We start from the raw sequence: 60948 nt of genomic DNA, 5'->3' as shown, positions 1-60948 counted from the left end.
TTAACTTCATCTTCGTAAATAAGTGAAAAAATTAAGGGTATTTTCGAGAGGATAAACCCAACAATGATTCACCAAACCGTAATGAATTCCTGCTTGGGATCCGAAGGTATAAAAGGGTGAAAGTGACTCATGTGTGTGATATGTGTGTGTGAGAGAGAGAGGAAGCGAGCAAGACGAGCGAGCGAGCGAACGAGGAGGAGGAGGAGGAGGAGGAGGAGAAGGAGAAATGGGGACGAGCTTCAACGCGCCCTCCTTCTTGTTAGCCCATCGCTTCGAGGTTAGATCATTCCTTCTTCTGAGAACGCTGCGATACCTGTCGTCGTTGTTTTCCTCTGAGTACCCCGCCTGCCCTTTGTTTCAGTGGCAGAATGGCTATGGTTTTCTCTCTTTTGATGCCTTAGAGACGCTCGTGCCCTAAATTTCTGGGCTTTTCTTTTGATTTCTCTGGGGTTTCTTTCTGCAGTATTCGGGAGATTGTTTCGAGCGAAGGAAGGGGAAGATGGGAGGTGTCTTTTGTTTTTTTTGTTGTTGGTGTTACTTTTTTTGTTTTACATTTTGAGTGGTTGCGTTTTTGCTAATGCGGGGGTTTAGGGTTTACGAGGAGTACTTTTGAAGCGTGATTTTTTTTCTTCCTCTATGTATTTTGGTGGTTGAATCTATGGCTTTCATGATCTCCATCACCACTGTGTGGAGCACCGCAAATTGCTAGGGCTGGTGTCGTGGTTCCGTTCTTTTTATTTGCTTTGTTTCGTTGGTGGTTAGTACCACTGTGAGAAGCACCACCATTATCGTTGTTTGATGGTTTGTTGTGTGGTTTTCTCTTTTCTGTTTCTCGTTGTTGGTCGTGTTTTTTCTTTTATATCAACTGTCGTTACCCAGTGGCTGTTTTGTTGTGATAAATGGTACTTTGAAGCTTGTAAATTGTATCCTCAACCGAATGTTGGTGACGTGGTTGAATATAGGAGTTGCGAATGGTTAGAGTTTTTCTGAGAGGACTTTGATTGTTATATCCCTGATCCCACCCAGAACTGGATATCCATCTCCATGTAGATCAGGAAAGGTTAAGGTTGGTACACATCATATTGACCAGTGGCAATGATCCTGGTGGTTCTAGTGATAATTCTGTTATGGTAGTAGCGGTTGTGTTTGTAACGTACTGTTATTTTGTCGATGATGCACCCTTTGTGTGTCTTCAAGCCCGCATAACATGTACCGCACATGCACCAATGAATACATGCATATGTATCCTATAGTTTTTGTTGTTTTGCTGCACCAGTATCACTTGTAAGATGCTGTGTATCATGTATGTATGTTGGGTGTCTAGACATTTATGAGGAACATGGTGTGCATCGTTGGATTTGAACACTGTAGGTCAGGGTGTGAAATTATCACTGAGTAGCTTATTTAATAGGAGCATAGTATACACTTTCAGACGTGAGAAGCAAGGGCGAGAGTGGTCGGCGTGCCAAGACGTGGTGTCTTGGTGGGCATTGATCTTTTACCCAACAAGGAGTCATATTAGAAAATAGCCTTTCAACTTTCAAGTGTTAGCTTTAGCTGATTTTTATCATCTTCCTTTTAAAGGAAAGAAGAAAAAGCCTTGGGCTATGCTTTGGAAGAATAATGAACATTTTAACACTTCACAGAAATCTCTGAATTCGTTTATCTTCTGATCTGAATTATGTATCTGCAAAGAAAGTCTGTGTTAGTTGTTTAGCTGCTACTCATTGTTGGTCTGATCAACAAAATGAAGGCATATTTATTTTCTTTCACGCTTATGTTCAAACAGTGGATAATGTTTGAGCTGGTCATCCATGGAATCTATAGTGCTGCGTGAAAATTTGGTGGATGTCGATGTTTCAGAGGAGAGAGACACGTTATGGGGCGATGTAAGGCGGAAATTCAACTAAAAGGTACTGGAGGCTATCTATGTGTTTTATGCTTGATTCTTCATAAACTTCTAGGATATTTGTCTTTTATATGATATCCTGGGGAACTTGCAAACAGTAACTAGGTTCACATGAGCAAATTCTTCAACATTCATCACTAAGTTGGATCAAACTAAATGGATTATAATTTCTTGCTTTTGGAATCTGAGCAATCATTCAGTTCTCCTGTAGAGGTAGACATGTGCTGTGTATGCTTGTGTGCCTAAAAGTTTGTATGTGCAAAACAGTAGTATAGATACTGGATATATATTTAATGTGTATGTTGACAATGTGAAATAAAGTTGGCTGAATCAGTGCTGTCAGCATTCTGGAATACAAACTTGGCATTGTAAACATTAACTTCTAGTATTAGTATGATATATTAAAAAGAACTGCTATGAAATGGTCCTAAATTCAACCGCAGCAAACAAGTTTTATGACCTGAATGTGCATGCTGCACCCTTCTGTCCTGTTGCTTCCCATCCCTTACCACATGCACATGTGCACGCGCATGTGTGTCTGTGTGCACATGCATTTGTGTGTGTACATGTTTGTGCACGTGTGTAGTTTCAGCTAACATTATCTAATTGTAATAGGTGATATTTTGTCAAACTATCATGATAGAAAGTGTTGATATATTTGTCAATGAAACTGCCAAGTCTTCCCATCTATTTCTTTTGATTATTAGTTTTAGAGTATCCAGTTTATCAGTCTCCGATGTGGTTTCTAATCTATGTAGAAGATGTCACAATGTTTTGAAATTTAGTTTTGGGCAGAGTTGCTCATGGGATGTCACCAGTGGTATGATGTGCAACCCTTGTGCAGGTTCCTTCTGTAAATGGTTTCTGTTGTCTGTATTTTGGGTATCTGGTTTTCGGGATGGAATAGCAGTCCAGCTTCCTGCTGCTCCTGCTTCACATTTTACTTATAACCTGGTGCCATCGATTCCACCCATGGCCTCGCTTGGTCCGATTGAAATCTCACCTGCAGTGGTCCCTCAGAACCCCTATAATGTTGAACCATTACCACCAATGTATCCTTCCTTCCCAAGCACATACAATCCACTATTAACAGGTTTTTCTTTGAGCCCGAGATCTTTGGAGTTTTGTTTTGAACAGTTATAATGGCTCCTTAATTTTTTTTTGTGCTCTTTGTGCAGGAAAGTGCCTTGTAAACTTTTCCACCATTTCAAATATTTTGGACAGAACTGCATCTGATTGTTCTGCACCTTTGGCAGCACTTGTTGCTAACGTCATTTGTTGCCCCCAGGTCCGCACTTTACTACATATCTTCCAGGGCAACTACAGCGTAGACACTGGCCTATTGGTACTGAAAGATCCTGCAGCTAATGAGTGCTTCTCAGATATTATGAGCATTTTAGCTAGCAGAGGGGCAAACAATACGATTCCTTCTATTTGCTCTGTCAAATCATCTAATCTTACAGGCGGTTCTTGTCCTGTGAAGGATGTAACCACATTTGAAAAAATTGTTAATACAACTAAACTGCTAGATGCTTGCAGTGCGGTTGACCCACTTAAGGAATGCTGTAGACCTGTTTGTCAACCTGCTATTATTGATGCTGCAGTTCGTCTGTCTTTGAGTGGTTCAGCCTTGCTTGCAAATGCCAACGTACTTGGGGGGACCTCAGAGACGGATATCTTGAATGATTGTAAAGGGGTTGTTTATGCATGGCTTTCAAGTAACCTCTCTGCTGATGCTGCCAATACTGCATTTAGGATTTTGTTTGGATGTAAAGTGAACAAAGGTATGCGGTGGTACTTTCTGATACTTGTAGACTAGTATTTGTTAGTTCATGGAAATGCAATTTTAATGTCCTGGGTTCGCCAAATCTTACTACTGTACCATATTATACCATCTTAGAAAGGAACTCAAGTTTCTGTGTTGAAATCAATTAGATTGATAGTGATCTTTACACTTTGTCACACAGGGATTAACCTTCATTTTAATGTAAATGTTGGGTATTTTGCTCTCCATAGTTCCTATTTGTGAGGGATGCATCTTCTATTTTTTTCATCTGATTTTGCTGGAGCCAGATTATTGGCCGTATGTGCATCTTGAGTTAGTGTATTAATGGGTTATGTTTGGACCTTGATTTTATTGGATATCCAATCTGACCTGACTCTGCATGTGTTTTTTAAATAAAGGTGCATAATTTTAGTACATGGATCGGCTTTGACTCTCATTTTCTTGACCCAACATATCTTGAACCTTATCCAACTATACATTATTTGGTCGAATTCAGGTATCACCTGAATGGGTTGGACAATATTTCTCTGCTTCACATACAATTTCCCACTTGTAGGATCTGTTTAGGGATCACTTGTTATGTATCTGACTTTTCTGTTTTCTGCATGATTGGTTTAGGAAGCATTAGTGATGGGAGTTTTTATTTTTCATTTTACCTTTTGCTTTCATCACTGCTTTGATATCCCCTTGCAGTATTGGTAAGTTCTTGATTTGTAGGCTTGTCCTCTTGGATTTTTGTCTGTTGTATGGATGCTATACAACATTCAAAATTATATACTCTCTTTTATATTCTTAAGACGGGTAGCTTCATTGGGTTAGTGAGTGGAGTTTTCTTTCTTAGTATTTTTTCCATTGGAATTTGAAAATCTATCGGGATTTCTTTTGTTCAGTTTGAGTCAATTTTCCTTTTGACTGGGGTATCCAGTTTTTTATGAACTATGTATGTTCTTTTGCAGTTTGTCCATTGGAATTCAAAGAACCTACTTCAGTTGTTAAAGCATGCAGCAATAGGGCTTCTCCAAATTCTTCTTGCTGTAGCTCTTTAAATACTTATGTTGCATCCTTACAGAAGCAGATGTTGATCACCAACAGGCAAGCATTAAACTGTGCTACATTTTTTGGATCTCAGTTACAGAAAGCTGGTGTGATGACTGATGTTTATGAACTCTGCAACATCGACTTGAAAGATTTTAGTCTGCAAGGTACTTTAAGAACCATTCTCTATTTTGAATTTGCTCAATGGTTTTTTGTTTGTTTGTTTGTTTGTATTGTCTGACTTTGTTATCATGTTTCTATGTGCATAATATCATACCTTGCAATGGGGACAGCATTTGGACAGCAAGGTCTGTTGTAAACTTTCTTTTCCAACATGTGCTTGATTTTTTATATTTTTCTCATTCGAATAATGTGTGAGTGAGTGTCAGTGTATGCATGCATGTATGCATGTGTGTTCATATTGCATATTGAGAATGATTAATTCTGTTATTTTGGAAGATGAGAGTTCATTTAAAAGGGACTACTTTGACATAGGTTGCCTTCTTCGGAGTTTACCTACTGATGTTATATTTGACAATTCCACGGGTTTTAGCTTTACATGTGACTTGAGTGACAATATTGCTGCACCATGGCCTTCTTCTTCTTCACTCTCATCCTTGACTCTGTGCGCTCCGGGTAAGTAAATTGAACAATAGTCAATATCAGTTCCCTCCCACCCAAATTGCTGCTGTTGACAAGTGTAGAACTTACAGTTATTTTCTTAAACAACACAGAAATGTCACTACCTGCATTGCCCACATTGGAGACATCTGGAAATCTAGGTGAGCCAGTTCTTCTTAATGATCTTGTGCGTTAATGTGGTTGTTATTGGTCCCTGTGTCTTTTTCTCACGATCTCTCTTTCATATGTTCTGCACTGAAGCATTATTACTGTATATGCTGCTGATCTTTATGAGACTTCTTTTTCTTTATTTTGCTTCTCACTAATTAGAGTATGAAACAAGGATCTGATTTAAGATCTTAAAACTTGTACAAAATATTCTTTGCATGAGAGCTTAATAAACAGTGCAGATAGTATTGATTTTGGAATAATCCGATATAATACTGAAATTTGCCATCTCAGAAGATGGCAGGTATTGCCATAAATTGGACAGTTGCTCCCAACATAGTTCACTGCTCATTATGGACATCCAGGTGCCCAAATCTCTGCTGTGCTAGGCTGTAAAATTTTGAGCAATAAAGAGCTCGGTACATTGGGTTATTCTGTGTTATGTTTCATGGATCATGGTTCAAAATGGAGAAACAAACATGACCAGTCTCAAGCACCAAATGCTGTGCTTGCCTTTATGGACAGTTGAGCATTAGCACATTTTCATTTCTCAGTTCCAGACAGGGCGCAAACTTGTTTTTTCTTTTTGAAAAAAGTTTTTACTCAATTGTTTGAGAAGGAATACAATATTCTTCATGGTTCTTTTCCTGGATATCTTTGGTCATTTTTATATTTTGTTCAAATTCCCTTAGAACATGAAAGAAAATGTTCTGCACCATTCTGAAATGAAAAAAAGAGAAATGTCCTGCATCATTCTGAAATGTTTCCTAATAAAAGTTATGAAAATTTTCCTCTCAAGTGCTTATTTTCACTTTTCAGCAGAATCTTTGGATAAAATGCACTAATGGTTACTAGAAGTTGTGCAGAAACTAAAAAGTTTAAAATTACTTGTTATAAGAAAGGGCAGGACCAGAGTTACCGGAAGCTTCTTAGATAGGTGGGAAGTACATTTCCTAGAAACTCCGGAAGCACTTCATAGAAACTCCAGAAGCACGATATTCATTGCTTTCAAAACTTGATGGAAATCTCAGTTCCCTTATGTTTATCTTATGCTTCTTGCATGCTTCCTATATACTTGTGCTTCTTTTTATGTTTTTCATTTGCTTTCCTCGTGCTTTCCACCCACTTGTGTACTTTCTCTAAATTGGTAAATGTCATTGTTAGATTTTGACAGAAAATTAATTCTTGCACAAAAAAATCTATGAAATTTGATAAGTTACCTTCATTTCAGTTTTTATCTGGATTCTGTTTGATTTTCATTTAGCTTCCTATTCAATTCTCTTATCATTTTTTTTTTTTGCTTTCAAACCGATTCCTCACTTTTCCCTTTTTGATATCAGGGAGAAGCATGCTTATTAGGACTGCATTTTAGCTGCTTTCTTGAAAAAATATGCTTGTATCTATGTTTCACTTGCCCGATTTGATGATAACCTGACATTTCCAACTAATTTTCAGGCGGACATGGTATTGGCGTTGATTATCTCCTACCAATTCTTTTACTTTTGGTTATCAGAGTACTAATAGTCTAATATGAAGAGCTTACTGACGTCTGGTTTGTTGAATTGTGGTGGTTGGTGACCCTCCAGTTTCTTGCTCCCCCCCACCCGCAGCATGATTGCTTGTAAATTAAATACAAACGCAGCAGCATCCATTTTGTTGTGTATAGCAGTTGATTTTGGTTTTGATAATTGTGTTCCCTTGAGAACTCTCCTGTTTGCCATTTCGGTACCATGCGGTTCACTTGCTTGATTTATGCAAGGACATTAACAACCTTGCTCAAAATAACTACTTGCGTGAAGTGTGGGGGTGTCTAAGCATTCATGGAGCATGCGAACGCATGGATGGTGGGTCTGGTTGTGTATTTGATTCTCGTTCCTGAGAGCATGAATTTGTTTGCTGGAATGTGCATATATGAATGTGATGAATTCGCTAGCCTGCCTTCCTGGGCTCAACTGGTATTCGGTGCTTTTGCCAACTTTTATTTGGCTATACTTGTACTTGCCATAGTTGCCTGGTTCCATTTACTAGCTCTGATTATTGAAACTTTTTGGTCATCCTTTCGATTACTGAAACTTTTTGGTTCTGTTCTATTATTGAGGTCTGGCCAAATTACTCGAGACTTTGTATTCATGCTTGACTTTGTGTGACTTTTTGGTTCTGTTCTATTATGGAGACTTTGTGTGACTGCATTTTTGCTGTTCTAGATGTACATGGAACACGGGCTAGTTGGGACATTGGCCAAATGACTGCTTTAGCTCGAGAGGTTGAGACTTTTTTAGGGCTGTCAACTGGTCAGGTTCTTGTCTGGCAGCTGACCTGATCCCAAACCCTGAAGTCACAGTATTATTTGGGTTGACTAGAACCGGACCCAAGCAACAAGTGGGTTGGGTTTGAGGTATGCTTTTTTGTTGGATATCAGATCCAACCCAGCGGGCTGGGCAAGAGCAACAAGTGTGTACCGTTCGGGTTTCCATTTTTTTCCACCTTATATAACTCTGAACGGGAATGCTTGGTTATTTAGGCGAGGTTGGTTGCATCATTGATGGGTCGGATGCCCGACCATTGACAACCTTAGGCTCGTCATATTTATATCTTCTACAATTAAAGATTACTTCCAGACCCCTTCATATTTATAATTTCTGCAATTAAAGAGTACTTTTGTCCCATGGGCATGGGGAAAAACTCTCAAGGCTTCACCTGTGAAGCCTCTTCATTACATCCAGTGAATATCTTTTTCTTATGCCTAATCACGCCTGTGAATTTGGTTGATGAGATGTAGGAATTTCTTCTGGAAGTTCTGTTTGGTATGGAAGCTCTCCTGAGCCTGTATTGTTACCCTTGTTTGCTGGACTTCAGGTTTTAGTTGAAAGTCTCTCAAACAGCAACCGTTACGTTTCTATTGTTTAAGACCATGATCCCATTTACTTGAATATTATATTCTTACTAGTGTTTCCCATGGTTGGAACTGTAGCTGGTTTTACTTGTTTGGGAATACTTTGAGTTAAATCGATTGGTTATTCTGGACCATTCGGATACTGAATGTGGCTTGTGGAAGGGTGAAGCTGAAACATCCTAAGCTATGGCCAAAATTTGAATAGGTTGCAATAACAATCTTATGGGCATTTTTTTGTTTCATTCCCTTAGAAGGGGAAGGGCCTTGGGAAAGAGCGCCTATTTCTGTCATGGAGGTTTAACCTTCCCATGAAAGTTCCTTCGTACAGGGGAGGTACGTATGGAAGGATTAACCTGTGAAAGTGGTTGGTGGTGATAAAAATGGAAGGATTAAAACTGAAAAGTTGTAGGTGTTTAATAAAAACTGGGGCCCACTTGTGCCAGTATGACACTTTTTTTTTATCGTGATGGTTGGATGTTTGTTTCGGTCATGGTGGAAAAAGGAGGGAAAAGAATATTAGCTGGGCAATTTCTCATGAAAATTACCTAAAACAAACAGACCCTTTTATTTAAAAAAATAAAAACCGAAAACAATAAAGTCCTAAATTTTCTCTTGGGCTGTGTTTGGCTTACCAGGTGGGAACCAGGGAATGGGGAATTCTCATTGAAAGAGTATTTCCTATGCTTAATATTTGCACATTTTGAACATTTTCTCACAGGATTGAACTGGCGTGCTTTTGAGACGTGATCAGGGGTGCGAATCCTTTTGGACAAGCTCTTACATGTTTGTGCTTTGAATCTAGCGAGGAGCGGTAACTCCTTGGCTCCAAATACAGTCATGGAGTCATTGACATCCAACAGTTTTGAAACAACAAATCAGAGGGTTAGAACCATTACATGGGAGAAAACTTTATATAAAAGTTGGTCTCTTCTGCCTCTTAGTTATGGTAGAATTTTGGCGATTGTCCAACTCCTCTCATTTACAGAGAAAATTGTGGCAAAAACAAAGAGAGTCTTGAATCTTGTAACTTGTCTGGCAAATATCAAAATTTTTGTAAAGGAAAATGATGTAGCTGATTGTCATATATTATTAGGTTTTAAAAATAACCCCAAATATGAAAATAGCTTTCAATCTTTTTTTATTTAATATTCGCATTATTTTTTGTCAGTTTTGCCTTTGAGTCCTCACATCCACAGACATCTCTATGACCTCACAACTCACCACCGCCATCTTGTTACTTGCAGTGGTGGATGGTAGATGAAAGATGATGGGTAGTGATGGTGGTGACGAGTGTTGGTAGAAGGGAGGTGGTGGAGTTGTGAAAATGGTAGCGAATTGGAGTCGGTGTTAGAGATGGTGATGAGTGATGGCAGATTGGAGATGGCGAGTGATGAAGATGGTAGTGAATTGGAAGCCAAGCCCCACAGGTCTGTACTTGGGCCACAGAAAATCACTACTGTATTATGTAAAGTACTCAGGACCGATCACTGGATCTGCTCTGGGATTAGAGGTGGTGGGTAGTGATGATAATGGTGTATGGGATACCGCCTAAAGTATTTTACAAGTGACTTAAATTTAAAACTCAAAATCACCTAAATTATTTTTATTGAACTTAAAAAGTCAAAATTAAGGTGGATGCTAAGTTGTAGAGATGATGGATATTTGGTCGTAAAAATGGTGGTGGATGAGAGGTTGTAGAGATGAAGGTAGATGTGAGGTCTTAGAGATGGTAGTAGATGTGAGGTCTTAAAGGCAAAACCGGTTTAAAAACAATGAAAAAAGGAAAAAGTGATCAGGCAGGTTGCTTTCATATTTGTGGTTATTTTTAAAACCAACCAGCTTTTAGGAGTCAGATACCTTACTTTTCATTTTGTAACAATAAGAAACTATTCCATCTATAAAAGAGATATTGCTAAATCATCTGCAACAGCCCATGGTGAAATTCAATCTATGCAATCTGGTTTTTTCTTGGCAACGACGCTGTCTCTTTGAGTGTCCTTCACAAGCTGGTATATTCAATTGACTTTTTGTGGGAGCTTGTTCGACTCTTTCTTCTTATTTCTAAATGAACATTGAAGGACATGAACAGCAAAAACATCGTAGAAACAACCATCTTAAGCTGCACAAGTCACAACGTATACCATTAACATGCATTGAGAACTTGGGGAGATCGATGCAAACATGCGCACAGTCATTAGTCACTAGAGCAGAGAAAGGAGGGCATGAGACAAACTATGTGGAACTTCCTAACATCTCTACAACCTACTCGTGCTGGTCCCTTAGATAGGCTGCTTCTGGCTAGGATGATATATACACATGCCTTCACAATCTGATGAAATAACCCTGACTCCAGTTTCAAGCCCAACATTATCAGATGGAGATCAAGAAGTCTCCTGGACATATTGGGAGAGCTCAGTTTTGAGCAGACTTTGGTTCAATATAACTGTTCCAAAATCTATGCAGATTGAACTTAAGCCCAACATTTTTGTTGCCATTCAGAGATTAAGATAGATTCGAGCTATACCATTCAGAGATGAGGTCCTTACTAGATGTGCTAGATTTAGCTAAAGCTGGAAACTTTTTTTTTCCTAATTTAACTTGTAGAAAGGTAAAATTATGATTCTCTAATGACTTGAAAATGTGCTGACTCTCTCTCTAAAAATACATAAGTAAAATAGCTGAAATGCCCAAACACCACCGGTACAACCAGGGGTGGAGTGGCTAAACCTGGTTCAATTATATCTACTCTCTGTTTGGGAGAGCCTTTCATTAGGGTGCAAGCAGCATTTGCATGTATTGCCAAAATATGGCTTTGCTAAAATGTGGTGTCGAGGATGGAGTTGCCAAAAACCATGGTTTTAATACCCAGTGAACTCGTCACTCGGCCCGGTCATGTTAACTTTATATGTTATGTAAAGTATATAATATCTATATTTTATCAATATATTATATATAATATGCATTATATGATATTTTTTATAATATATTTAACATATAAAATTTTAATACATGTATAATCATATTTTTATATATAATATACATAATATGTATATTATATTTCATATAATATATATGCATGACTCGCCCATGACCCGGCCAAGTTTTGTAAAAACTGAGTTCAACACATTTTTTTGACTCTGTGAGTGCGATCTGGGCCAAGTCAACTGAGTCACTGGGTCAACAGGACGGGTTTTTAAACTATGCCAAACACATCCTCTTGTGAATGGTGTTGTCGAGGATGCCAACTCTCTTTAGGATGCAGTGTTTTGGGAACACCTCTAGTACCAAACGGTCAAAGAGCACGAGAGCTTTGGGGAAACCATAACGTACCTCCGATTGAGGCTTCCAAACAGAACCCTATGGTTGGTAGGAATTTGGATATTTCAACAATTCCTTACCGATATAGTTTCCTTCTACTACCATAACACACGAAATTCTGGATCTTTTTGGATTTTCAGCAGCATCCAAGAGTATGATTTCTTGCTGTCAAAGCTCCATAATATTTCTTGATTCCGGATGTTACTTGCAGTCTATGTCACACGGATGCTATGCTGCATATCTCCTTATATTATTAGTCATATTGGAAACATCTTAATAATGGAGGCGTGTGAGCCCCAAACATTAAATCTGCTCCCATAAAAATGGCATATCCTCGTTGTATTCACAGTCGTATCCATGTGACATAGCTTGCAAACAATAGTATGACATGCAAGGGTTCAGAAAATTCAGGATTTCACAGGGATTTCATCATTCACTATCATATCACAACGGATAGCTGCTTACCAGTCATTGAAGAAGGACCGCTCTGTTGCCAACTTGTCAACTACAGCGTCTAGCCAGAAAGTTGCCGTCTCAATAGGCGACGAATTGTGCTGAAGGAGAGGAGTATTATCCGGCGGATCTACCAACAAGGGACATGGATGCTGTGGCGATGAATGGCTAGAGGGAGGAGAAAAAGGTGGCGACAGCGATGGGGAAGGCGAAAAGGAGTACCTCTGGCTACCAGGACCGGTGCTCACTGGAAGAGGGGAAGGAGGGGTGGGCGGAGATGAAGATGGGGAGACACAATCTGCTCTCATGGGGGAGAAGGAAGAGAACTCCATTCAGATCTGAAGCTGCAGGAATTTTCCTTCTCAAGGTTTTTTAAAAAATACCCGCGAACTCGTCCTGCTCTTCTATCCATTTTTTACCAGTTTCCTCAACAAACGGTCATATCCAACGGTCAGATGATCAACTGTCCTAGCGACCTACCCTTTTAACCAATCAAGAATCCACTTACTTTACAAGTTGATAATTTGCAAAATAAGGTGCCAAAAATTTTCCTTCCACGTTTAAAATTGTCAAATTTTCTGCTCACAATGTCCTTAATGTGCTTAAGGGCCTGTTTGGAATCTAGTAACTGTTGGTCAAACTACCACCTGATGGCTGTTTGGAAACTGGTGGCTGAGATGGGAGTTAATGCATTTGGGATGGGAAGTGACATTGTCTTTACACTGGCCCTGTTTGGAAATTAGTAGCTGAGATGGAAAGTGGCATTTCAGGAAGTGGCAGCTGTCAATTCCATGCTTTAGTGTAAATACAATGCCACTTCCCATCCCAAATGCATCAACTCCCATCCCAGCCATCAGTTTTCAAACAGTGTGATAGTTTAACAAACTTTTGGCCAAATGCATTAACTCCTATCCCAGTTCCTAGATTTCAAACAGGCCCTAAAGCATGGAATTGACATAAGAGGTGGTAACTGCCATATCCAGGATTTGGCAGCTGCCACTTCTCATCCCAGCTACTAGTTTCCAATCAGGGCCTAACCTTTGTCAACTCCAACTCCAAGTATGCTCCTGATCATAATCACCAAATATTGTTAACTAAGTAATCACCTCACAATCACAACACTTTCTCAAGGTCAGTGAGACATGAAAAAAAGTATAAATTGTGATTGTGATTGTGATTGCCAACTGTGATTATTTTTTGCCTTAATTTTGTGAAAGTTGGTGTCACAACTTCTACTTTCTTAGCTGTGACTGTTCGTCCCTACACGGGACCAAAGCAAACATGCCCGAAAGCTGAATAAAATGGCTTCAAATGTCATTTCAAATCTCACTACCCCGTTTTCTCATGTTTGCTTGTATGTGAGAATGCACTCTGTTCCACAATGGTGAGAGAACAATTCTTATTTGAGCCAAACAAACCTTATATCTTCGCATTCTGTTGGGCTTGCATTTGAGATTCCATGGCAAACCTGGCCCATTTATTTGATCAGATCCGAAGGGTCTAACTCATAACTAACTAAACGGATTCTTCCCAGTCGGATATGTCACCAAACCCGTATTCCCAGACTCCGAAATCTATTGCGAACTCCCTTGAACCCTATTATCCAAACGCGATGGCTGAAATGGACGTCACTTAACTCTCTCTCTCTCTCTCTCATTCTACCCATCGGGGTCGTTTGAGTATTTTTCCTTCGCGTTGGGAAGAGAAGGGAAGAAGAAGAAGAAGAAGATGGTGAGGAAGGGCGGGGTGAAATTCGACGAGGGGCCGCCCGATAACTTCGACCCCAACAACCCATACGCCGACCCGGTGGCGTTCCTGGAGCAGAGGGAGTACCTCGTGAGGGAGAAGTGGATCCACATTGAGACCGCTAAAATCATCAGGGAGAAGCTCAAGTGGTGCTACCGCATCGAAGGCGTCAACCACCTCCAGAAGTGCCGCCACCTCGTCCAGCAGTACCTCGACGCCACCCGCGACGTCGGCTGGAACAAAGATGCCCGCCCCCTCGAGCTCCACGGTAGTCATCTTTCTCTTTTCTTCGATGCTCATTTCGGGTTTTTCGTAGGAATTTGGATTTGGTGTTTTTCGATTTTTCTTGACGGTTTTTTCCCCCCATTTTGTGGGTGTTGATGGTTAGGTCCAAAGACCTCGGAATGATCGATTGGAGTTTATGCTTTTGAAGGGTATGTGTCATTTGCACGATTGCCCCATCTTGATTTTGATCGGTTTCTTGGTGGTGTTGGTTTCTGTGGATTGTTGAAATTCGATGTTGTTTGGCAGCTTTGGCTTGTGAACAGAATGATTTGTTGTTCTTCTTTCTTCTTCTAGTGCTGTGTGTCACTTGATTTAATCGATTATTTGGTAGATCTCTGATTGTAATTTTAGCTATTCTTGGTGATTGAGATGGTTTCAGGCGTATCTACATGCACTGCATTATTGTCATCATGACATGGTGACCATAAGGGTGTTCGGTAATGTTTTGAGTTTTTCCTACCGGTTGATGGGTTTCGATATGTCTGTTTACCCCTGAGAGTGCTTTAATGGATGGTTTCTCCTGAGAGCGAAAGTTTGAGCTTTCCTACTATCATTTCTGGTCTATGTCTTGAACATTGCATGTTTCTCTCATCTACTCATGGTAATCACGCCATGCTTGTCAGATCTGGTTTTTCTTTTTTCTTTGATCATTTCTTCATGTGCTGTTTCTGTAAAACACCATTCAGTTTGTTGCAAATTCTTGTTATAGTTCTAGCTATTTTCAGTGGGGCCTTTATCATAATTCTTTCAATATATTCATAGAAAGCTATGTCACACGGACTCGGCTAGGGAGGTGCCGCACCCGAGTCGACACGCCCCGACACGGGTGCGGACACGGGTGCGGCCTCGGACACGGCCTGGACTCGGTCAACGCCGAGTCGGACTCGGTCAACGAGTCCAGGCCGAGTCCGTCTTAATTTTGGACTCGGTCAACGTTGACCGAGTCCAAAAATGTCCATTTTTAGTACAAAAAAATAAAAAAAAGATCTTTTTATATATTTTTTAAATAAATATATATATATATATATATATATATATATATATATATATATATATATATATATATATATATAACATGAGTCTTAAACATTAGGCCCAGAAAAAAAATTATTCTTAAATATTATCATTTAATTCTCTCTCTCAATCTTAAAAGCTAATAAATTCTCATCCACGAGTACCAACACTTTTCATCCACCAAGTTCTCTCTCTTATAAAAGCTAATAAATTCTCATCCACGAGTAGCAACACTTTCTCATCCACCGAGATCTCTCTCTCTCTTTTTCAAATCTAGCTTTGAAAAATTAAAAGCTTTTAATGCTTTTAATTAATGTTATGAATTTTAGCAAAAGATATTTAATGCATTTACCAGAACATGCTTTTAGTTAATGCTTTTAATTAATACCTTGATGATGTTTTATTCCCATGGTAGCTAAGACTCGGCTGAGTCAATGATAAACTCAGCCTAGTTTGGTTCTAACACAGTTATACTACTATTTTAACTCAGTTAGTTCAGGATCTGAGACAACTTGGAAGAGTCACGAGCCGAGTCCAAAATTTATATAGACATATGCACACACTGGATATATATATATATATATATATATATATATATATATATATATATATATATATATATATATAGCCGAGTCCTCGTGTCCAAAATTTTTAAAATTGCGCCGCACCCGTGTCGCACCCGCACCCGCACCCGCACCCGCACCCGCACCCGCACCCGCACCCGCACCCATGTGACATAGATAGAAAGACATTATAGAGTTACGCATTTCATATGCCTTTTTAATGTAGGTGAGATATCTATTGAGAAGCGTGGAGTATAACTGTATCTAGATTTCATGTATTCACATGGCACATAGCCATGCATAATATGATAAATGTAAGAATGCACAGCAGATTTGATTCCAGATCTCCTATGCAGTTGAGAAAGAGAAGAGGATGCAAAGGGGGCCTAAACTCACGACTGTATATATTACTAAACAGTTACATAATTTTCAGTTACAAAACTACCCTTGCATTAATGACGTACAATAAAATACAAAACTGGGGTAATAATGGAACAAAAAAATCGTTACAAATAGTTTTAAATACTCAAATCCAATGACCCGATCCATATCCAATCATGTCTCAATAGCCTCCATCAAGTTGTACATGGTTTTCACCATAGACAACTTAGACTTCAAAAATCAAAATGTTTGCTTAGTCAGCCTCATTTTTAAAAGATCTACTGTTTGATTTTCCATTCCGACATACTTAGCTTGAAGCTCCCTGTCTTCAATCTTACTTATAAAATGTTGGTTGATCTCTATATGTTTTGTCCTTCCATGATGAATTTGGGTTCAATGAAATTTTTATAGCACTTTAATTATCATAGAACAAAACTGATTTAGGAACCTTCTCATTTCAAATCATACAGAAAAATTCCTTATCCATGCCAACTTTGAAGGAGTAACTGCCATGGCCCAGTATTCTTCCTCAATTCTCGATCGAGCTACACCTCTTTGCTTGCAACTGAACCAAGAAATGAGGTTATTCCCAACAAAAACACAGTAACTAACCTCAAATCGACCTTCTTTCATCTGAATCTCCTGCCCAATCAACACCTGAAAATGCCATAACAGTAAGAATGTCTTCTCCTTGTGACCTCTTATAGAACAACCCATCACCTAATGTTCCTTTCAGATAACGCAAAATCCTTTTTACATCTTCCATATGACCGGACCTTGGTTGATGCATAAACTGAGAAACTTGGTTTACATCTATGTCACATCTGGCCGAGTTAATGTGAGATATTGTAACATTCCCACTATACTTCGATACTTTATGGGATCCTCATATGTCTCCATCGCTTGCACTGTGACATTGATGTATGTTAACAAGAGTTTGCAAAGGCTTACAATCATTCATACCCATTTTATGTAGATCAACTGTGTATTTATATTGGGTTAAGACCATCCCGTCTTCTCTTCTATCTACTTTAACACCCAAGAAATACTTTAACGGCCCAAGGTCTTTTATCTTAAAGCGTCTACTTAGCACCTCTTTGATTTCTTTGATATGCCTTTCTAAACTACCTCATTCACATAGATAAGTAGAAAAGTCATATAACCTTCCTTTATGAATAAATAGGGAGTGATCAAGAGGTGATCTATAAAATCCATGCTTCTAAATCTCCAAAGAAAGCTCTCAAGTCTCAAATCAAGAGCGAGAATCCTGCTTTAATATGTATATAGCTCTTTTTAATCTGCACACACAATGACTTGGATCACTTTCACTATAACTAGGCGGCTATTCCATATAAACTTCCTCCTTTAGATCTCCATAGATGTACACATTTTTCACATCAAGCTGATTCAACACCCAATCATGATAGCTAGTGATAAAATAATTCGAATGATTCCTATCTTCACCACTGGACCGAAGGTTTCTTTGTAATCCATACAATGTTCCTGTGTGAAACCCTTTGCTATTAATCATGCTTTATATCTCTCTATATTTTCATCAGGTTTATATTTAATTTTATAAACCAATTTCAATCCTACCATATTCTTGTCGGGTGACCTTTCTTCCCACGTTTGACACTCATGCAAAACTCTCTTTTCTTCATTGATCACTTCAATCCACCTTTTGTTTTGCTATGCTTCAGTATAAGAAATAAATTCCTCCTGTTTTTCAATTTGCATTACACTTGGTGTTCCACGCTGAAACTGTCATAACTGACTCATCTTTCAACATGATGCTTGAGTGTAGCTGATCTCTTTAATTATGACATATTTGGGGCTGATTCATGATGTTTGACCGTGTCATCTGCATTATCTTCATCTTCTAACGGCTACACGTCGTATGCTACCCATTGCATGTTTATCTCTTCTTGTATACACCATGTCTTCTTTGAATCATCCTTGTTTCCTTGAAAGATTACCTGTAGATGCTTGAGTTTCATCAACATTCAAATCTTCAGCTTGTTGCCCATGGTTTTAAGAGGTTTCACGAGGAATAGAGAACAACTTCTCACTCAACCATAGCAAGTAATACTCTACATTCTTTTGTCTCTAATATGCACTAGAGTGATACTCAAAACAAGTTTCATCAAATATAACATTCGTAGAGATGCGAATGCATTTATTTTGACATCATAACACCTAAACTCCTTATAATCATTAGCGTAGCTAACAAATTTACAAACATTAGCTGACTTCAAATTTATTTCTCAATGTTTTATCAATATGAACATAGCAAATGCATCTATAGGCCCGTAAGGAATCATATTCAAGGTATATGCCAAACAAAGTGTAAGGAGATTTATGACTCAAAATCCTCATATTTATAATGTTCATAGTTGGGTGAAAGCTTCCGTCCAAAGATAAAAGGGAACGCCACTTGCATGTACTCTCAACAATATGGCGATACATCCTTTCAGCAATACCATTTTGCTGCGGAGTGCAAGGACAAAAGACTCTTCGGTTGATTCCATTATTCTTAAAATAGTCAACAAAATATTTTAAAGAGTATTCACTTCCGTCATCACACTGAAGATTAATGATAGGCATAGAGAATTGATTTCTGACTAGAGCATGAAATTTCTTGAATATACTAAAAACTTCATGTTTGTGCTTCATAAAGTAATTCCAAGTGTAACGAGAATAATCATCAATGAAAGGAACATAGTAACGACTAACAGAAAATAAAGCAATGGGTGCTGCCCCCCAAACATTGGAATGCACAATTTCAAAAAGTTTCGAAGTTCTTTTGTTTCATGAATTAAAAGGAAGAACATGACCTTTTGATAATTGACAACTAGGACAAATAGAATCAACAAACTTATGACACAAATTAGACTCAGGAATAAGACTACTGGAAACTGATCTCTCAATGAAACCACGACTACAATGAACAAGTCGATTATGCCAGACATTGCCCTTATTGGACTCGGACATATTAACTAAAACTGATGAACTCAACGACTTTGAATTAGGCTTCAAAATAGTATTGACTGATTTAAGCAATGAATCTTTCTTGAAAATGTACATATTGCTCCATCTCTTTCCTTCAGCGAACATCTTCTTTGTGCAAAGATTCTTGACATAAGCAGAGGTCAGAGTAAATATAACACAGGAATTTGTATCATCAACTAATTTAGAAACAAAAACTAAGTTCTTCTGAATATTTGGGACAAAGAAAACACTTGATAGATCAAGAGATTTGGAATTGGACAAAAAAATAGAAGCATCCCCAACAAGGTTGTAAGTATCATATTGTTACCTTTATCGGTTGGGCCCAAAATAAAATACGTATCGTATCATAAAAAATTTTCAAAATTTTAAAAAATCATTAAAAATAAAAAATAACAAAATTTTAAAAAAATCATAACACATGAAAGAATGATGAATTGCACAAAGTACAATCATAAAATCACATACTAAGCATTTATGTCTCTATGAGCTGCATAAGACATCATCAAACATCAACTATCTCACAATAACAATATAAAATATTAAATATCTTGAAATTAAGAACATGCAACAAGACTCGTACTTTCATATTATATAAACAAAAACAAAATAACAAAGTTTATGAACACTTAAGTGTTAAATAACCAAGTTTTTTAAAAATATAACCTCAATCATCATCATTGTCATTATTATCTTCTTTTTCTCTTCCTTCGACATCCATATCATCTTCAATATATATGGACTTTTCATCATCTACCTCCCTTGCTCTTTCCACGTTGATCCACTGAATCTCTTCTTCATTCAAAATGCTTGTTTCTTCTTTAACTCATATATCCAATACATAAAAAATTTTCAAACTCATGGGATCAAATTGCTCTTTGCGCCTCCTTGATGATAACTTTTCTATTTGCCTAAAAAGATGACATGGAAAAAATTAAAATTAGTTGTATTTTGTACGATATATATATTTTTTAAATAAACACATGAAAATGACAAATAAACTTTATAATTATATATACCTCTGCCTCAACTGTAAGTTATAGCGAACGTAGACGAGGTCATTGAGCCTTTTATGTTCAAAATCTATTTTTTCTTTTTGTATGGATTTGCTCAAATAAATGCGTGAAAATGAAAAATAAACTTTATAATTTTATATACCTCTTTCTCAACTGTAAGTTGTAGCGAACGTAGACGAGGTCATTGAGCCTTTTATGCTCTAATCTATAAATTTTTTTGTATGGATTTGCTCAAAGACGCTCCAATTTCTCTCACATCTACTTGCACTACACGTTTGGCTAAGAATGCAAATTACAAAAACTCTTAAATTTGGAGCATCACTTTCAAACTAGGTTCACCACATGTTTGTTAAAAAAAACAAGAAAATGAGAAATCAATAAGACAGTAGCAAATACAATCATACAAGCCCTAAAGGGGTTTGGCGTATTAAGATGAAACCTAGACTGCAAGGCAGTTGGTCTAGGTTCAAATCCCATGGGCGTCACCCCTTGCGCAAGCTGAAGCGTGGTGACTCCTTGGGGGCAAAGGGTAATCCCACAAAGTTTTACGCTAACAGGACAACCGTAAGTACGACAGGCAAAAGCCAGTGCGGCAAGGTCTCTGATCTTGAGAGTGGTTTCTCCGTGTAAATATAAAAAAATACATTAATACAAAACATTATAACTAAATAACAATATAAAATTAAAATTAAAATAGACAAAATAAATTACCTGAACGTATTGTGGAATGGTTTCACACTGTTGTAGGTCTCCCCATATCGTACAATGCATTATCATAAATTTTCATTCCTTTATGGATTTGACCTTGAATCTTATAATCGGGAATCAACCTTTCGATGCAATCAAAAAGTCCCTTTTTGACTTCTCTGTCCATTTAAACGTAGCAGAGTATCTAAGTGTATGATTTAAATAATATGTTGCAACAATAAGAGGTTGATAAAGTTGCCCAGTCCACCTATGATCTATGATGTTCCATACAGGCATGTACACATTTTTCTTTCCATTTAAATTTATCTCTAATAACCTCTTTTGCATTATTCATGGCCTCATAGAGATAACCCATAGCTGGTCTTTCTCAACATTAAGAGGTTGATAAAGTTGCTCAGTCCGCCTATGGTATATGATGTTCCATATAGGCATGCACACATTTTTTTTTTCATTCAAATTATCTCTAATGGCCTCTTTTGCATTATTCATGGACTCATAGAGATATGCTCTGTCTTTACTGTCTACCAATCGAAGCACCTTAACCAAAGGTATAGTGATTCTCAACAACTTCACGCATGAATTCCAAAATTCACTTCTAAATACAATATCTACAAATTTTTTTTTTCTTTTTTGTGCATGGGGATATACATTCTACTAATCTGATGAAAACAATTTTTTAGTGCAATTCTATTATTTACTAGACTTTGCACTGTAAAAAAATTCGTAGCAAATCTAGTAACTGCACTACGAATCAACTCAACACCACTAGTGTACATGCATGATTATAAATAAATTTAGTAACTTTTTGGTAGCATTCAACCGTGTGCTTTATCTCATCCATGCAACCAATGTTCTCAAGCATGAGGTCTATGTAATGGGCAGCACACGAGGTCCAAAAGAATGACCTAAAATTTTCTATCAATTCTTCCACAACCCGATCAAATACTCTGAGTAATACATCTGTTGTCTTGAGCGTATCAGCCATATCAATTGACTTCAAAAACATAGTTCTTTTTGGGGTAATAGACAAATTTTTTTATCAAGGTCCTTGACTTTCTGTTTGTCCACTCATCAGTCATGATGCTACACCTAGTTTCTTTCTATGAGTGTCTTATATCATCACAATATGACTTCACTTCATTCACATTAGTGTCTAAATTTTTTTCTCTCGAAGCATGATATGAAGACATTTTATATCCAGGCCTGATACTGATTTTTTTCTCTTAAATATCTTGCAATTGAAATTTTTTTTATTAAAAACTATGATTTTTATGATATGATATAATACTATCTTATTTTGGGTTCGACTGATACAGGTAACGATGCAATACTTACAACCTTGCTATCTTTACCAAAATAATGAACCAACTTAAGAAACTTATCTCCATCCCTAGTGATGTGACTAGAAGGCCCAAAATCTATATGCCATACTCCTTGATCATTATACTTCAAATTGAGTCCAACAAGAGCCACTAACAACAATTGTTTACCCCTAAGCGCGTGTCATGTAGAGGATTCTCCTTTACTTGAATGGACAACAAGTTGAGTTTTGTTCTGATTCTTATTTTGAGTAGCAACTTGAGGATTGTATCTTGGATCATCCTTAAACCAATAGTTGGCTTTGATGTATCCTAGCTTTTTGCAGATATGATAAGTAGGCACACCTCTTCCTTAATTATTTCTAATTGGAGGCGTGTTGAAGACCTCCATGATTTCCTTCACGTCCACAACCTCTACCACCTTGCGGATCACCTCTTCATCTTCCATGACTCACACTAGTAGCAAGAACATCATGAGAGTCTCCAGAACTAGTGGAAGACTCTCCAGCCCTGCTATTTAGGGACATTTCATGATGGACATTTTCCCTTTCATATCATCAAAAGAGGAAAGTAATTGAGAATACTGAAGGGCTGTATAAATAACATGAAGTTCAGGTCCTAAGGCATTGAGAACTGTATGAATCTTGTCTTTCTCATAAATCGCACGCCCAACAAAGGCCAGCTGATCCGTGATGGATTTCATCTTGTTGAAATATTCAATAATTGACATCGATCCTTTCTTGAGGTTTTGAAATTCCTTTTTTAGAAACATCACCATTGACTTTGAGATTTGAGAATATGTATGTACCAATTTTGTCCATAACTCCATGGTCGTGCTATCATCAAGTATACCCCGAAGAACTTCTTGGGACAGAGTAATGTGATGTAGGCAACTAATGCTTGCTCTTTCTTCATCCAAGCCACATTCTGGATTTCTAGCAACATTAGTGGATATAATAACCCCTTTATTATTTTTCTGTTCCTGCATAAGAAACTTTGGTGTGATCAGAGCGGTCCCATCAAGATGCCTTGAAAGGTCATGGTTATAAATGAAAGGTTTGATGCTTTCAAGTCAAAAAGTCAGAATTATTCAGCTTTTCAGAAATATGCTGAGTGAGAAAATTAGAGGATACGATGGATTGAGAAGAGTTTGGATCCATATCAACAATAAAGGTCAAAGAACAGAGCAGAGAAGAGAAAAGAGGAAACAAAAAAGAAAACAAGCAAAAATAGACAGGTCACGAGTAGATTCGAGAAACAGGGAATGACACAAAAGTTTTGAATTCATGCCTCAAATCTTGACATAAGATAGACAAAAATATATGCAATCACAAAAATCAACTTGTTAGGATGGATCTGCATTTTTTTTGGCAGATCGCGACCACCAAAGATTGGTCACAGTTCTGGCATGCACCAAAGAAAAAGTATAATGCCCAAAATCAATAAAGATCAACAATCCAATATAAGAAAAGATTGGCTTGAAATAGAAAAATCTATTTCAAATCAAGAGGATGGAATGTCTCTTTCTTGATCTGATCTAAGAGTATCAGATTAGGTCTGATCAACAAACACAGAAAAACAAATTACGAGAAGGAATGGAATCAAAGAAAGAAGTCACAAGATGATATTTCAATAAAACCCAAAAAGAAGATGGGAGATAGAGGAGAGAGAAACATTCAAAGAAGAAGGAAGAGAGAAGGCAGAAAGAAAGACACCTTTCACGGCTCCTTTTGACGTGCCCGATGTGGATCCTCGCTCTCTGATACTATGTAAGAATGTGCAGCAGATTTGATTCCAGATCTCCTATTCAGTTGAGAAAGAGAAGAGGATTCAAAGGGGGGATGAAACTCACGATTCCCAATGTGGGAAGTCATGGGGTATAGCTGTATATATTACTAAACAGTTACATTATTCTCAGTTACAAAAATACCCTTGCATCAGTGACATACAATAAAATATAAAACAGGGGTAATAACAAAATAGAAAAAAAATTACAAGCAGTTTTAAATACTCAAATCCAATGACCTGATCCAGATCCAATCATGTCTCAATAATAAAAAGGCTGTATAATCTATTGAAATGACATTTATCTCCCACAATGGCATTTCAATCACAATGACTTGATTTTTCTTTACCTTTGTGAAATGCCTCTCTAGTTCCATCCAATATGATATTTGTGATCTTTAGTTGACTCCATTTGAAACCTTAACATCCTTCTTTCTCTTTGGGGGGCTTGATCAATACAACTTGGGGATCTTGTCACTTCATAATCATCTTTCTGATCCATTGTTGCATGGGTCAACATTGCAATCTTGTTAGTTAGGCTTGACTTTACTACTAAGGTCACACACACACGCACACACTCACGCACGTTTTGGATTTATATCCATTTTCTTTGAGGGTCTTGTTTGACTTGATGACATTATTTCAATTTGAATTTGGATTTGGATATGGAACCATATAGTTTTGATATAAACCCGTAAATGGATATGAACTTGAGAATAGAGGCTCATGGTTTTAATTGGTTTTTGATGGGATGAGAGCCTTGAAAATAAATAGGTTTCATAATGAGTAATGGGATAGATAAAAGACAATTCCCATTAGATTTGGGTTCAGTTAATATCCAAATCAATTTGGATTGAAGGACTTGGATCTTAGTCCTAAAAGCATAACACAGATGGTTTTGGTTTGTGATGCCTCAATTTTGGATACATTGATTGCAATGCATAAGAAAAGTGGGAGTTGAATTATAGTTTCGTCTATCGATGTGAATAATGATTAATAACCATCTCATCACAAGTTGTGCTCCCTAAACAATTTGTTTCTATGAAACATGAGTAGATAGTTTTTCATGCTTTAGAGGTTTAATGCACACCGGATAAATTTATGGATTTGGATAATCCAATTCATGATAACTTGGACTTGGACTATATCGATCCAAAATGATCTGGTAGTGGTTGACCTGATGGGAATTAGACCATATTGTTCTAAATATGTGAATACAAAAATGTGCATATTATGATAATTAAATATGATGCTTGTAGGTATGAAAAATACGTACATATGTTTGGTAAAACACATGATATTGTTTTCTTTTGATGTTGCACATGGATAGTAGGAATGTGATTTAGATGAAAGTTTACAAATTTCCTGATAATGTACATATATCTACTATCTGTAGGTCGTGCAAGAGTCATAAGAGATCCCAATTGACTAATTTAATTTATACATGTGAGATGTATACATGCAAGGGTTCCCTCACTTTGTTGGACGGGTGGGGGTAAAGAAGTTAGTCCAAGACCATAAAATTAGGTTAGCCACTTGGAATATAGGGTCTTTAACTGGTAAGTTGGTAGAGTTAGTAGATGTTATGTGTATGAGAAAGATTGATATTTTATGTCTACAAGAGACCAAATGGGTAGGTGAGAAAGCAAAAGTGATAGAACCTTGGGGATATAAGATTTGGTATACAGGAATAAATAGGAATAGGAATGGAGTAGGGATTGTTATGAGTCGTGAGTTTATAAATAATGTAGTTGAGGTCCGTAGGAAGGGTGATAGGATTTTACTTATTAAATTAGTATTAGGTACGGATATTATTAATATTATTAGTGTTTATGCACCTGAAGTAGGTTTAGATGATTCCATTAAGCGTCAATTTTGGGAAGATTTAGATGGAGTAGTACAAGGAATATCTTATGGAGAAAGGCTTTTCAGGCGGTGACCTTAATGGGCATGTAGGCATTAGTAGGGATGGATTTGAGAGTATTCATGGAGGCTATGGTATAGGAGAAAGAAACAAAAGTGGAGAAAGGATTTTAGATTTTGGTTTGTCCTATAATATAATCTTAGCAAACACTTGGTTTAGGAAGAGGGAGTCTCACCTAGTAACATTTAAAAGTGGGGTTAATACGAGTCAGATAGATTTTTTCCTAATTAGAAAGAGAGATAGGGGTTGTTGCATCGATTGTAAGGTTATACCGGGAGAAAGTGTAGCTACACAACATAGAGTCTTAATTTTAAATCTTAGAATTAGACAATGCCGTAAAAGGAATAGACATAGGATAAATCCTAGAATTCAGTGGTGGACACTGAAAGGAGCTAAACAAAGAATGTTTGTAGAGCAGGTAGTTAAGGAAGCTGATTGGTGTCTCGAGGAGGATTCAAAATCAATGTGGAATAAGATAGCGGGTGGCATGAGAAATGTGGCTAAGTAGGTATTGGGTGAGTCTAAAGGCGGTGCACCGTTAGGTAAAGATACATCGTGGTGGAACGAGGATGTCAAATTAGCTATTAAGGTTAAAAGAGAGTGTTATAGAAATCTAAGTAAGAGTCATGATAATGAGAATTGGGAGAAGTATATGATAGCAAAGAAAGAAGCTAAAAAAGTAGTTCGGAACGCGAGGGATAAGGTATATAAGGAGGTTTATGACAAGTTGGATACCAAAGAGAGCGAGAAGGATATTTATAGGCTTGCAAAGATGAGAGATAGGAAATCGAGTGATCTGGGTATGGTTAGATGTATCAAAGATGAAACACAAAGGGTTTTAGTCAAAGATGAGGAGATTAAGGAGAGATGGAAAGATTATTTTGATAAGCTATTTAATGAAAGTCATGCTCAGGATCTTGGAGACTTCTCCATTCCTTTTTATGAGATGAATCGTGACTTCATGCGCAAGATTCAAGAGAAAGAAATTGTAAAGGTTTTGAAGAAAATGAAATCAAGAAGGACAATTGGCCCAGATGGTATACCTATCGAGGCTTGAAAATGCTTGGGAAAGAAAGGTTTAGAATGGTTGACAAATCTTTTTAACAAGATTTGGCGGACAAATAAGATGCCTAATGAGTGGAGGAAGAGTACTTTGGTGTCTCTATATAAGAATAAGGGTGATATACAAGATTGCACAAACTATCGTGGTATAAAACTCATGAGTCATACTATGAAACTTTGGGAGAGGGTGATTGAGTCTAGGTTGATGAAGGTTGTCATGATATCGGAGAATCAATTTGGTTTTATGCCTGGAAGATCAACTATGAAAGCTATACATCTTCTTAGACAACTTATTGAGAGAAATAGAGAGAAGAACAAAGATTTGCATATGGTTTTTATTGATTTGGAGAAGGCATACGATAGAGTACCTAGGGACGTTCTCTGGTGGACAATGATGAAGAAAGGTGTTTCTCTAAGTACATTAGTATAATTAAAGATATGTATGAAGGAGTAGTAACCAATGTCCGCACTTGTGGAGGGGTGACAACCAATTTTCCTATAACGGTTGAGTTACATCAAGGATCTGCTTTAAGCCCTTTCCTATTTGCTATAGTGATGGATGGGCTTAGGAGATCAATTCAAGAAAATGTGCCGTGGTGTATGTTGTTTGCTGATGATATTGTTTTGATTGATGAGTCTAGAGTTGGGGTTAATGCTAAGTTAGAATTATGGAGACAGACATTTAAAGCAAGAGGTTTTAAGTTGAGTAATAGTAAGACAAAATACATGGAATGTCGGTTTAGTAAGCAACGAAGTAGTGATGGGAGTGTAGTGAAGCTTGTGAAAAGAAGTGTTTTCTCTGGTTACGGGTCATGGATCTGAAGATCCAGACCCGTGACACCCACTTCTTCATTAATGGCATTATGTAATATTGATTATTGTAAAAAGGGTATTCTAGTACCCTAATTTTGTTTGTAATCTCATGTTAACATAAAGGAATACACAACAGCCGACCCATACACAGTTGGGTATCGGTTTTCCCCAAACCTCTCTCTCCCTTTCTCTATCTCTCTCTGTTTTGCAGCTCTCCAACGTGGAACGAACTGCAGGTTGCAAAACTAACATGGTATCAGAGCCACGCTTCATCTGAAACTGGGATCGATTCAAAAAGGCATGTCTGAAGATCCTTTTCTCCTCTATTTCCTCTTCCAAAGTTTGAAAAAAAAAAGGTACGGCTGTTCTTGTTTTCCTTTCTTTTTGGATTCACGACTGACCCAGTCAGTTTCATTCTTTTCATCCTACATCTGTTTCCTGTTTCTTTCTGGAATCACGACTGACCCAGTCAGTCTCAGCCTGTTTCTTGCCTCTTTCTGGAATCACGACTGACCCAGTCAGTCTCAGCCTGTTTCTTGCCTCTTTCTGGAATCACGACTGACCCAGTCAGTTATTTTTTGGTTCACGACTGACCCAGACAACTCAGATTTTTTTCTGGTTTCTGGGACTCACGACTGACCCAACTAATTCTGTTTTTCTTTGGATTCACGTCTCAATTTTTCTCCCTACAGTTTCCTTTTCTCCTACTTTGGTGTTGGCCGAACCTTGGTTTCGCCACTGTTTATTTCTGTCTCTTGAGTGACTCAGCCTAGATTCCCTCATTCCCTCATTCAGCCATTAACAAGCCGATACATTAGGAATACATATTCAAATTGTTTTTTTTTTGGATTTTCATATCCGATATTCCATTTCATATACAAATCAGAAATCTGATTGACATTTAATTTCTGTTTCATATCAGCAATCTGAATTAGTTCCTGCAAAAAAAAAAAATTACAGAACTGCAGGTGTAAGCAGATTGTGCTGAATACATTCTTCATTCTGTGAAACATGAATTCTCTTCCTAGCGAGTCAGTTCTTTCTTCAAGTTTCCTCAGCCAACTTGTGTCTGAAAAATTAAATAATGGTAACTTCTTGACTTGGAAGAGGCAAATCATACCTTTCATTAGGAGTCAGGATCTTTCTGGACATCTGAATGGATCTATTCCAGTTCCTCCTGAGTTCATATCACAAGAAGAAAGGGACAACAAAGGGGAATCTACTACCGTATATGTTAGAAATCCTGAATTTGTGGCTTGGATGAAAAGAGACCAAGCGCTTGTTGCTTATATTACATCAACACTCTCACAAGAGGTTCTTGTAGCCATTCCAGATGACTGCACTGCCATGCAACTTTGGAACAGACTTGTTCAGACATACTCACAGGTTTCTCAGGCCAGGATTATGTTTCTTAAAAGAGAGTTTCAAATGTTAAGAAAGGAGTCCATGACCATCATGGAATATTTGAACAAAATGAAGGTCATCACAGATCAGTTAGCAGTTGTTGGAAGTACAATTTCTGATAAAGATTTGGTACAACAAACCCTCAGTGGATTGGGACACGACTATCATATGATTGTCACTTCTCTGTTATGTTTACCTGAGCTGCCCAATTTTGAAGATCTGCGTGCAAAATTGTTACAATATGAGATGAATCTAAAGGGATTTTCTGAAGAATCATCTATGCATGCTGGGGCACAAGAAGTTCTTGCTACAGGGGTTACTTATGCACGAGGACGAGGAAACTATGATATCAAGGGAAAAGGAGCACAAGGTAGAAGTGGTCATGGAGGTCGTGGATTATTGCCTACACCCAACTCATATACCAACCCACAAAGACAGAGGTCAATTCCTACTTGCTTTCTGTGTAATAAAAGGGGGCATATCAAAGCTAACTGCTGGTTTAATCCCCTAAATAAAGGAAAATCAACACAAACTGAAGCAAAAAGAGGCACAGACAATACAAGGACCAACGGAGAAGTAAAAGAGTTGTTATTGTCAGCCTTAGCAGAATTGAATCTGAAACAAAATGAGCAAGGCACTTGGTACGTGGATTCTGGCGCAGCAACTCATGTTACTGGTGATGCAGGTAAGCTCCTAAAACTTGTTCCTTACATTGGTAGAAGTAGTATAGTTACTGGAGATGGATCACACCACTCTGTCTCACATATTGGAAACTCCATCATACCCTTGCCCGAATCTTCCATCAATCTTTCAAATGTTCTTTATGCCCCTAATATTAAGAAAAACATTGTTTCAGTTTCTAAACTTGTTGATGATATCAAAGCCTCAGTTGAATTTACTCCCTCTTCTGTTCTTGTTAAGGATCTCTGCACGAAGGAGACGTTCGCTAGAGGAAAACGGCAAGGCAATATGTATGTTTTTCAAGAACATCCTTCAGCACATATTCGCTCTGCAGACCCAAACTTGAAGCTCCAATCATCATTGTCTTCTGAAAATCCTACCTACGTTTTTAGTGTCTCTGAAATCAATAAGCCAAACCTTTGGCATGGTCGTCTAGGTCACTGCAGTAATAATTTCATTGAGAAGCTTGTTTCAAGTAACCTCATTCCCGAGTCAAGTTTATGAATAAATGTAAATGACAACAAATGTTCTAGTTGTCTCTTGTGTAAGAGTCATGTTTTACCATTTCATTCTATCAATAAAAGAGCTTCAAGACCTTTTGAGACTATTTGTTCTGATGTTTGGGGGCCTGCTCCAGTTGCTTCTATGTCTGGAACTAGATACTATCTTTTATTTGTTGACAATTATTCTCGCTATTCCTGGATATTTTTCATGAAACATAAATCTGAGACTTTCAAGTTGTTCCGTAACTTCCATTCCTTTGTCAGAAACCAATTTTCTGAAAACATCCTAAGTTTCCAATGTGACGGAGGAGGTGAATTCTCTTTCATTGAGTTTACTAACTTTCTTCAAAGTAATGGGATAAGGAAAAATGTGTCTTGCCCGCACACACCTCAGCAGAATGGGATTGCTGAAAGAAAGCATCGCCATATTGTTGAGAGTGCGATGAGCATGATGCATGATAGTAATCTTCCGATCACTTTATGGACAGAGGCTTTTCATTCTGCAGTTCATGTGATAAATCGATTGCCCATGACTATTTTGGAAAACAAGTCTCCTTACTTGTCTCTTTCTGGTATTCACCCCAACTACTATGATTTGCATGTGTTTGGCTGTTTATGCTATGTTCATGTTGACAGTTCAAAGAGACATAAGTTTCAGGACAAGGCTTTGAAGTGCAGGTTTGTGGGTTATGCCGATGACTATAAAGGGTACAGGTGCTATGATCCGGTGAGCAAGCGCATCAAAATATCAAGAAATGTCATCTTCGATGAATTGAATTTTGATTGTGAATGTACTAGTTCTTCAGAATCAAAACATGAAGTTCAGGCTTACTATCCTTGGTTGAACTATGAACTTCTCACAGGAGCTAGTGATGCTTGCTCAAATTGCACTCAAAAGGATAAGATACTTGTGTCTACTGATGGGATGATTGATCATGAAAATACAGACTCAACTTTGAATCCAGGAAGATATAGAGGCTTTGTCTATACTCGACGAGAAAGAGAGTCACCCACCATAGTTGATTCAGACATGGACACATCCTCAACATCCAACATTGTTGATACTAGAAGATCCACACGTCCTCGCCATCCAATTGAAAGGTGGGTCAGTTATAAAAATTTCTCATTAGATTTTCAACTCTTTCTAACAGCCTTGAATAAAGAAGATGAACCCACAACGTTCTATCAAGCATCAAATTCCAGAAGATGGATTGAAGCTATGAATGAGGAGATGGAAGCTCTACATGAATGTGGTACGTGGGATGTCGTATCAAGACCACCTGACAAAAATGTTGTTGGTTCGAAATGGGTGTACAAAATAAAGTATAAACCAGATGGGACTATAGAGCGATACAAGGCGAGACTTGTAGCCAAAGGTTTTACAGAGGAGCAAGGACAGGACTATGATGAAACCTTTAGTCCAGTGGTGAGGATAGGGACAATCTGAGTCTTACTTCCTTTAGCTATTGAACACCAATGGACCATTAGCCAACTTGATGTGAAGAATGTCTTTCTTCATGGAGATTTGAGAGAAGAAGTTTACATGGAACAACCCACTGGTTACGCAGAAGGTAATCCTACAAAATATGTTTGCAGACTAAAAAGGGCGATATATGGATTGAAGCAGGCACCTCGATCTTGGTTTGACAGCTTTTCTCTTGAAATACAAAAATATGGTTTTAAGAAATCTCTTCTTGACCACTCCTTATTTATATTTAAGAACCAAGACACAATTACTCTGTTGTTGATATATGTGGATGATATCATCATTACTGGCAGTTCCAATGACCACATTGAAGAAGTCAAACATCTCTTGAATCAGAAGTTCAAAATGAAGGACCTTGGCAAACTACGGTACTTTCTTGGAGTTGAAGTCGACAGTTCCTCTGAAGAAATGACTCTCACTCAACATAAGTATACTATTGATGTTCTCAATAAAGCGGGTATGAAAGACTGCAAGCCCTTAAGCACTCCTAGCGTTCTTCATCAAAGGCTTAGCTCTCAAGATGGAGATCCATTTGATAATCCCACACAGTACCGTAGCATAGTGGGTATGTTACAATACCTCACTTTTACTCGCCCTGATATAGTCTACTCGGTGAATCAAGTTTCTCAGTTTATGCATGCCCCATGTGAAGGGCATATAGAAGCAGTTAAACGGATACTACGATATCTGAAGGGAACGGTTGGGGATGGTCTCATATATAAACGAAAGACAAATGGGCAAAGTGCACATGAGATCACTATTTATTCTGATGCGGACTGGGCGGGAGATCCAGATGAACGCAGATCAGTATCCGGCTATTGTGTATTTGTTGGGATGAATTTGGTTTATTGGAGTAGTAAGAAACAAAAGGCTGTTGCCAGATCCAGTACAGAGGCTGAATACAGGTCCATGGCAGCCGCCACTGCTGAGGCTACTTGGGTTAGACATCTACTGACAGAAGTAGGAGAATCGATATCTCGTTCACTTCTTTTGTGTGACAACCAGAGTGCCATTAGTATGTCTTTTAATCCAATTCATCACAGTCGTGCCAAGCATATTGAAATAGACCAGCATTTTGTAAGACAAAAGGTAGAAGAGAAAGAGATTGAGCCTGAATTTGTTCGAACTACAGATCAAGTGGCGGATATATTTACAAAAGGATTGACTAAAGACAGATTTTGGACGTTAAAAGGCAAGTTGTTCATGATTCAAGATCATGCACAACTTGAGGGAGGGTGAAAAGAAGTGTTTTCTCTGGTTACGGGTCATGGATCTGAAGATCCAGACCCGTGACACCCACTTCTTCATTAATGGCATTATGTAATATTGATTATTGTAAAAAGGGTATTCTAGTACCTTAATTTTGTTTGTAATCTCATGTTAACATAAAGGAATACACAGCAGCCGACCCATACACAGCTGGGTATCGTTTTCCCCAAACCTCTCTCTCCCTTTCTCTATCTCTCTCTGTTTTGCAGCTCTCCAACGTGGAACAAACTGCAGGTTGCAAAACTAACAGCTTGGTGAGCAAGAAATACCGGTGGATGATTGTTTCAAATATTTGGGATCTATCATTCAAAAGTATGGAGAAATTGATGGAGATGTAAATCATAGGATAAAGGTTGGGTGGATGAAATGAAAACGTGCAACTGGAGTGTTGTGCGATCGTAAAATGCCATTGCGGTTGAATGAAAAGTTTTATAGGACGACTATTAGGCCCGCTTTACTATATGATACGGAATGTTGGGCTGCCAAGAGACATCATATTCAAAAAATGAGTGTAGCTGAGATGCGTATGCTGAGATGGATGGATGGAAATACAATAAAAAATAAGATTCGGAACGAGGAGATACGTAAGAAGGTAGGCGTTGCACCCATTGAAAATAAGATGAGAGAGAATCGTTTACGGTGGTTTGGACATATTCGGCGAAGGCCTAATGATGCTCCAGTTAGAAGGATGGAGAAATGGGAAAATATATTAGTTAAAAGAGGTCGGGGTAGGCCTAGGAAGACATGGATGGAGGTGATAGGAAAGGATATGAATGATTTGAACTTCACCGAGGACATGGCATTGGATAGAAATGATTGGAGGAGAAGGATTCATGTGGAAGACCCAGAATGATTTTCTTTTTTGGTTCATATCGCCGACCCCAATTGTTTTGGGATGAAGGCGTAGTAGTTGTTGTTGTTGTTGTATGTGAGATGTATACAAAAATGAAATAAATGAGATAAGTCAATGTTGTCGATGTATAATATTCGCGTAGAAAGCTTGTTAGTACTCTTGGTGAGAGTATACACTCTATTAAGATTTCAAATGCATAAGTTTGATGCATTATTTTACAAGTTTTGCACATTAGGGGTTAAATTACGTCAGGGGCTAGGGTGGCAAGTGCCCACCCTGATCCTAAAATCCCCAACAGGGGAGTTCAGGCCAGGGTGGGCAGTGCTCACCCTGACTAAAATGCTGTGCCCCCCCTTATACTGGATTTGGGCACTCCCTTAACGTCTTTATCCTTGTGCAGAATTTTTAGCAGTCCCCCCACCCATAGAAAGAGCTAAAATATGCTTAATCTGGATGGAAATTTTGTAGTACGACCTCCCACATATAATATGAGTTCATATTTCCATGACCAATTAGAAGATGCTACTTGCTCCATTTTTTCTAGGATAATGGCAACAAATGTTGTAAGACCCTTGGTGAATCTAGACGCAGGTCTGAGCTCTCAAAGATGGGCACAGCCAGATCTGGATTGTTGGACTTCAAGTCCTTATCCTCCTTAAAATATCCAAATTTGATCCGGAGAAAGTCTCATTTTGCTAGTGGATTGAACTGAGGGCTGTGGATCAGGTCACACTATGGGTGGGGATTTCTAATAGAAGTATTTAAGGGCCAAGTTGTGCTTAGTGCAGACATATTACTGATTCATTTGCATTCCAAAGTACTACCATTACATCGGAAGTGGATACACTAAAATCAAATACCATGATTTGCATCCTACTAAAACCTAGAACCACTATCCCATCTTTCCCCTACAATGGCAAGAGTAAATTGCCTTTTTGGCAATTTAGGAATGCTTCTTGTTGGCTTTCTTTATTATTCATTCATTTGCTATAGAGAATCATTTCTGCACATTCTTATGTAAGATTAGGTAGAGAAGGCAATGATTGAGATGCATTTCCTAACAAACCTTTGGATTAGTATACAAGAACTTCACTATAAAAGGGCCTTAGGGTAACCCATATTTCCATATTCCTATCCTTCTCACCAAGTATACTCAGGAAAATGAAGCTTGCTAATGTGCTCTTTGCTATTATCCTGGCTGTTGCCTTGTGCATGTATTTTTCAGAGGGAGCAAGAAGCATGCTCACTGTGCAGCTCTTTACTGTGTGTCTGTGACTCTGTGCCCACCCTAATTTAGATTCCTGGCTCCTCCCCTGAATTTCGTCATGATAAAGATTTTAATTCCATATATCCATGTGAATTAAACATGATTTAAATCATGATGGAGATCTGCTATCAAAAGACCTTATGATGTCATGATAAATTCATAGTATATGAAAATAAGTCTTAAGTCATTAATATGTATAGCAACATGGAAGTTCATAAATCTTGAAGATGATATTCTCAAGATATGATGAAAAATCTGTTTTATGCATAGGATGATATGTTTGTCATTAGTATAAAATTCCACATGCTTATGAGATACATCGATGATGATTTGTGCATCTACTAGTATTTTTGGTAATTTCATAGCATGTGAGAGATATCTCGTACAATTTACTTTCTGGTTGTGTTGTGGATGCTATTAAAATGAAAAATCAGATAATAATGTATTAATTGTTTTCATGTGAGTTAGATGAGACTTGGATATTTATTGTTACTTTTGAGTAAAAGTCTTAAAAAGGTTTGTATGAACTGATGAGAATACATGAGGGGCTAACATGAGTGGAGGAAGGGGAGTGCAATGTTACGCAATGAATCACCAAAAGCAGAGCTTTCCTGCAATCTCTACTCTCAATTTCACAATCTGTGTTTCTTTTTCTATGCTCTCAAACTATAATATGGATGCCTTCATAAACCATGACAGGGGCTGGAACGGTATCATGTTTCTTGGAAAACTGCCCCTTCCAAATGGGGTTGTAACTCTTGTGCTTGAAGATTTCTCTCCAAAAGGAAAAAAAACCTCTTGTGCTTGAAGAGACATACCAATTTATTAATGTCATTTATAATAGGCCAGTACCATGACTATTAAGGATTATCTTACCTCAACAGTCACGTCCCTCAAATTTTTTTGTATGCTTTCACTTATGGCCATATAGTCCCAACATCTGTCTTGAAGTTTTCTTTCATTTGTTAGCTTATTTTTGTAGGCTAACATTACTCATATGCCGCTCATGCAACAACCTAAATATTTGAGTTTCATCTAAACATGAAATTAAATAATCCATTGCTATCTGATTTTTTTCATTTACATATCATGCAAATCACAAGGATTTAATTATTTATCACATGTAATTATGAGATATTTCACACATGCTATGAAATTATCAATAAGACTAGCTGCCAAGCCTTTTAGCTATACAATTCATCATATCTCACATGGGCATATAAATTTTTCTATCATTCCTAAACATATCATCTCATGCATGAAATAGATCTTTCACAATATCTTTAAAGTATATGTCAAGATTTATTATTTTTCATGTTATCATTGTAAAACACACGAAATTTAAAAAAAAATGGACCCGGGTCGGATCCGGACCCAGACCCGCCAACCCGTTAGGGTTAAAAACCGCAGGGGCGAGGGTTTCTTTTAAACCCTCTCCCTCACGCCGCAGCTGCACCCCTTTCCCCTCTCGTCGAACAGGGAAACCCACGAAGGGTTTCCCGATTTACACCCCCTGTGCCTTTAAGAGCACGCAAGGGTGAGGGAGGAGCCCTCACCCGTGCGCTCTTCCTCCTCCTCTCCTTTCTCGCTCCCCGTGTGCGGCAACATCGACGACGCCAGCCAACGACGCTGGCCCCTTCCAGGTACACCCTCCTTTTCCTCTTCTTCTTCTTCTTCTTCTCCTTGCTGCCAGAGGGCCGGCAGAAGGCTGGTGGCCCCTGTCGTGCCTTCCCCTTCTTCCCTTTTCTTTTGCGTTTGCCGGGAGGCCGACAGGAGGCTGGCGACGCCCTGTTGTGCCTTCCCCTTCTTCCAACATGATGTAGTTGGGATAAGACTTGATGATGATGATGAACTTGAAAGTAACCTTCTTCAACTAGCTTATTAACATATATAGAATAGCTGAGAACCTGTCAAACCACAATAGAGACCAACAAAAGTACTAAACTGGCCACTTGATCTTTGTTGGGCTTTCAAAAATAATTGCTCAGTTAACAACTTTCTCATCCTTGAATCCTTGATGTAGATGCAGATTTTTTAACTGCGACAAGCACTGCATCAAGAACTCAATGCCTTTTTAATATTGCACAAACTCACCAGGTTATATAGGTGGAGATGTCGATAAATTGAAATCAGACATGGAAAAAATGCATTATCTCCTGTAGCATGCTATGATGGCATCTTGCAATTAGAGCATGATGCGTGTGTGTGAATTTTGATCAACTAATGAATGTTGGTTCATTGAATTTCTTGCTGTTGAAACATGGAGCAGATGATCGGGGCTGAGTACTTTACATAGTACTCGGGCCACACAATACACAGAAAATCGCTCTGTATATCGATTTTCTGTGTTTGTGTTTTACATAGAAAATCGCTACGTGTTACTGATTTTCTATGTTTTGTGCCCAATCATCTAACCACCTCAGCAGCTGTACCGTTGCTTTACTCAATGAGTGAGGCCACTTTGTGCGGACTTTGGTGATCGGTAAACTAACGGTTGAGTGCAAAGCTTTGAAATGGCTATGGCTGCAAGAACCATGGATGATTATGGCAGTGAATGAGAATGTTAAGGGTATGGACATAAAACAGTCTTACATAAAAACATGGGTGATACCCTATTGGAGGTTGGGAGTGCACTGCCCAGTTGATTGATGAACAGTATGTGCACCCAATTTTGATGGTTTTATAGCGCTGATATTGATGGGGACATTGATCCTGTATCAGGCAAGACTGGAAAAGAAGAATCTTGACAAAAGAATTTCAAGACCATGGTGCTCTTTTGTACACTCGATGCCCGGCACAGCTGCTGTCGCGGGTTAGCTTTTGTACGAAAGGTTGAGAGTTTAGTTTCAGCATGTCTCTCAGAAAGGCTATAGATACTTAAGATTATTAACATGATAACCTTACCATATAGTCTTTGTTTGTCGGTAGAATTGTTTCTAGCATATGTTATTACCAAGTTTTGTTGTCCAGCGTTCACTTTTCAGCAAGCTGTGGTAGTACTGCTGTTTGCTTATTGCAGGTTAAACATGTTAACAGATTATTTATCATGTCCTTTCTCTTTTTTTCTGCTTTTTGGATGAATTCTTTCATTGTCATTTCCCAACAATTAAGAGAAATGGGCAATTGCCCACAAGGGCTTCTCCTAGGTTAGGGGCAACCTTGGTTTGTCACTGGAGATGGGGGGCACCTTAAGGGTTTTACCAACGGGAGGCCTCCCAATGTCCGGTTGGTGAAAGGGTTTTCCCTTGGCCTACCACCCCACACACCAAAAAAAAAGGGGGGGGGGGTCGCAAAAAAGGCAATTGTGGAAAAACATTAATTTGTTCTGTGAACGCAAGAACTTCAATCCACTAAAAATCAAGTAAGTTCCTTTTTGAGCTTGTGGAATATCATCGGCATTTTCAGATCTCTTTCTTATTCTCTTTTTGCAGGTCAATCGTATGGGCAGACAACAAAACAAATTCCCTTGCTTTTTTGGATGATTGTTCACACCCAACATATTTCTCTTTTCTAGTGCCGTGAGACTGGCTTGGCTGTTTGAAGTAGCTTGAGAAAAGCTACAACTTGTCTTCAGAATGAATGTCAGATTATCAAATAAAGTCATCATCATCAAACCCCTTTACAATTGAATAGCTGCATGCTGTTTTCCTTTTTCTTTTCATTTTCAAAATTTCATCAAGATCTAGACTTTTGAGTAGGAAATTAGGGCTTTGACAAAGATAGGCTAAAATTTTGCCCAAGTGCCTTTTTTTTCCTGAAACATTGTCCGACTCAGTATTTGGCTTGGGACGTGGACTATGAGTGTGGTTAGTTACGAAGTCTACTTGACTAGTTTGTTGAATGAATTTTGACCAGGAAGAATAGGCCAAGTAATTCATGTGCATTGTGGCTCTGAAGGGTTAGGCCAGCACCCTCCCTTTTTTTTTTCATGATGAAGGAAAACAATGGCAACCGTGATAAAGCAATGGCAGCCCGCCCTCATGCGCCCAAGCTTTTTATTTGAGACTGAATTGGCTGAGCCATTAAGGCGCTACTAGATCCAGTTGTGCTGAGTCAATGATCAGCCTTGGATCATGCGTCCCCAAGTTGATAGCTGGTTGAGTAGCCATCCAGGGAACAAATAGACATGTTGAGAGATTGCAAGTCGCGTGAGTCTAATCTTTGGATGGCAAAACCATTTTCTGAATCAACGGGGCCTCTGCTTGTCTGGTAGGAGCAGCTAGTGCACTTCACCTTGTGTTCGGGCGTTGCAGATTCAAAACCCAATGGTATAGTTGCCTAACCCCAGCTTGCCTATCAAACAAAAAAGATAACCATTTTCTGAACCATTGGGGTGACCATCAATTTAAAAGCGGCTCAACATTAATGGGGTCAATCGAGTTAACTTGGTTTGAACAGTGACATAATTGATATATATATATATATATATATATATATATATATATATATATATATATATATATATATATATATATATATATATATTCAATGAGATGATCATTTTTCTAGTTCCTACTTGGATCACATATTATAATTCAAGGTTGAATGAGTTCTGCCTGTAATGTACCAAGATTGTAGTTCTAGATACGAAGGAACGGAGATCTCATAATAATATGATTAGCTGGCCATATGAAACAAACCCTGGTGGAACTATTTCCATCGCAGAAACGGATAATCTTAAGTTATTTAGTTAGATTATCTTGGGATCAATAACACTACATTGGGTTTATATTCATAATATAATCAGGTAAACACTTTACTTTCAATAAAACCAAATTATATTCTTAATATTTATAGTCGTGGAGAAGTATTTAACAAATAATCCATAACTTGACTCAGTGAGTAAGAGCAGAAGTCTTATCTCACTCCGGCATACAGACGGGACCTAGACTTTCAATTAGCCTGCATGTGTAAATAAATAGAATACTGCATATAAATGTCATAATCATACATGCAATGACAGTTTATCAGTTTCAGCAAAATATGTTTGTCAATGTGTAACCCAAGGCTTTCAGTACCCAATTGGAGACAAGTTTGGCCTGGTTAGCTTTTGGGGAAACATGATAAACACTTGTCCTGAGAGGCGGTACTTATGAATTGTCGGTTTTGGGACTAATTCCTTTTCTTCAATGATGCTAATGGTTTTTGAATTGGTGACTCATCCATAATGGAATCAGAAATTCAACCAAAGCAGAAAATATTATATCATTCTATTGAAGTGATTGAATTCGGTGACTCATCCATAATGGAATCAGAAAATCAAGCAAAGCAGAAAATATTATTTCTATAGAAGTGATTGAATTCGGTGACTCTCCAATCCCATCCCATCCATAACAGGATAACCGGTCAGGCAATCAAGCCATATAATCTAACTTGCACCAACTATGCTAGAATTTTATTTCGCCTAAATTCTATCACAGTAAGAGTTCAGATGTGGGTGCAGCCCTTAGATGCTAAAGCATAGGGAGGTAGTTTTTTTTTCCATACCAGAGCTGGGGGAATTAGGGGCCCTCCCTTTTACAAACAGCCTTTAGCCAACTCAAATAGGCCAGAGGCCTGTTCATTCTACCAGGAAGTTATTCAACCACCCATATACCAGTGGGGTTTGAACTTGCAAAATCCCGTCACATGGTGACTTGCACAAACTGCTCCTACCAGATGGTCCGGCACCTTTGGTGGTAGCATAGGTAGTTACTTAATGCAGGATATTTTGATGTTCGTAAAGATGTCATTGTAACCATATTTGCTCGGAAGCTTTCCGACCTTGTTGCTAATGAAAATTAGGCAGTCTCAGACAATGTTCATGCAAGGAGAGTTTTATATCCAGTTCCTTTCTGACCACATATCCGAATCAAAACGACTTCTAAAGGAGAACCAGCTATTGTACACTTAACGAGCAAACTTTTGAATCTACAGGTCCAGGTAAATGGTGGTACCTGCATTTCAAGTAGAAACTTGAACAGAACATGCAGCCAAAACGACGGATTAGCGAAGCCCATGATGGATAATACCACTTCCAACCAGGGCTCGAATGCTGCTGTCTGCAAGACATGCAAGTAGTTTGTCAGACCACGTGGAGCCTCATCACATTTGGTCAGGGATCTGCAAGTTGCTTGCCTGACTGGATGCAATACCATCAAAACATATGTTGGCTTCACATCCCGCCAATCCAAATAGAACATCACAAATGCTAGTCGACACTTTTTAAGATTGTTCCCACAGGAAATTCATCCAAAACACATCAGTGGTGCTCATCCAATCATATATCTATTTTTAGTACATAGAACTGATTGTAAACAACTCTAAAGCCAAGAACTGTTGCCATCCTGGTCTAGATGATTGAACATAACAATAGAGCAGAAATACTGCATGGACCCAATGTGTAGGGAACCAGGAATGCAGCAAAAAACAGAGACCTCCCAGAGTAGCTGTTAAGCCAAATAGTAACTCCTTTCTTTGCCTGTTTGGTATTTTGGCTTAAGAACAGAAAATATATATTATCCATTGCAAAATTCCCAGGCAAAGCTCACATAGGTTCACATGTAGTTCAGGAACTTCCAAAAATTTCAGCAGTCCTACCAAGTCTGAAGATCATGAGGTTCTTCAAGTTAGGGAACATCACTATCAGCATTAACAAGCCATGACCGTACCAAGCTACTAGATTGTGCATGTTCTGCAGTGTTAGACAATAGCTCTGCCTGGGGCTGGCGGGGTGGGGTGTGAGTGTGGGAATGGAGACTGCACAAGCTTAGTCGAAAACATGTAATAATGGACAAGGCACAACCAAGAGATGGCCAAATCTCAATAATATGTGAAATCAAGCATCAGCATGACAAGGGCACTACATTTTTTCACTTTTGCCTATTTCGAAAACAATCAGATATTATAAAATCACATGGACCTGTATCCACAAATCAGCCCATAAACGAAGCAATTGGAATGTCAATGTCTATGAAGATCTTTTCAATTCTTTCTCAGAATGTGTGCCACTTTCCCTCATTATGAAGAAACAGCTGAATACTAATTAAGTTTTGGACAAAGATAATATTTGGGGTCTTTAAAAAACCTTTCAATTAGTTCTGCTTTCTCAGCTGAAAGGTCAGTGTTCTCCATTATTAACTCCTTGGATGCTTTGGACAATGCTTCAATGGAACCAATGGAACCAATAAGCTGAACATGTAAAACAAGAAACATATAAGAGTGGTGCACAAATAGATAAATGATAAACTGACAAGGCATCAACATGTGCGATTAACACACACACACACACACACACACACACACAGAGAGAGAGAGAGAGAGAGAGAGCATTAGGTTTTCATTGCCCATGCTGTAAAATGCAAAATAAAGACTTTTCCACCACTGAATGCTTCTAGACAGTGACCAAAACAAGAATCACTTCAATTCCCAGGTCAGTTACCCCCTACCTGGTCCAGTGCTTGCACTCACCCATAGAATTAGAAGCAAAAAGAGGAATAACATCATTCAGTTGTACTTCATTTAGTGTTGTTTCAAAGGAAAGTTAGATTACCACGTTTGTGTCATGGTTGTCAAGTCCAGGTATAGCAGTGACCACATTGACATAAGCTTCCATCACCTGCACCGAATGCTCACGCTTTGAAGAAACACAGCACCACTTTCATCAGCAACATCTTAATATGAACAATCTAAGAATTTAGCAAAAACTAACCTCAGCCTTCAACTTGGATATGGCATCTTTTCGCTTACATTCTGTGGATGAAGAGTACATCGATAACTACAAAATATAGCGAGTTAATGCTTCTAGTAAGGTACACAAATAACAAATTACCTCCTTTTACATGTGCTATCTTCACAATCTTTTCAAATCCCATTTCTGGATTGTCTACTATTATGAATGTTGGTTTGCCAATCTCTATGCCATACCTTCATCGTAATTTACAAGATAAAACATTCCTCCAATCCTCTGGACATAGAAAACTAGCTGAACGATAGCCTTGCAACTCACTTGAAATACGAGTTAATGAATGATTCATTCTGCTCCGTGGAAGCAATGGCAGCAACAACATAGAAATGGCCAAACTGACTTTTCAACTTTTCAATTCTGCAGAAAATGATGACATCAAACAGCTCATGAAGCACGAAACTTGACCACTAACACTGGAGTGGTATACCTGCCAAAGGTAGCTGGGATGTTCTGAGAGTCCCAGTTTGTAATAAAGATGAAAGCTACGGATAGCCCACCATTGTTGAAAATAAAATCCTGCACTTCACAGTCATGATGCTTGAGAGATTGAACTATTGTAGGCATGAAAACTAAAATATATCTTGAAAGGCAATTACAGGGGAAATTGGGAGGAAATTAAGCCGATAAGCATTTGCACTCAGGAAGGAAGAAACAAAATGTATAAAATTGGGGCACTGTTTATCCCTCCATGAACTGTTCATCATACAGACTCCGTTACCTGCATAGAACACCCAACCTCAGCCAGCCAATCATTATTAAATAACAAATTTAATGTGTAAGCTGCAGTTGGTTGCAAATGCATGCTCAGCCCTCATTAACAACAATTTGTATAAAGGACACAATTCAAGCATGTCTCAAATAATAATCTGGAGTTCTGCTCAAAAGTGTATCAAACAACTACTCAGCTCTACAATCTACTTCACCAGATTTGGTAATACCTAAATGATAAAAAGAAACTAGAAAGTTAATAAAACAGAATATAACTCCAAAATCTGAATCATGCAAAAGTACCACAACATGCTTAAGCAAGAACTGCTGACAACATATTCTCAGCCATGCAGTTAAAGTGCCCTTTTGCCATAGTTAGGAAGTGATATTTCTGATTCCTGGTCAGATTTTAAAGTGCTACCTGCTCCACATTCAAGCAGAAAAGCAGTGTGTACATGTATGTCCCTGATTTTGCATAGAACATAAAAAACCTCAAAATTGTGCAGCATGGCAAATACAGGTAGTTGTTTGTGTTGCAGAGACATGGCTAATTTATGCATGTTCATTGTGTGTGGTGTTTTGTGCATGTGTTTTCTGTTAAAATGTAAAACTGTACATATATGTATATATAATAATATTATATTATTATATATATATATATATAAATACATTTTTCATTTCTTTCTTTTCTGTAATTTTTTTCCTTTATTTTTATTTTTTGTCTTTATGTCATCTAGTTCAGTTTGAACTAGAATGACTGTTGCTAGTCAAGTCCTGTCCAGACTTGACTAGCAATAGAGCTGTTGGACTGTGCCCAACAGCTCTATTGAGTCCTCTTTCAGCTGTGTATATAAAGGGGTGCAGCCCCTCTTGTATTTTACTCCAATGCTTCTTAAGCAATTGGTTTTTCATATCAATAAAGAATACATTTTTATTTTTATTTTGTTTCCAGTTATACCCTTTTTAAGGGTTATGCTTTAGTGTCATTCTTGACACTTGCTCTTGTTAATCTAAGCTCGTGTTTCGAAGATCCCTATTTCATTTCATGGTATCAGAGCCGTGGAAGTACTAAATCTTGAGGAAAAGCTGCCTCGGTTTCCGTGCCCGTTTGCAAAAGTGTTCGCCACTTGAAGAGAAGTGTTTTATCACTTCATTGGAGAAGATTTCACATCTTGTTGTATTGTTTTTTTTTCTTTCTTTTTCATTTTCCTTCTTGTTTCTCTTCTATCCCTATTCTTTCTCTCCTTGTAATCGATGGATGACAATGATAAAGTCACCATCATGCCTATGAAACTAAGCGATACGAACTATGTAACATGGGCTTCAATCATGAAGCACCATATATGGGGAAAAGGCTTATGGGGGATTGTGGATGGTTCTGATTCGGAACCTAAGCTATCTCTTACTAAAAAGGAGGGAGATAAAGAGGTCCCTCTATCGGAAGAAGAGAAAATCAAGGCTATTGCCTCATACGAGAAGAAATGGAAAGAATGGAGAATATCTCATGCGAAGATAATGTCATGGCTTATCAATAGCGTTGACATTAAAAAATGCTCAAGTCTTGCCAAATTTGATCATGCCGATAAGGCATGAGAATACCTTAAGAATATGTATTCCCTTAAAGATATTGCACACGTGTGCAACCTCTAAGAAAAAGTTCGAATGATGACACAAGGAGACAAAACTATTCGTGAATATTACAATGGGTTGTCCGAACTTTGGGAAGAACTTTCCCTTTTAGAACCAAAGTGGCATTGTGCCGAAGACATCGAGCTTCGTCAGAAAAAACTCGATGCTGAACATTTTTACCAGTTTATCACTGGATTAAGGCCGGAATTTGAAACCACTAAATCGGCCCTACTTCACCGGGAAAAAATTCCTTCTATTGTTGAAACTATTGAAGAGTTAACAATGGAAGAAAATCGTCTCTGGAAAGGTTCTTTAAAAATTGAAGATGATTCCGTTTTAGCCGTGTCTAGACCAGGAAATCATGTTCGATCATATAGGCCTCCTCACTTTAACCGACAAAATGGTGACTATGATAAGAAGAAAGTTATTTGTCATCACTGTCATGAACCGGGACACTACAGGCCACAATGTCCCAAACTTAAGGAGCTGAGAGAAAAAAAGCTGCAATTGCTGGATCGGAGCCTAAAGATCAGGATGCACCAGTTTCCCTGGCCCAACTAATGGAGATTCTTCAACCTCTCATCAAAGGTGCCTCTTCCTTATCTGAAGCTTCAACCGGCACAGCAGCCTCATCTTTTTCTGATCTAGGTAAAATTTCTTGGCTTCTTGACTCTGGTGCATCTTTTCATATGACCCCAAATAATCAAAGTCTATCCAAATGTGTTAAAAATAAAACAAGTGTGTCAAAGGTCTTTACTGCTGATGGGACTTCTCTTGAAATAGAAGGAATAGGAAATTTTGAAAAAATTTATAAAACAAAAATTTTTTTATTCCAGAAATTAGACATGTTCCCAAATTAAATTTAAATCTTTTATCTGTATCTCAAATTTCTGATTATGGGTGTAATATTTCTTTTTCTTCTCATGGTTGTTGGGTATAGGATCGCCAGTCAGGCAAGCTGATTGGGGAAGGCCATAGAGAAGGAGGACTCTATTACATGGATTTTTTGGAAATGCCGAAGAAAGCTTTTTGTTATAATATTCAAAAAATAGAGTTGGAACTGTGGCATAAGAGACTTGGTCACCCACATATAGCCAAAATCCAACATTTTCCAAATCTAGGGAAATTTTGTAACTCTGAATCATTTGATTTTAAAGATTGTATTCTCGGCAAAATGAAAAGATTACCATTTCAGAACAAAACCTTTTTCTCTTCAAGACCACTTGAATTAATACACTCGGATGTTTGGGGTCCTGCACCAGTAATTTCTAAAGGAGGATTTGTTTACTATGTTATTTTTGTCGATGATTTCTCCCGACATACGTGGATGTACTTTCTCAAACATAAGTCTGAAGTATTTTCATACTTTCAAACTTTTCATAATATGGTTAAAAACAAGTTTCAAAATGATATTACTATTTTTCGCACAGATTCAGGGGGAGAGTTTTTATCCACAGATTTTCAAAATTATCTTAAATTGCATGGCATCACACATCAAAGATCTTGTCCTTATACACCTCAACAAAATGGACTGGCAGAACGAAAACATCGCCATATTATAGAAACCACTAGGACTTTATCAATAGCAAATCAAGTCCCGAAAGACTTTTGGGCAGAAGCTGCCTTAACTGCCACCTATCTCATTAATAGGATGTCATCTTCTTCGTTACAAAATATCACTCCCATTGAAAAACTTATGAACATTTCTCCAGACTACTCTAGACTAAGAATATTTGGGTGCAAATGTTTCATATTTACTAACAAAAATGATAAACTTTCCCCTCGTGCGATTCCCTGTGCCTTTTTAGGTTATGCTGAAAACCAGAAAGGTTATAGATGTTTTGACTTCAAAAATAATAAACTATATGTGTCTAGAAATGTTTCCTTTCTTGAAAAGGAGAGCTTCTTTGATTTTAGAAAATTAAAAGACGTCACTGAGTACTCCTTTTTGCTAGATCTAACATCAACATCTGATGAATATGACCTTGATTGTAACTTTGATGATGATCCAAGAATTATTGATCTTAATGTTGAAAATGAAGAAGTTCATAGAGATACTAGTATTCAATATTCCAGGCGACAAGAGTCTAATACTCCATGTGCACTTGAGAAATATTCTAACATTCCAACTAGACAATCATCCCGAATCTCGAGGCCTCCAGGAAAGTCTGTATCATACGAGTCTTTCTCACCCACATATAGGGCAGTTATTGCATTAATTCACTCATATGAAGAACCATCCACATATTTTCAAGCAAAAAATGATATCAAATGGATAAAAGCCATGAAAGCTGAATTAGATGCACTTGAAAAGGCTTCTACATGGAATATTCAAGATCTTCCTCCAGGGAAGAAAACTATAGGATGTCGATGGGTTTATAAAATTAAAACCAAGAGTGATGGTACTCTTGAAAGATATAAAGCCCGTTTAGTAGCCAAAGGTTATGCCCAAGAATATGGGATTGATTATGAAGAAACCTTTGCTCTGGTGGCTCGTATGACTATTGTCCGAACCTTAATTGCCTTAGCTTCTATCAAAAAATGGTAGATTTTTCAAATGGATGTCAAAAATGCTTTTTTAAATGGAAAGCTAGTTGAAGAAGTATATATGGAACCCCCTCCTGGTCTAAGTATTCCTAAGGGTAAAGTCCTTCGCTTAGAAAAAGCTCTTTATGGACTTAAACAAGCACCAAAAGCTTGGTATGATAGGTTTAGTCGTGTTATGATTGATATTGGTTTTCAATTCTGTTTAACTGACACTCTTTGTTTATTCAGAATTCTGATGCAGGGATCATTGTGCTTCTTCTCTATGTGGATGATATGATCATCACCGGAAGCGATAAACAGGGAGTTGAAACAATCAAAACACTTCTTAAATCTCATTTTGAAATGACTGATTTGGGCTTGTTGAGATATTTTTTAGGCATTGAAGTTGCTTATTCTCCTAGAGGATATTTATTATCTCAAACTAAATTTGCTTTTGATATTGTTTTCAGGTCTGGTATTACTGATGATAAGAAAGTCGACACTCCAGAAGTTGTTAATGTTAAAATGAAGATTGATGATGGAGAACTTCTTGCAGACCCTACTCCTTACAGACAGCTTGTCGGGGCACTTTCCTATCTATCCATTACCAGACCAGATATAGCACATGTTGTTCATACAGCAAGTCAATTTCAACATGCTCATATTTCTGTTCATATGGGAGCAGTCATGCGTATTATCAGATACATCAAGTCCTCTCTTTCACGAGGACTTTTCTTATCTTCCTCCTCTTCTCTTGACTTAATTGCATATATTGATGCTGATTGGGGAGGTGATCCCAATAACAGACACTCAACCACTGGCTTTTGTGTCTTTTTAGGGGAATCATTAATCTCGTGGAGGTGTAAAAAGCAGCAGAAGGTATCTCTCATCCACCGAAGCTGAATACAGAGCCATGGCAACCACGACCATGGAAGTAGTTTGGCTCCGACGACTGCTTGCTGACATGGGAGTTGAAGCAACAAAGGCTTCACAAATGTGTTGTGACAACAAAAGTGCGATCTACATTGCCAGTAACAGAACATTCCACGAACGCACCAAACACATCGAAATGGATTGTCACTACGTCAGAGAGGAATATCTACACGGGATAATTGATCTGCCATATGTCACTTCAGAATATCAGTTAGCAGACTTCTTTACAAAGCCTCTCGCTGCTCCCCGATTTCACTTTCTCTTAGACAAACTTTCGCTCATTGTACCGTAAGTTTGAGGGGGAGTGTTAAAATGTAAAACTGTACATATATGTATATATAATAATATTATATTATTATATATATAAATACATTTTTAATTTCTTTCTTTTCTGTAATTTTTTTCCTTTATTTTTATTTTTTGTCTTTATGTCATCTAGTTAAGTTTGAACTAGAATGACTGTTGCTAGTCAAGTCCTGTCCAGACTTGACTAGCAATAGAGCTGCAGTCCAACAGCTCTTAATAGAGCTGTTGGACTGTGCCCAACAGCTCTATTGAGTCCTCTTTCAGCTGTGTATATAAAGGGGTGCAGCCCCTCTTGTATTTTACTCCAATGCTTCTTAAGCAATTGGTTTTTCATATCAATAAAGAATACATTTTTATTTTTATTTTGTTTCCAATTATACCCTTTTTAAGGGTTATGCTTTAGTGTCATTCTTGACACTTGCTCTTGTTAATCTAAGCTCGTGTTTCGAAGATCCCCATTTCATTTCATTTTCCAGCATGGTTGTACTTATCGTACTGTATCGGACAATACGGTATGATACGTATCATTACTTTTGTGTTTTGTGATCGGTAGACATCATATCGCGATACTAGTGTGTATCGTATCCGTATCGGGTGTATCGTACGATGCACCAGTGTATCGTATTGTATAGTACAAATCATATGATACTATGTCAGCACACTTAAAAAAGGCCAAAAGTTGTATTTTTTTTCATTTTGAAGAGATCTCCATATGTCTAGAGTCTTTTAGAAGGGAACCCACACACCCTAAGTTTCGTGATATCGATTTGGAGACCAATTTGTGTGCAAGAGAGAGGACTTTTGCGATTTTATAAGTAATAGTGCATTTTCACCATTTTTTCACACAAGGAAGTGGGTTAAGGTACAAAATCTCTATTTTTTTATTCTTATTGAGTGTTTTTGGGAAAATATGTGTTTGGTGCTTATTATTTTTTGCTTCTTATTGAGTTTTTAATTGATTTTGTTTTATTTTAGATTCTTCAATGTCGTCTTCACGTTCATGTCATATTAAAGATGACCGTGCATGGCAATACTGCAAAAGCATTGATGATGCACCATGACTAGGGTTACCATTGAATTTGAGATGTTTATTTAGTGGTGCTATTATTAGAGGCGGGCTGCATAGATTTAAACAACATATTGCAGGTCAAGATACCATCTATTGTAACAACCCCAACTCGTACTCATGAAAAAGTGGCATTTTTTTTTTCAAGTGCGAAAACATTTTCAGAAACCCGGGGCTTCTACAGTTCAAACACAACCATCACCAAAAGGGATCTTATACTCATCTTTCAAACCAAAACCAAACTTTATTTATTAAAGTGCATATAATCTGACATAAACAAATAATATAAATAAAGCAGAAAGAAGAGTCACGTTGTCCAAAAGAATCTGCCAAGTAGTCGTGTAGTCCCCTCGTAGCTTCTCCCAAAAGCAAGTCGCCTCACTAGGCCTCTGAAGCTGTGAAAAACACAAAAGTAGGGGTATTAGAATCTAAAGAATTTGTGTACGAATCCCTCTAATGAACAAATAAGTAAAAAAAAAAACATAAATAAGATTCATGCTCTATTTTAGAGGAATGCAATTATAACAAATTCACAACTTAATTAACTATTCATGCAATATGAAACAATTATTAAGCATGAATGAATAATTAATAAACAACAGAGACTACAGAATAAGCAATAAAGACATTTAACATGCATTAGAGAACAAACATCATGCATTCACCAATATATCACAATTAAGGAAACAAGGAAATATGCATGATCTAATGCATAGCAAGAATATGCATGATTTCAGTGCAATGTATGAATAAATTATTATTTTTTATCAGAGTTTTTTTTTTCATATGCATGTCCCTATTAAATGCACACAATTTAAGTTCCTCTTTTTAATTACCGTGGCTCGCGGATACTTCAAACGGGTAAGAATTCTCAAGGTTAAGTAGGGTTCCTAGGGTAACTTAGCACACAAGTTGTATTTGTAACGCCCCAAAATTTCGACTTGTGATTTCGAAAACCTTATCGAAAAACCTTTCAAAGATTTAAAGTTTAATATTTAAAAACAACAGTGGAAGACATTTAGAAAGGAACACAAGTCAACAATCCTGGGTACGTTAGCTGAAAAACCATCATTCACATGTACAACATCTTAAAGGAATTTAAGAAATAAGGCAATCGATTAAAATCTGCAGTTTATTACAAAATGAGCCTTTTATTCCAACGTTCAATAAATCTAAGAAAAAAAAACTCCAAAAAGTCCCAGAGCCAAGCCGCCAGCAGAAAGAAAATGAATCTTGATCCACGTTGCACCACGCCATCGGCCGCCAGTGAAGTCCTACTCCTCACCTGCCCATGAAATGGGTCAGTTTCATAACAAACTAGTAGGTGCACGAACATATAAGTAGAATGAAAATAAAACAGGACATTCATGAGATAAGCAGTTATGATATTTAAGCAATTAAAGCAGTTGTAGTCTATTCTAGCAAATGTAATAAGTGCAAAGAGAAGCAGTGTAAGTCTCAGTCATCTATATATATTCCTGAATATATTCTTTAAGTTCTGATATTAACTGGCCTGTGGGTACGCACAGACGCGAAACGTAGAAACAGCCGAGACCGATCCGGGGGTTTATTATGTCAGGTGTTTTCATTACCCCGGATGGCTGACTGAGTCCGCTCCTAAGGGGACGGTCAGTGACCAAGAGAGTAAATCCCCAAAGGCATTCGTGGCCCATGGATGCATCCAACTTCTGCAGAAGTGCCTGGGAATTACTACCTAGGATAATTTATGGTAATCCCAATTCCCCTAACTCCGATGACTGGGAAAAACCGAGTCTTTTGCTCGTGGGGTGGTTGTTAACAACCTGTTCATCGGAGTCTTTGTACCATCCATCCTCTTCCTTGATGAACCGTGAAGATCAGATGGGTACGACGGGGGTTTCTTAACCGCCGCCCCATCCTATATGCTCTGGTCCATTAGACCCACTCGAGCATCTTGCCTGTGAAGGCGAAATAGTCACCATTTTATGTGATCTCAGCATTTTGCTAATTGCACTCATCGAGGTTGCCACAACCTCATCATCCCACCATCGTAACCCACATGGGACGTACTTGTCCAAAAGTACGATCGTACCTTCCTAGAGGTACAATTACGATGAGAGGCAACATAATGGTTTATGACTCTTTTGTTTCCTACATGACATGTTTTGCTTTTCTGAGCAATTTGGCCCGTGAAGGCCGATATTATCACATCAAAACCAATAAAGTGTAAATTTCATACTTCAATACACTCCATGATCTTACATAAAATTCATATCGTACCTGCCTTAAGGTTCGATTACAATAGCAATTGCAGTGCATTCTGAGTCTATTCACAAAGTCTACCTTAAGTATGCAGTCTCAAAGGAGTAATCATGCAAAATAGACAATTATCAGTTAAGTAATCCTACACGTAAACAGGCATGCCAATTAAACTACTTGATGAGTCTACCCAAAGAATTTACATTATGCAATTTCAAAAGAATCACAAAGAGTAAACTTTGACCAGCCAATATTTCTTCAGATACACAAGTATGCAAAATAACTATTCTATCTCAGAAGTCTTATTTTATTTTGTTCATACATACTATTTGTGCGACTTTCCCCTACCTCGGGATGTCGTGCAGCTGCGTGCGTCTACGCGTGTAGATGATACGAGGCTCGGGCCGCGGAGCCAGAGCGAGGGGTTTCCGATGCGAGGTCTGCAACAGTGCTATGTTAATAATAATGCGGAGCAAAAGAAAGACAAACCTGCCTATAGGAAAAAGAGAGGCAGCAGAGGTGTGCCCCTGCTGGCCGAAAACAGGCGAGCGGCAGGGGACCAAGCCCCTGCCTCCGACAATAGCGGGGCGACAGGGGATGAGCCCCAGCCAAAACATAGCGTGGCGGCAGGGGGCCAACCCCTGCCGACAGCCACCAAGTGGCAGGGGCTGAGCCCCTGCCAACAACATGAAATGGCAGGGGCTAAGCCCCTGCCTACCGCACACAGTGGCAGGGAGCCAACCCCTGCCAAAAGCACAGGTCGGCAGGGGCCAACCCCTGCCGACAGCAAGAAGATGGCAGGGGGCCAACCCCTGCCAAAAGCACACAGTGTCAGCCCCTGCCGATAGCAAGAAGATGGCAGGGGCCAGCCCCTGCCAAAAGCACAGGTCGGCAGGGGCCAACCCCTGCCGACAACAAGAAGATGGCAGGGGGGCAGCCCCTGCCAAAGCACAGGTCGGCAGGGGCCAATCCCCTGCCGACAGCAAGAAGGTGGCAGGGGCCAGCCCCTGCCAAAAGCACAGGTCGGCAGGGGCTGGCCCCTGCCGACAGCAAAAAGATGGCAGGGGGCCAGCCCCTGCCAAAGCACAGGTCGGCAGGGGCCAACCCCTGCCGACAGCAAGAAGGTGGCAACAAAGGAAAACAAAAAAAGGGGGGGGGGGGGGGGGGTCGCAGGGGCCTCATGTCCCTTGCCGGCACTCCGACGATCCCCAGCGAGAGAAGGGGACGACAGGGGCTGCGTAAGCCACCTATCGGGGCCCCGATGGCACAGGGAGGCAGTGGGAGGCCTGCGGCAGCGGCTGTGAGCCTGCCGGCCTCCCGGCGAGGTGACAAGGAGGGGGGTGAGGAAGAAAAGAGGGAGGAGAAGAGAAGAACGGCGTACCTGGGGGGGGGGTGGTTCCCGGCGTCGGCGGCGGGCGCAGCAGGGAAGGAGACCGGCGCGGGGGAGGAAGCTCGAGAGGGGAAGCGTGCCTCCCCTCGCCCTCCAGCAATGCTCATAAAGAGCTCGGGGGGGGTGATGAAAGGGGAAACCTCGGTGGGTTTCCCCAATCAACCCGAAAATGAAGGGGGAGAAGAGGGGGGGGGGGGGTGCGGCGCTCGGGACCCTGCGTCGGGTTACTTAAAACCCTAAAATAAAAAGGGGCCCGGGTCGGGTCCGGACCCGACCCGGCCCGGGTCCAAACAGATTTTTTTTTTTTTTAAATGGGATTTTACATCCTACCCCTCTTAAAAGAATTTCGTCCGTGAAATATCTATTACCTTGAAGAATCAAAATACAGGTCAGGATATTTTTCCCTGATATCGTTCTCAGGTTGCCAAGTACATTCGTCAATCCCATGATGTTGCCACCGAACCTTTACAAAGGAAATGGTCTTTGATCTAAGCACTTGGTCACGACGGTCGATGATCTCCACTGGTCTTTCTTCGAAAGTCAAGTCCCCTCTAATGTCCACATCATCATAATGAATGATGTGCGATGGATCGTGAACATACTTCCTCAACATGGATACGTGAAAAACATTATGGATCTGAGCATACTGCGGAGGTAACGTCACGCGATAAGCTGCTTCTCCAATTCGCTCCAGGATTTCGAACGGTCCGACGTATCTAGGACTCAGCTTTCCCTTCTTCCCGAACCGAAATACGCTCTTCGTCGGAGATACCTTAACAAAAACCATCTCACCAATATCGAAGGTAAGCTCTCGTCGGCATCTATCTGCATAGCTCTTCTGCCGACTCTGAGCGGTACGGAGTCGTTCCCGAATCATCTGCACTTGTTGAGTATAGTGTTGCAAGACTATAGGTGCCTCCAATTTTCGCTCGCCAACCTCGTCCCAGTAAACAGGTGATCGACATGGCCTCCCATACAAAGCTTCGTATGGGGCCATCCCGATGCTCGCATGATAGCTGTTGTTATACGCGAACTCCGCCAAACTGATGTGGGAATCCCACTCTCCCTTCCAGTCCATCATACAGGCTCGAAGCATGTCTTCCAAGGTTTGAATCGTACGCTCCGACTGCCCGTCCGTCTGAGGGTGAAACGCAGTACTAAACTTTAACTTTGTGCCCAACGCCAACTGAAGTTGTCCCCAAAACCTTGAAGTGAATCTAGGATCACGATCGGAGATAATCGAGACTGGAACACCGTGCAATCTCACAATCTCTCTAACATAGAGATCAGCGAGACTATCTAACGATTGGTTGAGACGGATAGGTAGAAAGTGAGCCGACTTGGTGAGTCTATCGACGATCACCCAAATCGCGTCATGCTTTCTCCGCGTCCTCGGAAGACCGACTATAAAGTCCATGGTAACATCTTCCCACTTCCATAGAGGGATCTCTATCTGCTGCATGACCCCACCGGGTCTCTGGTGCTCGATCTTGATTTGCTGACATGTTAAACACTTCGAGACATACTCAGCCACGTCTCGCTTCATACCGTTCCACCAATAACTGCGTTGCAGGTCCTTCAACATCTTCGTGCTACCCGGGTGAATTGTGTACCTAGACTTGTGGGCTTCCGCAAGAACTTCATCTCGAAGAACCGGGTCATCAGGAACCCAAAGGCGCTCCCTCAACCATATACTTCCATCCTCCTTCAGACGAAAAGGTGTATCTGCCAATACCGCTTGAGCCTTCAACTTCTCGTAGCGCGCATCAGTCTTCTGCCCATTGATGATTCTCGCTAGTAGCTCAGGTTGAGCAACAAGGTGGGATAAACCGATTGAACCTTGAGTGATTGCGAAAGGTTCCCAAGAGGCTAGGTCTTCAACCAACCTCCATCCAGCGAATAAGGCATTAATCGAAACTTCCGGTGCTTTGCGGCTGAGAGCGTCAGCCACGACGTTCGCCTTTCCTGGGTGGTAGGAGAGGGTGAAGTCGTAATCCTTGAGGAATTCAAGCCAACGCCGTTGTCTCATATTCAATTCCTTTTGTGAAAATAGGTACTTAAGGCTCTTATGATCGGTGAATGCTTCAAACTGCTCCCCATACAAGTAATGTCGCCATATCTTCAGTGCGAACACCACCGCAGCTAACTCTAAATCGTGAGTTGGGTAGTTCTTCTCGTGAATTTTAAGTTGTCGAGAAGCGTAAGCGATCACCTTCCCATTCTGCATCAGCACGGCCCCTAGGCCTGACCCAGAGGCATCAGTATAAATCACGAACCCGCCCTTACCAGAAGGTAAGGTCAAAATAGGAGCACTGGTAAGTCGTTCCTTCAACAACTGAAAACTTGCCTCGCACTTCTCGTCCCATAAGAATTTAGTCTCTTTCTTCAGTAACTTTGTCAGGGGTAACGCAATTTTAGAAAAATCCTGAATGAATCTTCTGTAGTAACCCGCTAGTCCAAGGAAACTCCTAATATCACGCGCGTTCTTTGGTTGCTGCCAACCAAGTACAGCCTCCACCTTTGCAGGGTCCACGGACACTCCTTCTTCAGAAATAACGTGTACCAAAAACATGACTTCCTCGAGCCAGAATTCACATTTAGAGAGCTTGGCATACAAACATTCCTTTCGCAAGGTCTCCAACACAACTGTTAGGTGCTCTCGATGTTGCTCTTGACTTTCTGAGTACACCAAGATGTCGTCGATGAACACGATCACGAAGGTGTCCAAAAATGGCTTGAACACCCTATTCATCAAGTCCAGGAAAGCTGCGGGGGCATTGGTCAGTCCGAACGGCATGACTGTGAACTCGTAATGTCCGTATCTCGTCCGAAAGGTCGTCTTAGGAATATCCTCATTCCTAATTCTGAGTTGATGGTATCCGGACCTAAGATCGATTTTCGAGAAAACCTTGGCCTTCTGCAACTGATCGAACAAGTCTTCGATACGCGGCAAAGGGTACTTGTTTTTTATTGTGGCCTGGTTGAGCATTCGATAGTCGATGCACAACCGCAAAGTCCCGTCCTTCTTCTTCACGAAGAGCACAGGAGCTCCCCAAGGAGAAACGCTGGGGTGAATGAATCCCTGATCCAACAACTCCTGCAACTGCTTCTTCAGCTCTTCAAGCTCAGCTGGCGCCATTCTGTAGGGTGCTTTGGAGATTGGTGTCATACCTGGTAGCAATTCAATATTGAATTCTACCTCACGAGACGGTGGAAGTCCCGACAGCTCTTTAGGAAAAACATCGGGGTAATCGCGAACAACATCTAGCTCACTGATGGGAATGGGCATTGGATCTGACTGGATAACACTAACCAAAAAGGCAGTGCATCCCTTCCGCAAGAAGTTCTGTGCCTTAAACGCCGAGATCATCCGGCTTGCTCGAACAGGTCTGGGAATTCTGAATTCTACTCTCGAAGAGCCTGGAGGTGATAAAACGATCTTGCCATCACGGCAAAAGATCTTGGCATGATACTTGTGCAACCAATCCATGCCTAGGATGACGTCAAATTCAGTCATCTCCAGCAAGATAGCACAAGCAGGCAAGTGCCGCTCTGCTACAACTACGTCCAAATCAGGTATGAAAGTGGTGCAAACCGTGTTCTTCCCAACGGGGTTATACACGTCTAATGCATTATCAAGCGTTTTTACCGTTATATGCAATTGTTTTACGAATTTTTCTGAAACAAACGAATGTGTGGCACCACAATCAAAGAGTGCAAAAGCTGCTTGATCAGCAACAAGAATGGTACCTTGAACGAGATCCCCTTTGGTCAATTGATCGACCGTGGCTGCATAAACTCGACCCGGCTCTCTGCCACTGCTTGGTTGTGCTCGCTGTTGTTGCTGATGAGGTGGTCGAGGAGGCTGAGATACGTTGCCGGTTCGCTTGAGGTCATCTGCTGCTTTCTTCCGGCAGTCGCGTATGAAATGGCCCATCTTGCCACAGTACAGGCATCCGCCAATGTCCCGCGGACAAGATTGTCCCACATGAGGCCTCTTGCACCTGGGGCAGTTATCACTCGACAGTTGCCTGGGTGGTGGAGGGCCCTGTTCTCGCTGGCGTTTTGCTGGAGGAAACTGTTTCTTCCCTGCTTCAGTCTTCACTGGAAAAGGTGGTCGTTGCCCTGGGCCGCCGGAAAATGTCTTCTTCTGCTCACCACCTGACGCGGTTGACTTCTTGGCTTGCACACTTTTTGAACGCTCCCAATCCTCGTTCAGTAGGGTGGCTGCTGCTACTGCCGCAGAAAAAATCGCGGGCATGCTGGTGAGAACCCTATGCCTGAGTCCTTCCTTCAGTCCGCGAATAAACTTCCCGGCCCGCTCATGATCATCCTCGAATAGGTGAGGACAATAGCGCTCCAACCGTTGAAATTTGGCGATATATTCGTTCAAACTTAAGCTTCCTTGGCACAGCTCCAGAAATTCCACCTTCTTCTTTTCCCTCGCATGAGGAGGGAAATAGTTTCCGAGAAAAACCCTTCGGAAGGCCTCCCACGGAATCACCTCAGCACCCGGAAACTGCACCTCCCGCGTAGTGTCCCACCATTCGCGAGCGTCGTCCTTCAAACGAAAGGACCCGAACATTGTCTTCTTATCCTCAGGAACGGACAACACTTGGAACACCCGTTCCACCTCTTTAACCCAACTCTCCGCCAAGTCAGGATCAACCTTGCCAGAGAAAGTAGGAGGGTCCAGCTTCAGAAATTTTTCATATGTGGCGGTTGGTGCATTCCCAACAAGGGAACCTGGATCCTGATGGGGGCGACCCTGGTTACGAATCGCCTCAGCTAAGGAGTTGAGGGTATCCATCATGAATCCTCTCTGTTCACGCAACTCATCGGCCATGCTGTGGCTTGAGTTTCCCGCCATCCTTAAAAAGCAACCAAGATAAAAATCAAAAACACTGAAGACATACCAGTAAGCATAAGTATAGAAACAAAGGCAAGAACATAAATCTTTATTCCGAGAGTCAAATATTTAGAATCCAGCTGTGCTGGTACATAAGCAAAAGTTATATTCCGCAGTTATAAATGAGTTCACAGACTCCAACAAAACTGGGTGCGTGCTACCTCCCCTTAGGGACGACTAGAATACTTCCTAAGATATTCCCTTCTATTGCCTGTGCGCCTGAATCTGCGCTTAGGGGTGAAGGGAAGTGGCTCATCGTAGGAGGGCTCCTGCCCGTAAAGGGGCGTCGCCGGAGTATATTCCGGTGAGCCAAGACTATAATCTGAAGAATCCGTCGCAGGTGTATATGTGGGTGATACACCGCGCACTGGGTCTGCCGGAGGTGGCGGTTGCTCGCCGGCAGTCGAAATTGCGATCTTGTCGTCATGCTTGACCTTGTGGAGGCAAGCATCCACGGTGTGCCCAATTTCTCCGCAGAAACCGCACTCCTCTGCTAACTCAGGGGGAACAAAATCTCCCGATGACTCCTGTGGTGTCTGATGGTGCACCCGAATGTGTGAAGGCGCGAAACCACCTTCTCGAGCATGCACTTCAGCCCACGCTGCTGCCAAGGGTATCTGGTAGGCGATCGGTAGTGCGAAGCCTTGCTCATCCGTAAAAATGGGTAGAGGAGGGCGGTTAGCCCAGTAACCAGCCCCGAACATCTCACGTCCGCCCCTCCCCCTTACGGAACGGCCACGTACACTACGCGTGCTCCTACCGCGACTACCATTAGAACCAGTAACCAGATCCATATATCCAACGGTACTACGAATAAAACAAGAATATAATTTAGTCTAAACATGCTATGAAATATCAAAGACTTACTTACAGCGCGATGGGATGCTCAATAGTCAAGATTCACTTCTTTCTAACCTGGCTCTGATACCAAGTTGTAACGCCCCAAAATTTCGACTTGTGATTTCGAAAACCTTATCGAAAAACCTTTCAAAGATTTAAAGTTTAATATTTAAAAACAACAGTGGAAGACATTTAGAAAGGAACACAAGTCAACAATCCTGGGTACGTTAGCTGAAAAACCATCATTCACATGTACAACATCTTAAAGGAATTTAAGAAATAAGGCAATCGATTAAAATCTGCAGTTTATTACAAAATGAGCCTTTTATTCCAACGTTCAATAAATCTAAGAAAAAAAAACTCCAAAAAGTCCCAGAGCCAAGCCGCCAGCAGAAAGAAAATGAATCTTGATCCACGTTGCACCACGCCATCGGCCGCCAGTGAAGTCCTACTCCTCACCTGCCCATGAAATGGGTCAGTTTCATAACAAACTAGTAGGTGCACGAACATATAAGTAGAATGAAAATAAAACAGGACATTCATGAGATAAGCAGTTATGATATTTAAGCAATTAAAGCAGTTGTAGTCTATTCTAGCAAATGTAATAAGTGCAAAGAGAAGCAGTGTAAGTCTCAGTCATCTATATATATTCCTGAATATATTCTTTAAGTTCTGATATTAACTGGCCTGTGGGTACGCACAGACGCGAAACGTAGAAACAGCCGAGACCGATCCGGGGGTTTATTATGTCAGGTGTTTTCATTACCCCGGATGGCTGACTGAGTCCGCTCCTAAGGGGACGGTCAGTGACCAAGAGAGTAAATCCCCAAAGGCATTCGTGGCCCATGGATGCATCCAACTTCTGCAGAAGTGCCTGGGAATTACTACCTAGGATAATTTATGGTAATCCCAATTCCCCTAACTCCGATGACTGAGAAAAACCGAGTCTTTTGCTCGTGGGGTGGTTGTTAACAACCTGTTCATCGGAGTCTTTGTACCATCCATCCTCTTCCTTGATGAACCGTGAAGATCAGATGGGTACGACGGGGGTTTCTTAACCGCCGCCCCATCCTATATGCTCTGGTCCATTAGACCCACTCGAGCATCTTGCCTGTGAAGGCGAAATAGTCACCATTTTATGTGATCTCAGCATTTTGCTAATTGCACTCATCGAGGTTGCCACAACCTCATCATCCCACCATCGTAACCCACATGGGACGTACTTGTCCAAAAGTACGATCGTACCTTCCTAGAGGTACAATTACGATGAGAGGCAACATAATGGTTTATGACTCTTTTGTTTCCTACATGACATGTTTTGCTTTTCTGAGCAATTTGGCCCGTGAAGGCCGATATTATCACATCAAAACCAATAAAGTGTAAATTTCATACTTCAATACACTCCATGA

General features: G+C 39.6%; 3 protein-coding genes across 3 annotated transcripts; 2 read left to right on the top strand and 1 right to left on the bottom strand.

The window, feature by feature from the left end:
• The first annotated feature begins 705 nt into the window (after positions 1-705).
• Positions 706-7197, top strand: LOC149839026 (putative GPI-anchored protein At1g61900). The gene is made up of 9 exons (XM_090003972.1): positions 706-1066; positions 1790-1913; positions 2754-3002; positions 3088-3693; positions 4652-4897; positions 5024-5038; positions 5226-5366; positions 5465-5512; positions 6975-7197. The coding sequence occupies exons 2-9, from the start codon at positions 1880-1882 to the stop codon at positions 7046-7048; spliced, it is 1413 nt and encodes a 470-aa protein (XP_089860098.1). The 5' UTR covers positions 706-1066; positions 1790-1879; the 3' UTR covers positions 7049-7197.
• A 6647-nt stretch (positions 7198-13844) lies between these two features.
• Positions 13845-38896, top strand: LOC149839025 (NADH dehydrogenase [ubiquinone] 1 beta subcomplex subunit 10-A-like). Its single transcript, XM_090002232.1, has 3 exons — positions 13845-14197; positions 14318-14363; positions 38700-38896. Exons 1-2 carry the CDS (start codon positions 13912-13914, stop codon positions 14335-14337), a joined length of 306 nt encoding a protein of 101 aa, XP_089858358.1. The 5' UTR covers positions 13845-13911; the 3' UTR covers positions 14338-14363; positions 38700-38896.
• A 3268-nt stretch (positions 38897-42164) lies between these two features.
• LOC149839024 (DNA ligase-like protein) lies at positions 42165-44247 on the bottom strand. Its single transcript, XM_090003918.1, has 8 exons — positions 44124-44247; positions 43591-43712; positions 43422-43510; positions 43256-43351; positions 43079-43173; positions 42959-42999; positions 42800-42883; positions 42165-42438 (listed from the first exon to the last, which is right to left on the bottom strand). The coding sequence occupies exons 1-8, from the start codon at positions 44245-44247 to the stop codon at positions 42289-42291; spliced, it is 801 nt and encodes a 266-aa protein (XP_089860044.1). The 3' UTR covers positions 42165-42288.
• Positions 44248-60948: the final 16701 nt, after the last annotated feature.

This window comes from Nuphar pumila, chromosome 4 (genome assembly GCF_984573655.1).
Source record: "Nuphar pumila chromosome 4, dmNupPumi1.hap1.1, whole genome shotgun sequence".
Lineage (NCBI taxonomy): Eukaryota > Viridiplantae > Streptophyta > Magnoliopsida > Nymphaeales > Nymphaeaceae > Nuphar > Nuphar pumila.
This window is presented reverse-complemented; position numbering and strand designations above follow the sequence as displayed.

Bases quoted from the DNA above. Each gene is read 5' to 3' on its own strand.
- LOC149839025 (XM_090002232.1), top strand. From the start codon at position 13,912: ATGGTGAGGAAGGGCGGGGTGAAATTCGACGAGGGGCCGCCCGATAAC. The intron at 14,198-14,317 runs GTAGTCATCTTT...GTTGATGGTTAG, and splicing joins CCGCCCCCTCGAGCTCCACG to GTCCAAAGACCTCGGAATGA.
- LOC149839026 (XM_090003972.1), top strand. From the start codon at position 1,880: ATGGGGCGATGTAAGGCGGAAATTCAACTAAAAG. The intron at 3,003-3,087 runs GTTTTTCTTTGA...CTCTTTGTGCAG, and splicing joins ATACAATCCACTATTAACAG to GAAAGTGCCTTGTAAACTTT. The intron at 3,694-4,651 runs GTATGCGGTGGT...GTTCTTTTGCAG, and splicing joins TGGATGTAAAGTGAACAAAG to TTTGTCCATTGGAATTCAAA.
- LOC149839024 (XM_090003918.1), bottom strand. From the start codon at position 44,247: ATGTCTCTGCAACACAAACAACTACCTGTATTTGCCATGCTGCACAAT. The intron at 43,000-43,078 runs GTAATTTGTTAT...CTTCATCCACAG, and splicing joins GATAGCACATGTAAAAGGAG to AATGTAAGCGAAAAGATGCC. The intron at 42,439-42,799 runs GTAATCTAACTT...TTACATGTTCAG, and splicing joins ACAACCATGACACAAACGTG to CTTATTGGTTCCATTGGTTC.